Here is a 72089-nt window from a genome sequence, read left to right as displayed (position 1 = left end):
ACACTTGAAGTAATAAGCGGTCCGTGGGTCTTGGTGGTTGAGCGAGAGCTCTCACACATGTAGTATGGCTGGTCATTCAAATAACACTGCCATCTTCAACATTAAAAAGTTGGATGGTAGCAATTATGGCTATTTGAAGACCCAAATTTGGTAGGTTTTGGTGCAGAATTCTCAGATTAGACCGATCGAATGTAAAAGCATTAAGTCTAAAGGTCATGATTAGGATATATGGGAGGACTTAGATGAGCTTTGCAGATCCACGATTATCCTGTCTCTGTTTCTCAGCATTTGAGCAAGTTTTATGCTATCATTGGCTAGCTCATTGTAGGGTATTGACTTTAAGGACAACCTTCCACCTTTGTTCTTGTTCATCACACTACGTGAGACTTGGGACACATTCCCTACTACTATGTGTGCAAATATGCTTGAGAATGTACTAAAATTGTCTAATATCCTCAGGATGCACTCCTGACAAAGGAGATCAATAGGAAGAATGTGGATGCTTCTCATACTTCTCATGCTTTGATTGTTCGAGGTCACAATGATGGTAAGAGTGGGAATGACCGTCGTGGTAGAGACTCGCAGAAATCTCATTCTAAGTCCCGTGGACAATCTTGCAGTAAGTATCATGAACGTAAGTCTTATTTAACATCCCATTATTGTGGGCAAATAGGACATATCAGGCCATAGTTCCATAAAATACACAATGACAAAAGCACAAGGAAAAGGGCATAGAAAAAGGGCAGAACAAGTCTGAAGATCATAGCATTGTCCCTGCTAAGTCTAGTGTTAAGATCAAAGAGATCAATGTAGTGCAACAACTTGACTTTGATGATGATTACATACTTCCAACTTCTTCTTTGGATGAGTCACCGGTGTATGAGGACTTGCCTAGTTTTTACACAATGTTGGTTGATGGATTCAAGGGCTTCCTTTCATATGACCCCTCATAGAGAGTGGTTCCACTCCTATCACAATATGACTGGATCTGTCCGTTTGGGGAATGGCTTGTTGGGGTAAAGGCGCCTCCACATAGTCGCCCGTGTATTACTACACTGACAGTCACCACCACTGCACATTGTAGGTGGCGGGCGCCCGTCACCATCACTTTATTCTTTATTCTTTTAGTGATAGTTTGAATAAAGGAAGGCCCGGTCACACATTGTGACTGTTGGATTTCCCATTTCTTATCTCTCTCTTTCTTGCTCTTGCTCTCCTGCCATAGCTCTTGAGTGCCAGATTTGATCCATCTCTTTCAATTGGTATCAGAGCATGGCCTCTCGACTCTTGAGCTTGGCTCATGGCATTCTTAGCTTCCCATTGACTCCCCACTCGCATTGGGTGTCCTTCCCGGCAGCCATAGCTCATTCTCTTGAGCTCCCATCACTCCTCGACTTCCCGAGCTTCTTCTTGGCCTATTGAGGCACCATCAGGGAATTGACATTGAGGTATTGCTTCATTATTTTAGAGATTTATCTCAATCCACAGGTCTAGGTAAACAGGGTTTTCACAGGTTGTGGGCAGCCATAGCTCACACCTCTTATAGCTTCCTTCACCTGGATCTTGCTTCGAGCCTATCAAGGCTTGCTGAGGCTTGGTGTAGGCCTTCTTTGGCCCCTATTTGTGCCCCCTTAGGGCCCCATTGTTGACATGTGGGATAGCAGACCCCCCCAGCTAGCTCACATTTTTTTTGCGCATGTTTCAAAATCTGGCCCAAAAATCACTCTTTTTGTCATATCTTGGGCATTCGGAACCCGATTCAGGCAGGATAAGAGTCTAAGTTGGGGTTTTGGCACACTCCGAACATGATGGTGATGTCAGATTTAATAAATTCTAATGATAGAATATTCTGCAATAGATTTCAGGACTGAGATAGCATGTATTTGTATGCCTATGGCTTATGTGATGCTTCTACTGATGTCTATTGATACCGGATCACTTGTGGATGTTATGCCTCTTATCTGAGACGCATTTGGAGCTGATTTAGCTCAGCCATGACTGTTTTGAACAATCCCAAATCTGTCCAAAACAGGCAGCCACCTGTTACTTCAATTTTATGCTTACAGGTCTTGGCATTTGATGCCCAATTATGCCCGATTGGTGCCTATAAATATGGGAATGTATGCCTAAGGTTTGCCTATGGATTTGAGCTTGGATTGAGCACTGATTTTCTCAGTTTACAGAGGTTATATGCTGCTATAAACTTTAGGGCTGAAGCTATTTATGCTACAGTTGGGTTATGCCTATTGGTCACAGGGTGCTCCCGGCTACTCGGTATGATGTCATGATGTATTTGGACTATGCCACATGTCTTGTTTATGCTCCGGAATGCTTTTGAGATGAGATTAGAGCTCGATTTGGGTTTGACTGTCACTTCTTTGCAGCTGGCATTTCATCTATGACATGGTTTATGCCTAGGCTACCCACTACGGGTTATGATGACTTGGTGAATGCTTTATGCTTTGACTGTGGATGACAGTTGTTTGAGCTCGTCTCGACATTCATTTGAGTATTCTCTTGACCAATTGGACATTAGCTTGGATTTTTCCATTATGACTTGGCTTTTTCCATTACGACCTTGGATGCTATTGAGGCATTGTCTTGGTTACTTGTCTTTGGTACTTTGACTTGGTTTGCTTGAGCTGTTGAGCTTGTTTATCCACCTTTTGTGCCAGTGGGAGCATCTTGTATGCTTGACTGACACTAAGCAGGAGGTTTATGCTATTTGAGCATTTTGCAGATACTTGAGACTTTGCGATCCCTTACACTTACATGTTGCATGGTTCATGCACTGATATCTTGGAGTTGCTTTTGACCTGAGCTTGGGCTTTGCACTCTTGTGACCATACATCTATTGGTGTCAGGTCTTGCCACTGTTATGTATACTTTGCCCTATTGTCCAGGGAGTATGCCTACTCATTCACTGATGAATGCTTTGGTGGCATGTTTGGGTGTTTGCTCAAGGTCTTGATGTCTGTTTGGTACTGATTTATGCCCGTTTATGGCTAGTCATGTCTTGGATCTCATTTCTTGACTTGGTACAGTGATTTGGTTAGTAGTTGCTTCTCACAGTACCCTGTTGTCATTTATTACAATAAGCATATAACTCCAGACTGACATGGATTTTTCATGCTCAAATATTTTGAAATGATGTACTTTCACTAGTACTTGGTGGGTAGCAGCTTTGGTTACACTTTTCTCGCCATTTTCTCTCAATTTTGGTGATTTTTTTGTCATTTTCTGCAGTAAACAACAAGCAGTTTTGAACTGTCTACAGTGTTCCAGCCTGCATTATGGTGAGTTCGTCCACTGATCATGCTATTTTCAACATCACTAAGCTTGATGGTACGAATTACTATTATTGGAAGAGCCAGATTTGGTAGGTGTTGGTGCAAAAATTGTAGATCAAACCTTTGAGGTTGAGCGGGCATCTGCATGCAACTATGCTAGATGAGGAATGGCTTGAGCTTGATGAGTTATGCAAGTCCACTATTGTATTATCTCTCACAGAACAGGTTCATTACAATGTATTTGAGGAAGAATAGAGTGCATGGCAGTTGTGGGATAAAATCGAGAATCTCTATGACAAGAAAAGTCCAGTGAGTTAGATGTATTGGCTGAAGTAGCTTATGGATTTGCGCATGAAGGAGAATGTGACTATGTTTGCTCACTTGAGCCAGTTCCATGCTATATTCAAGAACTTGACTTCACAGGACATCACTTTTGTAGAGGATGTCACTCCTCTTTTCTTACTTGGTACTCTTAATGAGTCATGGGATGTATTTCGCACTGCATTATGTGCCTCTATTGCTACCTTGAAATTATCTAATGTTGAGAGTACTCTTCTGTAGGAAGAGGTTAACTGTAAGAATTTGGATGCCTCTCGTGTGTCGCATGCTATAACAGTTAGAGGCAGGAATGATGGATATGGAAAGCATGGCAGTGGCAGTGGCCATGGACGGGATTCTCAGAAATCTTAGTCCAAGTCTCGTGGAAAGTCACGTAGCAAATCCCATGGCAGGAATGCAGATGTTACTTATCACCATTGTGGGAAAAAGCACCATATTAGGCCACAATGCCATGAACTGCGCAATGAAAGGCGCAAAGATAAGGGGAAAGACAAAGTGCAGGATAAGTCTTTTGATCGCAACATAGTGCCTACAAAGTCCGAGGATGTTGATGATGATTATATCATTGCAGCTTCTTCTAGTGCTTCGCAGATGACAGAGATACACTCTATGTATGCACAGTGTTGGCTCTTGGACTCAGGTGCATCCTTTCATGTGACACCTTGCCAAGAGTGGTTTCATTCATACCGTACTGTTTCGGATTCTGTGCGCTTGGGTGATGACAACTCTCTTGATATTGTGGGCATTGGTGATGTTAGGCTGTAGTTTTCTTCTGGCAGCAGTTTTGTTATGCAGGATGTACGTCATACACTTGCTTTAACCTGCAGTCTCTTGTCAGATGGATAGCTTGATGACGCAGGTTATCGTGTATCTTTTGGAGACTCTGCATGAAAGATTACTCATGGTAGACTTGTGATTCCAAGAGGTGCCAAGGCTGGCAGCCTCTATCCCTTGATTTTATCCGCTTCTTCCCTTGATCATGTTTTGTCTGTGGGTTCTATCCCACATGCATCTCTTTGGCATGCCCGTTTAGGCCATATGTCTTTGAAGGGAATGAAAATGCTTTCTGATTTACAGTACTTACCGCCCCTTGATTATGCATGTTTTGATTCATGTGAGCATTGTCTTTTATCGCAGGCAGACTAGGTCTACGCATAAGAAGTCTGGTAGGCCACGCATGAGTGATCCCTTGGCATTGGTACATTTGGATGTCTATGGGCCCATGCCTTGTTACTCTATGGGTGGTGCAAAGTATTTTGTTACATTCATAGATGATTTTTCACGAAAATTTTGGGCTTATCCCATTAAGCTAAAATCCGATGTCTTGGCTGTGTTTCAAAGATGGCTTGCATTGGTTGAGAACCAGTCTGGTATAGGCTAAAATGCCTAAGAACAAATAATGTGGGTGAGTATGTCTCACATGCTTTTGAGCAGTTATGTGATGAGAGGGGTATTAAGCCTCAGTTGACTGCCCCCTACACCCCCCCCGAATGGTTTGGGTGAGCAGATGAATAGAACCACCCAGGAGCGTATACACAATATGCTTAGCCATGCAGGCCTACCACAGAGCTTTTGGGCTAAGGCAGCTAGTACAGCAGTGCATGTCATAAACAGATCACGTTTTAGTGGTTTGGATTTCCAGGTTGCAGAGGAGGTATGGACTGGAAAACCTCATTCTTATGCGCATCTCCGTGTCTTTGGATGTGAGGCATTTTGCCATGTGCCCAGGGACAAGAGAAGTAAGCTGGATCCTAAGAGTGTCAAATGTATTTTCCTTGGTTATGGGAATGCAGGCGAGATGGGTTACCATCTCTGGGATCCGCAGGCACGAAAAGTCATCCGCAGTCATGATGTAGTCTTCCATGAAGACAAGATGCATCAATAGCTTGAGAGAGTTGTTGAGATCTGCAGGGTCATATTTCAGGAGGAGCCGAGAGCTCCCGTACAGCCAGTTGGACAGCCTACAGCTGCAGCAGATGCTCATAGTCAGGGTGTTGGACAGGCAGCTAGGTAGGTAGCAGAGCCTGAGACGGTCTACTAGAGACAGACGTCCACCTGATAGATTTCAACCCTCGATGCATTATGTCTTGGTTACAGATGCAGGAGAGCCTTTCACTTATGATGAGGCTATGCGCAGGGGTGACAGTCACTCATGGGAGAGGGCTATGTAGTCTAAGATAGACTCCTTGCATAAGAATGACATTTAGGATTTGGTTTCCTTGCCTACGGGCAAGAAGGCTTTGCCATGCAAGTGGGTGTACAAGCTGAAAAGTACCCTTGGACACCCCAAGCTGGCATACAAGGCTAGATTGGTAGCAAAGGATTTTAAGCATGAGCATGGTGTGGACTTTGATGAGATCTTTTCTCCTATGGTTAAGATGACCACCTTGCACTTATTCTTGGCTTTGATTACTTAGCTTGACTTGGATTTATACCAGATGGATGTTAAGACGGCTTTCTTACATGGGGACTTGCATGATGAGATTTATTTGGAGTAGCCTAAGGGCTTTGCAGAACCTGGCAGGGAGCACCTAGTGTGCAAATTGAAGAAAAGTCTTTATGGCTTGAAGCAGGCACCTAGGGAGTGGTATCATAAGTTTGATGCCTTTATGCAGTCACAAGGCTACAGCAGGAGTGCTATGGATCCGTGTCTTTACAGAAGAAATCCCGTGATGGTTATTTATTGATTTTGGTACTCTATGTGAATGATATGCTGATAGCAGGGAAAGCTCATGATGAGCTAGATGCTCTTAAGGCTTAGCTCAAGAAGAGCTTTGAGATGAAAGATCTGGGACAGGCCACTCACATACTTGGTATGCGCATTAGACGCGACAAGCATCAGGGACTCCTCTACTTGTCACAGAGGGAGTACATTCATAAAGTCCTTGAGCGCTTCCACATGCAAGACGTAAAGCCTATTGGCTGTCCATTGCCTTCTTATGTGAAGATATCACAGGCTGATTGTCCACAGAAAGATGAGCAGAGAGCCTAGATGGCCAAGATTCCCTATGCATCCACAGTGGGCAGTCTTATGTATGCCATGATAGCCACTCGTCTAGATATTGCCTTTGCAGTTGGTGTTGTGGCACGCTATATGGCTACACCTGGCAAGAAGCATTGGGATGCCGTGAAGGGTATCATGAGGTACCTAAAGGACACTACAGATATGTGCATATGCTATGGCAGCCAAGATATAGGAGTCGTGGGGTACATTGACTCTAATTATGTAGGACATGCAAATAGTAGGAAGTCCACTTCCAGCTATGTATTCACCTATGCTAAAGGTGTTGTTTCTTGGATGTCCAAGGTGCAGAAATGCACTGCCCTTTCTACTACAGAGGCCGAGTATGTTGCAGCAAGGAGGCCATTTGGTTGAGTCGTTTGGTTGCTGACCTTGGTATTGATGCTATCCCTATACTGCATTCGGATTCTACGAGTGCTATTCAGTTAGCCAAGAATCCAGTCTTCCATGGGAAGACGAAACACATTGAGGTGAGGTATCACTTCATACGTGGGGTCGTTGAGGACAAGTCTATTGACCTTGAGATGAGATGATGTCTTTCCTCATCCTGTTGTACATGTGTACATGTTGTCTTTTTTTTTCTTTTTTCTTTTCACTCCTCACTAGGGCAGATTCGCCTTTAAGTGGGAGGTTGTTGGGGGTAAATGCGCCTCAGCCTAGCCGCCCGTGTATTACTACACTGACAGTCACCACCACTGCACACTGTAGATGGCGGGTGCCCGTCACCGTCACTTTATTCTTTATTCTTTTAGTATTTGCACAGGGTTTATTTGCACACCTTGAAGATACAGATACTAAGCAATCCATTTAAAAATAAAGTTATTTTTTATTTTTTATTCTCATATATACAATCACTTCAAAAGCAAACCAATTTAAAATCGGGTTACTATCATTGTCTAGTTCATTCCAGACCTTCCAATGCTCAACTACGCTACGCTCATATAGATTTTCAACCCTATTTTAGGTGTGAGACCGAGATTACAACTCAAACTAGAGCTTTGGTAGTTCTCGCACGCCATAAAGATGAACCTTCCTATATGGGATACCAAATGTACCTAAGCAATGGTGGTCGCCCATGTTAGGTAGTGTACAAAATACTCTATGTATTTATAAGAATTTTTTACTTAAAATTTTTCAAAACTAACATTTCTAAGCGTACATAATTAATTTTTAATTTTGATCTAGTTTTTTATTTTAATTTTATAATTTTAAAAGATCAACATTATTTTATTTATATTTCTAATTTTAAAAGATAAAAATACTAAATAAATTTAGATAAATATTATTTTACTATTTTAAAATGAGTTTTTATTATTAAAATAAATAAAAATAAACTTTTAAAAAATAATTTAAATTTAATTATCTTTTTAAAAATTTAAATATTAATTTGGTTATTTTTAAAATAATAATCAAATTAAAAAATAAAATATTATACCTTTATCATATTAACGGTCAAGATTTCGGTATCATGGCTTCACGAAGATCCCACTACATCAATATGCTTGCAAGAGCCTTAATGGATAGGAAGGATCAGAAAAGAAAGGATTTTGGGGTAGGGAAATAATATGAGAGCTATCGCTAACTTCTTCTTATAGAACTTTCTCACCTCTAACTTGTAAATTTCCCTCTCTTTCTCTCACTCTTAAGAGTTAACTTGTCATCTGTGTATTGAAAATGAGAAGAGGGTCTCCTTTAAATGGTTTTAAGGGAGGGGGGAAGGGGAGAAGTGTATAGGATAAACGAATTTTTAATTAAATTAATATATATGTTTTTCATATCTTAAAGAAGGTCCTACTACATCAATACTCTTGCAAGAGCATTATGGATAGGAAGGATGAGAAAAGAAAGGATTTTGGGGTAGGGGAACAATATAAGAGGTATCACTAACTTCTTCTTGTAGAACTTTCTCACCTCTAACTCATAATTCTCTCTCTCTCTCTCTCTCTCTCTCTCTCTCTCTCTCTCTCTCTCTCTCTCTCTCTCTCTCAAGAGTTTGCTCAACTCCTTGTGGTATTGAAAATGAGAAGAGGGTCTCCTTTCAATAGTTTTAAGGGAGGAGGGAAGTGGAGAAGTGTATATGATAAATGGATTTTTAATTAAATTAAGATTTTTTTTCTTATGTTTTCATTTCATATGAGAAAAGAAAGATAAAAGTGGGGGGGGGGGTGTGCTCAATGTGTGGTGGCATTGAACGCATAGTGTGGTGGACAAGGAGGTCCCTTTTCCCTCTTATTAGCCTCTTCCCTCTTATCCTAAGCCTTTTAAACCATAGTCTTTTTTTCAAGACTTTTTCTTTTATTTATATGTGTGTGTGTGTGTGTGTGTGTGTGTGTGTGTGTGTGTGTGACCTTATATATTTGAAAAAAGTGTTAAGATTTATTACATTTTAGAATAAAATTTGGATTATTTTAAAAAAGATAGCTAATATATTTTTTGAAAATTATAAAATATAAATTAGTTTTTAATAAATTTTAAAATCTAGAATAGCTCCAAAACATTAATCATAATTAGTACAATCTTTTTAACTAATAAAATAATTCCAAAGAAACTAGTTATGGATCTATAAAAATTTTAACATAAATATATTTAAAAACTAAAATAATTTATTTTAATATAAAAATACAAAAAAAATTGTTTTAATTTTTTTAACTTAACAAAGCATTAATTGATTTAGTTTAAACCATTTCAAGCATATACCAATGGAAATTATTCTTATGTGAATGGATTCTTGTATTATTAAAGGAATCTTTATGTTGGCGGATTTTAACCTCTTCTTTTCAATTATTAACCAAACTAAGTTATTCTCTTGAAAGTTAATAGTCTTTCACTTTTTATTAGCTTGAGTTGTATATCACAATTAGGACTGCTTAATCTTTTCAATGACTTCATCTAAAAATTTTCTATGGTGAGTGACCAAAGAGTCTGTAGAGCTGGAACATCAATAGCAATGGCCATCATGGGGAATGTAAGTTCAATTCACAATAATTGCATGCAAATAATGTTTTTATTGGCTTGATGTGAAGCATGACATAGCAAAATGCATATTTGAATGCATTGTATGCTAGCATACAAAATGTCACCATGGGAAATCATGTGGTTTGCTTATACCTTTCTATATGAAAGGATACCAATGTGTTTTGTGTTATGGTGAGAGCAGATTAATAGATAGAGTTACATGAAATTATTATTTTGGAGCATATATTTTAATGTGTGAAATTTATGCACTTTATAATGTGAAAAATATTATTAAAATTATTATATTTTATATGCACCTATAAGTGTAAGGATTTTGCATACACATATGTGTAAAAAAATTATTTTGGATGCATTTATTAGAAGATATAAAACAATATTTTTTTAGTGTAAGCTATTTAGAATAGGGTATGTTTGATTTATTTGCATAAGAGCAAGTCGTAGTGCAAGGAAAGGAAAAGAAAGAACTAAAAAAGGATGCTTTCAATGTATTTTGAGCACAAAATCTTAATTCAATATTATAAATACATGCATGGAGAGATGCTCACCCATCCATGGAGGTAGATCGTACACAATACTATGTTGTTCATGTTTTTATTATTAAAAAATTCTTCTTCTTTACAAAATTTTCAAGTTCTATTTTCTCTCAAATTTTTCCTATTGTATGATGAAGGCCAGCAACATGAGGTGTATGAGAACATACATAATAGAATGCCATATGATGATAGAGTCGAAGAGGATGAAGCCATATTACCCCTACACACCTCTACTAATGAGGCAAGTGGGTAAATCTATACTTTCCCTAATCATGGAATACCATCTATTTTTTATGGGTTTCTATGTTACCATGTCTCTATATCTACCTTTTTCCACTCTATATATGATATTCACTTCATACCCTATAGTCTCAACTTTGGATATTACTCCTAAAATTAGCACTTACAATACCCAAATTGAAACTTACAGTATCAAAATCGATACTTAGAGTACCAAAATGAATACTTATAGGAGCAACGAATTTGGTACTTGCAATTTTAAAATCAATATCTACAATACCAAAAAAAAATGGTTCTTACAATACCAACTTTTTGAAACTTTTCAGTTCCATATTGTGGTACCTATAGTACCAATTTTCATATTGTACATTGTAATATTGTCTTAAAATAGAAAAGTGACAATCTTAGAGAAACATAATATAAGTAGCATGTAACATTTTGTACCACCTCTTTGGTAATGTGTATCTCCATTTGAACATTGCTCAGTCAAATATGGTGCTATAGCTAGAGTGGAAAGTACCAAATTTGATGTTATATAATGTTAGATTTTTAAAATACCTATTTATGAAAATTTTGGAGAAGCACAACATAAGTTACTCTAAAACACTAGTTCTACCACATTGCTACATACTATCCATGTCATACCATAGTACCAAATATGGTACTATCAATTTAAATCAAGATAGGGTATTACAATTTCAAAAAAAGCACAAGAGATATGTCAAAACACTACTTCTATCACTATATAAGACTATAAATATCAAAGACAATGTTAGAAATACATAAAGGACTAGGAAGTATTGTCATTGCTGAGGGATAAGGAAGTTGAGGAAGAATCATGAAGAGAATCTTGAGCTATTTGAGTAGTGTAGCTCATGGTAATGGATGCAATGGATGAGGTTTCTTTACATATCAATGAGTAGACATGATAATACTAAATGAAACCACATCACTAAATGATTCCCAATTGGCCTAATTGTTTTGCTTCTGATATTGTTGTTTTGGCAATGAGAGATTCATAAAAGGAATGAAGGAAATTGCACCAATGACTTAGACTCCCTGGGTGTGTCTTACTCTTGATTTTGTTGAGATGTCAAGCTCAACATGAGTTGATACTTGCATACTTGGATGTCTGTTTCCACATTCATGTTACTGACATGGTTGGTACTTGCATCAACATATTATTCTAGTGATACTTTACAGTTGGATATCAGTTAGTCCACCTACCCAAGTTATGGGATATCTATCTAGTCATCTTTCAAGTTAGCTTGTTCACACTATGGGCCACTTGTATATTATGTATGTTGTACTCTCTTATTATTCTTGGTAGAGTGATATAATGGAGAACAAGAAGAATAAGAAGAAAGAATAGGGTTTTCAGCTTCCTATCTTGTGTGCATTCTCTGTGTGTTTCGTATCTTGCAAGAGCTTAGCTCCCTCTCTCTCTCTCCCCTATCTTTTCATGTATCAAACTAGTGTTCAAGTGAGGAGCTCTAAGCCACAAGCACAAGAGTCTACAAGGAATCCTTGCTATGGAGAACACTTATGGAGATCTCTCTCATATGATCTTCAATTGACAAGCCATCTTTGCAACCTTGGAGTGCTCAAGGGAGTGTTCAAAGCTCCAATCTAAGTTTGTGTGGTCAAATTCACATTTTTGGTACAGTGTAGCCTATGTTTGAGAGATGATGTTCGTATATGTATCTAATAATGTTCACGAACTCTATAAACCTTATCATTTCACAAACAAGTTTTAGGTATTAGGTACGATAGATAGTATTTGGATATTATCAAACATTATAAATGTTGTTCAAGATATGCTTATGTAATGAGTTCAGTATAGGTGACAATTCACCGAATGGGTAGGTTATTAATAAAAGCATATTTATGGGTTTTGCTATACAACACCTTAGGAACTTAATAAAAGCATATTTATGGGTTTTGCTACACAACACCTTAGGAACTTAATAAAATTGTAAGTGGCAATCTTAACAAGCATAACTTCCATGCTTAGAAGTTCAAATTGACCAATTTTGTGATAGACAAAGGTTATTGGGACTACATTGAAGGAGATAATGCTAAGGCTTTAGAGTTACTAGAGGAAAATACCATGCTTGAGTATGCCAAGGCATTTAAGGAATGGAGATAAAGTGCTTGAAAAGTTATTTATTAGCTTTCCATTAGTGTTTCAGACAATATGATTAGGCATGTATACGATGCATATAGTCTTACAGAAGCATGGAATAACATGGTCAAACTATTTAGTACAAATATCAAATATAGAAAGTTGCACTTGAATCCTAAGTTAAATAATGTCAAATGTTGCAATATGTCTATTAAACACTATGAATTGAAGATCAATAGCATTTTTTAGGCTCTTGGATCTATTAAAGTGTAGGTCAATGATGGTGATGATGATGATATAGTGGATGCATGTTTGGATGGCTTGGGTGAGGTTACAAGTGGTTCAAAAGGGCAAGACACCTATCTCTAAGTAAAAAAAATTTGTTGTGAGGATGGCTACAGAGTTCCAAAACAAAATCCTAGTGATTATGGCTAGAGAGTTTGAAAGGAACTACTCAAGGCACATGAGGACAAGAGAGATTTACTTATAGGAATTCTCTTGGAACCATAACAAAGATGAAAATTGCTAGAAGGAATATCATATCTTCTCAGGCCGTAAAGAAAATAACTTCATTCAAAAGGTAGAGAAGATCCATAGCATGCAATCAAAAGTGTCAAGAGAGAGCTAGGACTAAGCCATAATGGGTTCCTAGAGCGTTGCTGCATATTCAAGGATTTTATGTAGAAAATTATTGGATTTGGTCTCGGGGAAGTTATTATATGTATATCCTCTACATCACATGTGTTCAAGGCCTATTTATAAATATCCTTATTTGTGAAATTTTCTTTAATAAAACATAAACCTTTTCTATTCAATTTGTAAATAATGCCTTTATATTACACCCTTTTGTATGTAAAAAATGATATTTTAAAAATACATTATTTTGAACCCACGTGAAGCACACATATATTCACAAGTAACTTACCCAAGGATTTGGTTGTTAAGACTACTACCCAACCACATTCATTGATCTTAGCCCAAGTCCTGTGAAATCAAAGAGAAAGAGAGAGAGGCCAAAATGTAGATGTAGGTCAAGAACTAAGATTCTTGAGGATACAAATACAAGTTAGCAACTAAAAAGTTAGTTCTTGTGACACATGAGCCCATAATTCTGGAAGAGCAATTGCTTACAATAGTTGCTAATCCACACTAGGAGCTTGTGATGTCTATGAAATCATTGAGGCAAACATAGATTACCAATTAGCCTCATCCTTGCTCTGTTGCTCAAACTAGTAGAGATAGTCCAAAGAAGGATGCACTAAAGCCCTTAAATATTGATAAGCAAAAACCCCAAAAATTTGTTAGTCTATCCACACATCTGAAGCCTTCCAAATCAAAAGAACCTTTTTCATCCAAGCCCAAACACAAGATCCAACAATAGCAAGCTCATTTATTTTCCTAGTCCAATAAAAAGGAGCCACAAGGTACAACCAAGAAAACAACCAAAGATCAACAACCTCATTTTAACCCACATAGTCGAAGACCAAGACTCCCACTTTACCTAAGACAAAAGCCTCTCATGCTTCTATCTCACAAATGAACATGAACTTTGGCAAAGAGAGTGTAGCAAATCCAATGATTTAAAAGTCATGTTCTTCTTGACTTGAAACCCTAGCACATTTGAAACCCAAGAGATCTCTCATGGAGAAGGCCAATAAGCCAACACAACAAGAAGATCAATTGGAGGTTGAGCATTGAAAGGAACTAGAGGACACAACTCTATGACTCCTTTGTGCATATGTTCATACGAACATTGGAATTCAAATTGAAGAGCATGACAAGCTCTTAAAAAAGCCTTTGACATGGGCATACTTGTTGTGGGAGGATTCATGGAGTAAATGACTAAGGCAAAGCATGAGAAGGATTACTTGATTCCTATATTCCACACTAGGAATTTCAAGTCAAAAAAGATGGAAGTTGCAGCATTAGCATGAAAAGGAGATAGAAATAGTGTAGTTGGACAAAAATGGTGTTCTAGTCAAGGTCTACCCACAAGATATGGCAGCTACTTAATGACTATTATTGATCAAAGAAAGGTATTTTGGACTTCAATGCATGATCCAACATATGTGGCCCCTATGTCCTTGAGAGTCCTTGTGATCCTTTACAGTATCAATCTTTATAGACTTGCTAAAAAATATTCATTGTTAGACAAAATCCTTTTAGAGGAAGAGCTACATGTTGTGAGTCAATTAGGACAAGGCAACATGGTGTTTGAAGTCGCTAGATATATCTTTTGTCGCACCCAAGACCTAGAAATCCTTAATGTCTATTTGTCACTTCAATACAATCCCAATTTCTTTGACTATAGGCTAAGTGACAAAGTTTTTTTTTCTCTATTTTTGTTGCAATGTAGAATACATCTTTATTAATTATTGTGGAATAGAGAGATGTATATCAACCTTCTACTAACAAGGATATGGTAATGGAGAAAGTAGTACACTTGAGACTTTAGACCCTAAGCATAAAGCTATTGCAATTCCTAGTAATTTGATCCACCAATTCAACCAAGCTAAGCATGCTAAGTCCCAAACACTTCAAAGGAGGTTAGTTAGACTCACTTGCAAATCAATCCCCTGAAACTTTATTCATCTACTTGTCTTACATATTTGTTAGTTAGTCAATCCATGAGAAATATGGCTATTAATTTCACAAAGAAGGGCAATTCTTCCAAAGTTGAATGGCTACTCTAATTTGAATCCATATTCACTACTTATGCCAAGTTGTTTGCAATGATTGATTTAGGCCTTGCTAACAATTAGGCAATTCAAGTCGCTTCCAACTTCTGGCATCCCACCTAAGAAGAGAGAGAATACATCTACTGCAAAATCTTCTTGGTTCACATTAAGTATGCTAAGACCTTTCTTAGAAGAAATTATAGTCATGCCGACTCATCCCTTATTATGCTTTTATGCCCAAAATCAAAGACTAATCTCAATACTTGATCAACTTGAGCAAAATTGCAATTCCTTAGGCTCATTTTTGCAGAATTGGTATTCTCATCAAATTGAGCTTGCTTGCGATGGAAATTGACTTATAATGATGGCTTATCAATGATATACTATTAGTTATACTTCAATCTTATCCAAGTTACTATAGGACCACTTCACTATGGTCTATCATCTTAGCTTGAAATCTAGATATACCATCACAACTGTAATATCACCCATTGATTAATAAGATTTTGATTGAAGAGAAATTATATATAGCCAGTTTCTTTACAAGACATCCTTTGCTTAGTGATTTGATTACTTACCTTTATGGACTAGCTACGAAACCAACTAATTTGGATGATTTTTCCTAAACTGGATTACAATATGAATTTCTACCATTGGTGGATTTTTACAACAATCAAATACTAACTATTGTATATAAATAACTCTAATGAATTTGTATATAGTCATTCTTTTGCTCAAAGTTTACACTAGTACAACTAAAACTCCCTCAAATCTTGAAACAATGAGATATCTTATATGATCGCAAGCTATAAAAGGTACAAGCTTTATACTTTTGTTCTAGGTATAGATGCACAAAACAACAAAGTTATTGTCTTTTCTTTCTATCTTTTCCATTGTATGGTACTCTCAAAGTTTCACTAAGTGAATGTAGGTTAACAACAACAGGTGACAAAGCATGCAAATCATTGAACATTCATAACTTGAAGACAACATCATAAGAACTAGAAGCTTTTCCTAAATACAACTTGAGCACATCAAAGCAACAAGATCATCTTGGAGCCTCAAATTCTTGCTAAAGTTGTCATGAAACCATCCATAAAGACTTTACAAAACAACTTCATCTACTTTCATAGGAGGGTTATAAATTGCTTCGTCAATAGAAGTGCCCAAATCTTCATTAACAAGTACAAGTTCTTTTTTAACAACTTCATCAACAACAACAAGGCATTATGCTTTTAATGTCTAGGTTTAGTATTCAATCCTCAACATGCTCACTTTAGTGCACAACTTTGCTCTTTGGGCCAAATTTACTTTTTATAGTCATCCTCTAGATCTTTCGTATATCCATTTATCTTTGTAAGGTTGCATGCCTAGTTGCATGGCATTGTGATTATTCACAACAAGAGGAAAATAAAAATAGAAAAAAAGAAGGAAAAATAAATGAAAATTTCAAAGGAAAAAGGATGAAGAGAAAAAAAGAAAAAAAACAAGAAATATGTACTCACATGCAGTGCATCACACTTAAGGGCCCTCAAGTTGGATGTGCTCAATGAGCCTAGTCCATTGGCTTTATCTCTAACCCCCTACCACTCTTTCCCCACATCCCCCACATTTTCTCAGGGCATATCAAGGTCAAGAAAAACCTAGCGAGTCTCATCTTGCCTCAATTAGATTTGTCTCCTTGAGTCACTTATATTTTTTAAAATTTTACTCCAAAGCAAGGTGGAAAAGGTTCTTTACCATAAGGTTGTGATTCTATAAATTACCACATGTGGTTGATCCAAAGAAAAGCCATATGCTTTAAGATTATCGGAGTGGACCCCACATCCTACCCTTCAAGGTTTTCTTAGAATCTTCTTCAACAAATCCCTTTTCCCTTAGTAGTGCTATTTCTTCCCATCATCATTAGTTGAAGGTTCCTTGCATAATCAAGCATGATCTGATGCCATGAGGCATATTCCACGGTGGATTTCGTGAGGTTTTACTGTGGATTCCATAAACTTTGATGACCGGGGCTCATACACAAAGTGGATTCTTTGTGCGAGAAGTTAATGGGGACGCCTGTCCTTTTCGGGCGTTTCATTAATTTAGTGTGTACATGGGTGATTCCATAGCGGGTGATTCTGCAAAATGCATATTAAATTAATAAACGTTTATGAGTTTAGAGTGCACACTCGTAATAAATTAAGGTTAGGATTTATTTCTAACCAGTTGATTTATTTATGTAGCTGAAGACTGCTAGGTATTCACTTTTGTCGGTTTAATTGTATTATTTTACTAACGATTGTGAATGCTTCAGTTGATGTGTAGAGATAGCAGCAGTGGTGGAGGAAAGCATTGGAGGATAGCGAGTATTCGATCTATGGATTATATTCTGATAGGTGCCATGCCTATATTTTGTCATGCCTATTTATTGAGGCATCGATTATTTATTATTATTTTGTATGCGCATGGGCGCACGGTTATGTTATTTCTTTTTGGACATTGTATTGGGCGTGCCAGACTCTTTGGGCACTGTCCATTAGCTTTATTCCTATTTTTGTAAAAGCAAACTCAAAAGCTAAAAGCTTGTTATATTTTTGTAAATTGGGCTATTATTGAGCATGAAGATGAAATATACATAAAATACATGCTTTGTGAAGCGCTCACACAAGGCATGGGGGAAGATTGCACCCAATTGGTCTCTTGCTTTTGTCGTTCATGCTTTTTACCTTGTAACTTGTGCAAAAAGTAGAGTTCATTGTTCTTGGGGACCTTCCGGCATTCACTACGCGAGCACACAGCGTTCGATCTGCGCACCAGTGGTATCAAAGCGGAGCTGAGATCAAGAGCTTCCAATCGCTACCCATCTTGTGCGAAGGCGGAGCTCCTGGAACGATCGGGCTCTACGGTCAATCTCGTCGCGAACCGTCGATACAGGCAGACTTCTAGCGATCAAGAACCCCTGTTTCTATCATTAGATCGCGAAGGACCAGGCTACAGAGGCGGAGGACCACTCCTTCATCTCCTTCATCAAGTCGTGGCTACACAGAGAGATAAGTCATCAATTCTATACTTTTAAAGCTTTAAGCTTTAAAGCTTAGAGACCTTAAGAGAAGCCTAAAGCTTCGAATTTAATCTCTGCGACCTTTGAGGACCTCCGAAAATCTCGCGACGGCACAAAAAACGATCCCCCCCACGATCTACACCGTTTTATCTCCATTAAGCTTAAGCTTAATCAATCAAGCTAAGTCAACTAAGGCAAATCACTTCTCAAGTCACAAACTCCAGGTCACACCCAACAAAATCAAGTTCTGCAAGTATTTTCTGATCAAGTTCTGCAAGTTTCATAAATCAACTAAGTTCTACAAGTCTGCAACTCTGCAAGTCACATAAGTCTGCAACTCTGCAAGTCAGACTAGTCAACTGGAGTCAGAACTGACTCTGCTCAAAACTCCTAGAAGGATTGTTCTTACGCAGAAACTTCGAACTGCAAAGTTGTTCATTGGAAGGTACTCTACCCATACGCAGGTTTGATGAAGCATTTTCAGCATACGAAGAAGGATAAATTGCAGATTTTCTGAAGATTGAGAAAGCTATACCCAAAAACACATAAGCCTTGTATTCCCGAACTTGAGCTACGCTCATCCCGCTAACTAGATTTTGAGTGAGAAATGTCTTTTTAGTTTTGCAGGACTTAATCATGATGCAATTGGAAGAAGAACGAAGGGCTAGGCAAGCATTGCAAGCTCAACTGGCAAATTTACAAAGAGCGTCTACCGACGAAGAAGAACTTCAAGCTGAAGATCTGATTCGACGTACCATCGACGCAACTCTTGAGGCTCAAACCATTCACAAGGAATCAAACATAAGTAAAAGAAGTTTCAAATTCCGTACTTTCAATGGCATACGAGAAGGAAAAACTGTTCTAGCATTCATTAGTCAGTTTGATGACTATTTCCATGAAGAAACCTATGCAAAAAAAGATAAAATCAAGTGTGTCACTAATCATTTAGTAGACAGAGCATCTCTTTGGTGGACTGTAGTACGCAAGAGCATAGATTGTCCTGCTACTTGGGAAGATTTCAAGAAGAAGTTCATGCAGAATTTCCTTCCACCGCAATTTCAAGAGAAAGCTATTAAGCAATGGGATCTTCTCCAGCAACGGGATCGTGAGCCTATTCCTCAGTATACAGAGCGTTTTTGGAATGCACTACTCCAGCTACGCATGCTTGAAGACGTACCAAAAGCGACACACAAGCGCAAGTATATGTCTGGACTCCTTGGGCATTAGTACGTTGAAGTTAACATGTTCAAGCCTGCTACTCTTGAAGACGCCATTTCACTAGCTCACGACACTGAAGATAAGCTACGAGGTAGAGACAGACGTCCATTGCAATTCCAAGCCAATGGTAACTATGAATCTAAACAATTCAATGCCAATTTTAGAAGATTTAATCCAAGTCATTTCTCTTCATCATCTTTCCACAAAAATTGGGCAAAACCACCTGCATTACCATCCAATCTCAATCAAAACCCTAAGCCTATTCCACAGCCAAATTCTAATGTACCTAGACTTCCCGCCATTGCAAACAATGTAACCAAAGCCAAGCCAATAGTATGCTATAAATGCCACCAGCCTGGACATCTAGCAACAAATTGTCATTCAAAGAAGCCACCCGCTCATATCAACTACCTTGGAGCAATGGACGAAGACGAACATGAAGATATGCCTGATTTCACTGAAGATGAGGATGACACTACTACTACTTCCGATACTTTACCAGGTATGCCTACTCCACATTCATTATTGACTATGAAATGTTTGGTGCATGGAAAGGAAAAGACTATTTTGCATGATGATGGTAGTACTCATGATTTTATTTCAGCAAAATTAGTAAAAGAATTGAAGTTACAGACTGTACCTATGCATTATCGCATCAAAGATGCATTCTTAGGCACTAGGTATAATGGTACACAGGAAGTGTAAGACTTAGAGATTCAAATTGGTGAATACACTGAAAGAAGAAATTTTCTAGTTGTTCCATTACAGTCGAGTGACATTATTTTAGGTATGCCTTGGCGTCACCAGCATAACCCAGATATAGACTATTCCACACACTCAATGAATATTAATTTTCAAGGAAAATCTATTACATTATATGGTATGCATGCATCTAATGTTTTTGCATTGCTTTCGCATACTCAAGCTAAACGTGCATTACGCAAGAGTAGTAAATCCTATCTCATTTGGGTGAATGAATTGCAAGTAAAAGAAAGTCATATGCATCCTAGGCATAAAGAATTTCTTGCACATTTTAAGGACTGTTTTGCAGAAGACCTACCACCTGGTTTACCCCCTTCACGTCCAGAAGACCATAAGATAGATTTGATCCTTGGCACACAACCACCTTGCAAAGCACCATATAGGCATAACCAAATAGAGCAAAAAGAAATCTAGAGTCAAGTTGAGGAATTACTAAATAGAGGATTGATTAGACCTAGCAGTTCTCCATTCGGTGCACCTATTCTGTTAGTCAAGAAAAAGAATAATACCTATTGTATATGCATTGACTATCAAGCTTTAAATAAGATCACTGTAAAGAATAGGTATCATATTCCTAGAGTTGATGACCTTATGGACAAATTGCAAGGATCTGCTATATTTAGTAAAATAGACCTTAAGTCTGGTTATCATCAGGTGAGACTAGATAAGTCTAACATATTTAAGACTGCATTTAGAACACAGTTTGGTCATTACGAATTTTTAGTGATGCCATTTGGATTGACTAATGCACCTGCTACGTTTAGTAGAATGATGAACCGTATATTTCTAAAATATCAGTATTGTGTAATTGTTTTCTTCGATGATATTTTGGTGTTTAGTCAAAATGAGAAAGAACAGTATGAGCATTTGTCATTGGTTTTTCAGTTATTGAAAGAAAATCAACTGTATGCAAATCCTGAAAAGAGTGAATTCTTTAAAATAGAAATTGAGTATTTAGGTCATATTGTATCATCTGATGGAATTAAAGTTGATCCTAAGAAAATTGATGCAATATTGAATTGGCTTGTACCTAAAAACGTGCATGAGTTACGCTCATTCCTTGGTCTTGCTAGTTTCTATAGGAAGTTTGTACGTAATTTTTCATTACTTGCTTTACCATTAACCAAACTTCTGAAGAAAGGTATTGTTTATCATTGGACTGAAAATCAACAGAAATCCTTTGACTTACTGAAACATGCATTAACCCATGCCCATGTTCTACAGTTGCCTGATTTTAATAGACCATTCTTTCTAGTAGTGACCGATGCTAGTGGATCAGGAATAGGAGCTGTACTTATGCAAGACAATCATCCTATAGCCTATTCTAATTGTAAGTTGAAACCCTCTGAGCTGAAATATTCCACATATGACAAAGAACTATTAGCAGTTGTACAAGCATTAAGACAGTGGAAACAATGGGTTCAGAATTTATGATTAAGACCGATTAGCAAAGTATTAGACATTTACTTAGCCAACCTCAAATCTCTGACTGTCATATCAAATGGGCCTCCTTTATTCAAAGTTTTCATCCTATCATTCAATACCAACCCGGAAAAGAAAATGTAGTGCCTGATGCATTGAGTAGAAGACCTGCCATTCATAATATTTCTGTCATATCTTTTGATTCTTTGATTGCTATGAAAGATACATATCATCAGGATATTACTTTTCATGCTGATTGGAATAAGTTAGTTCAAAATAAATTCATTCCTATTGATTCATTGTCATATAATGATGGATTTATGTTTTATGAAAAGAAATTGTGTGTTACAATTCCATTCCGATCTTTTATTTTGAATGAAATTCATTGTCCCCCATACCAAGGTCATAGAGGTATCATATCTACCTTACGTACGTTAGCTAAAGATTTTTATTGGCCGCATATGGATGCTGATGTATCTAACTTTGTTTCTGAATGTTTGATTTGTCAAAGAGTTAAGAGACATCATGGTAAACAGTATGGATTACTTATGCCTTTGTCTATTCCATCTAAACCTTGGGAACAAATTTCTATGAATTTCATTACTGGTTTACCTAATACTAAATCTAACCATGATATGATTTGGACAGTTGTAGATAGATTTAGTAAATAAGCATATTTCATACCATGTAAGAAAACTTTAACAGCATCACAAGCAGCACAATTGTTTTTGAAAACTGTTTTTACTAACCATGGATTGCCAAAAGTTATTATTTCAAATCGTGATTCTAGATTTTGTAACAACTTTTGGATTACTCTGTTTGCTAACCTAGCCACAAAGATTGATTTCTCATCTGCATTTCATCTAGAAACTAATGGACAAATAGAAGCCACTAACAGCACAATTCTAGATCTTTTACGTGCATATACTATCTATAAACCACAGACATGGGACACACATTTGCATTTATTACAGTTTGCATATAACAATACACCACACACATCTACAAAGAAAGCACCGTTTGTAGTGATTTATGGATATAGATTATCTACACCTGTTGCATCTTTGTCTAATAGAATTTAGAGTGATGATGATATTGCTAGTATGCATAACACTATTTTTTATGAGGTTAAAGATATGATTGCTAAAGCCCAGCAATCATATACCAAACAAGCCAACAAGAAAAGACAAGCAATGAATTTCAAAGTTGATGACTATGTTTGGTTGAGAATAGAAAAACGTAGACTGCAAAGTGTAGATAGACATCCAGTTGTCAAATTAGCCCCCAGATTCTATGGACCATTTAGGATCATTCATAAAATTAATGATAATGCATTCAAGTTAGAATTACCCCCTCATTGAAAAATTCACAACACATTTCACATTAGTTTATTAAGACCATTTAGAGGCCAATTACATGTACACCCTGTTTATGAAAACCCACCTTTATTAGAGGAAGAGACTGAAATACTTGAACCAGAAGCTATCATAGATACTGACTTTATGACCACTAGAACTGGCCGCAGGTATTCTAGATATCTAGTTAAATTTAAGAACCATCCTGTAGAGGAAGCACAATGGATGCACGCTAGAGACTTAAATGCTTTCCCCACTCTGCTAGCTCCACATTGAGCTAATAGCAATTGAGGTCAATTGCTATCCCACCCCGGGGGTATGATGCCAGGAGGCATATTCCACGGTGGATTCCGTACCACAGTGGATTCCATGAGGTTTTACGGTGGATTCCGTAAACTTTGATGACCGGGGCTCATACACAAAGTGGATTCTTTGTGCGAGAAGTTGATGGGGACGCCTGTCCTTTTCGGGCGTTTCATTAATTTAGCGTGTACATGGGTGATTCCATAGCGGGTGATTCCGCAAAATGCATATTAAATTAATAAACATTTATGAGTTTAGAGTGCGCACTCGTAATAAATTAAGGTTAGGATTTATTTCTAACCAGTTGATTTATTTATGTAGCTGAAGACTGCTAGGTATTCACTTTTGTCGGTTTAATTGTATTATTTTACTAACGATTGTGAATGCTTCAGTTGATGTGTAGAGATAGGAGCAGTGGCGAAGGAAAGCATTGGAGGATAGCGAGTATTCGATCTATGGATTATATTCTGATAGGCGCCACGCCTATATTTTGTCATGTCTATTTATTGAGGCATCGATTATTTATTATTATTTTGTATGCGCATGGGCGCACGGTTATGTTATTTCTTTTTGGACATTGTATTGGGCGTGCCAGACTCTTTGGGCACCGTCCATTAGCTTTATTCCTATTTTTGTAAAAGCAAACTCAAAAGCTAAAAGCTTGTTATATTTTTGTAAATTGGGCTATTATTGAGCATGAAGATGAAATATACATAAAATACATGCTTTGTGAAGCGCTCACACAAGGCATGGGGGAAGATTGCACCCAATTGGTCTCTTGCTCTTGTCGTTCATGCTTTTTACCTTGTAACTTGTGCAAAAATTAGAGTTCATTGTTCTTGGGGACCTTCCGGCATTCACTACGCGAGCATACAGCGTCCGATCTGCGCACCATGATCAATGAGAGAACCCATGGAGAAAATTTCTAACTATGTATTAGCCTTTGTAAGCATATGCATTGGTATTATTTGCACCATAACCTATACATGGATTTGGGTCTTAAGTGTGGGACAACACTTCAAGCTTTCCTAGATTTCAATCTATCGTTGAAATATTATATGTCTTATGCACAAGACAAAAGACTAGCACTTTCCCCTAGGAAGTGAATGTATGTGAGGTTTTAGTTTGTAGATGCACAAGTTCATGGAGAATCTTGAGCCATTATTTTTACTTTAATGTTCAATCTCCTGTCTTATACAACCTCCCATTCATTTCCCAATGACCATTCAAGTTTTATCCTTTGTAAGGATCATCAATCAAGTATATCTTCAACAATACTTTCTACAAGATTAATCACCAACCAACAACAATATTAGTCACCATTCACCATTGTAATACTTCCACGTAATTAAAAATTAGTTGGTTAGTTCAAAAGTTAGTTAGTCAATTACTAAGTTAGTAAGGTTACTAAATAAAGACTAACTAAAGTAAAAACTAACTAACATTAATAACTAACCATTTTTATTTAATTAATAATATTTTTAAAAATTGAGAGTTGTAATCTGACTTTTTTTCTAGATTCACAAGGATCGTAGCCACCATTCACAAAAGTTACAACGTGAATGAGAGTTATGAGCCATATTAATCACTAGTGTTAATGTGTATAGTATGGATGGTCCAAAAATATTAGATATTTGGGCAAAACTAGCATATTTTAGATATTACTTATTGTAAATATCTTAAAAAGCTATGAATATTTCTAGAACAGGATGTCATGTTTTTTTAAAAAAGCAAGTGATTTTTTTCAGCTTGTTTTGGAGTGTTAATATATAAAAAGAAGGTTTGGTGAAATCGCGTGCACCACCATCACAGTTTATAGGCAGTAAACAACACTACACGAACAGAGAGAAAGAGTGATCTGGAAGATTTCTAACCAAGTGTCTTGAAGTTTTACCCCCCTTTCGGAGCTAATGGAACCATTAGATCTATGATTTGAGCATCAGATCACTGATTTTTCCAAGATCCCCTCCACAAAGAGCTCTTCTTCTTTCAACCACAACCCTTCTTCTCTAATTCACTAAAAATAAGAGATATGGGGAGCAGTTTAGAGAAGCACAAGGAGACCTCAAGATGTTGCAAGAGAGTGGTAGAGAGAGGGAGGTAGAAGGATAAACCTCCAAGAGATTGCGAGAAGGAGCTTAAGAGAGAGATATATATATATATATACACACACACAGAGGAGTTACCCCAAGAGATTGCAAGGGAGAGAGTTACCTCAATTCCCCCTATCTTGGTCTTTGACTAAGCCATATTCCATTATGCTCTCCCATGTCAAATTCATTCCTCTTTCTTTATCTCTCAAATCCACTTGCGGGCAATGGCCCCCAAGCGAAAGATCTCTCCAAACGCTAAAACTCCCACCACAACCAACAGGACTACGAACCAAGGGACCACAACTACGAGAATGACGTCTATTATAAATCAAGTGCACCCCGTTGTATTAGGAAAAATAAATTGGGAGAAAAGAATTTTTACATTAATTATCACAACTTAATTTAGCATGTTTTGAGATAATGAGCATACTAGGAAGATTTTGTTCATTACATTCATCTTGGGTGATCGATTAAAATTGCACTTAGAAGCCGCTAAATTGCACATAAATTGCATGGAAATTTCATATATATGAAAATATTCAAGAATACTCATTAAATTGCAATTAAGCTAGATAGGTTTTATGCATCCGCATCCATTTTCTTGGTTAAAATAATAGGAAATCCTATTACATCTCACAAAACATAGATTGAACTTGTGATAGAATACATAAGGTTCTGACGAAGGAAATTTAGTATGGTAGCCTCTATACTATGCTAAACTCCCTTCTGCCACAAAGTGAATGAGATAAGGGCACCACCTAGTCATGGAAATGCAGACTAGGATGCTATGCAAGAGGGAGAGGAGATTGTGAGGGAGAAGAGAGGAAAACTAAGAGAGAGAGAGAGAGAGAGAGAGAGAGAGAGAGAGAGAGAGAGAGAGAGAGAGAACTACAAAAAAATAGATGAATCAATAAACTTAAGAGATAGAGAACCCTCGGGACATAACCAATATACACAATATGGACACTAATAGCATGGGCTTATTACATTGTAGAGCATGCATAAGCTATAGTAGGGGAATGAATTGCATAAGCTCATGAGAGAGAATAGGGAAGGCTAAATAGGGCTGAAGAAGGCCTCTTGGCTCTCTCTCTTCTTGAAAATTACAAAGGAGAAGGCCTCTTTATATAGTCCTTGAGGGTGTTTAGGGAGGAGGTTAAGATATAATAGGAATTAACACCACCAAAGCTGCATTAAGGCGGTTCCACCAATGTGAAAGCTCCATCTAGATGTTTTGTTGACCAATTTGTACTTAATCAAGCTCCATCATAGGTGAGTTGTCCCCCATAGCTTGAGTCCAAGAGCTCTCCTATAAAAAAATATAGAGAATCTTCATAAAATAAGATCATATCTAGCAATAATAGAGAGAGAGTAGTGAGAGTTCATGCATTACTACTACAATTAAGGATGTTTTGAGGGTGATTTAGGAGGGGAATTCTAATGGTTTATTAGCTTGAGAGAGAGGAGAAGAGAGGGGAAAGGGTCGGGAGTCTAATGAATGATGTTTTATGAAAGTATTGTGTGGGGAAGAAAGTATGGGTGTGTATAAAATTGGGAGGTGGTCTCCACCGCAATTGGAAAAAGTTAGCATCCACCATTTTGGCAATATCTCTCGAATTGTAGCTCCAAAAAATTATAAAAAAATACCAGCCAAAACTTCAGCTCATGCGCTACAACTTTCATGTTGAAAAGTTTTTTTGGATTGGAGTGGAAGTATTTTAAAAAAATCTTACAAAATCATGTTCCTGATTTTTCTTCCACTAATGCTTCCAAGAAGGGCCCCATTTGGTTGAATTATCATAAGGCTCCAAAGTCATGACATTATGAGCCTCACATGCCCTTTGGATGGCTCCAAATCCATTTCATATCTTTTCTTTTCACATTATACATTTTCCCTTCACCTTCCTCCATTGATCTTTACTCTTCACCCCCCCTTGGTAAACCGGTCCATGAAATATTTCCATCCAGTGATTTCTTGAATTTCCCAAGAGGTTGTTCCCACCCTCTTCTTTATTTCAAAGCTCCAAATGTATAAAAAATCAACAAAGTGTTAAACAAATATTTTTTTTGTGATTTTCTCGGATCATATAGCCCCCCCCAACCTGGATAGAGGTATTTATGCCTCTAGACACTCTTTGGTATCTTGAGCTAACCCCACCTTGATGTGATAGGGTTTTAAGCGCCATCCATTTACCCTGGTCTTGTGCACTTTTCCCTCAATGTCTTGAAGTTTGTAGGAGCCATTGTTGAAAATTTTTGTGACCCAAAACGGTTCCTCCCACCGGTAGAGAAACTTGCCATCCTTTCTTTTATCAAAGCAATTGTCATATTGAATCACTAAAGATCCCTCCTTGATGTTTTTATCTGTTAGCTTCTTGTTGAACTTTTCTCTACGCTTCTCAGCTTCCTGGGAGTAGTAGTTCATGGCTTCTTCACGATCCAATTGTAGCCTCTCTAGGTCCAATAATCTTTGATGTAACTTCTCCTTTTGAGAGCCTACTATGCCACCTAATACCCGAAGGCTAGCTAATTTCACCTCAATAGGCAAAAGAGCCTCTTGTCCATAAACTAGATGAAAAGGTGTGAACCCTAAAATGGTTTTGAAGGAGGTTCTATAAGCCCATAGAGCTCCACTAAGGTGCTTATCCCAATCCCGGGGCCTTGAATGTACTTGTTTGTTGATGATTTTATAAATCATTCCATTTACCTTTTCCACCAATCCATTGCATTGAGGGTAGTAAGGGGTAGAGTGTCGTCGTTGAATATTTAGCTTTTGCATGAGTTCACCCACCACATTAGCTCTAAACCCTAGTCCCCTATCTGATAGTATTTCAAGAGGGGTACCAAACCTACAACAAATGTGGTCAAAGATGAATTTACTCACTTCCTTAGTAGTGATTCTTCTAGTTGGCATAGCCTCGGCCCATCTAGTCATGTAATCTACCCCCATGATAATATACTCTTTTCTTGATGGAGTGTGTGGTAGAGGCCCTATGGCATCAATTCCCCACTTCTCAAAGGGTCCATAGACCTTGATTGGGGTTTGGGGTTCTGCTATGAGCCGTCGTGGTCCTGATTTCTGACATTCTTCACATGTTTGACACCAATATTTGACATCTCGGTGTAGACTGGGCCAAGTAAAGCCAGCTTGTAGAACCTTTCTACTTGTGACGTCATGTGCAAAGTGGCCTCCACACACATCATCATGGAAAGCTTTTAAGATTTATTCAATTTTCTATTTTTAAGGCACTTTCCTAAGCACACCATCCTTACCAAGACAATACAAACTATCATTTACCATGCGATATCTTGTAGCCTTCCGAGCTAGTCACTGTCTTTCTCCCTTAGTCAGGTGTTTGGGAGCTTCTCCTTGCTCTAAGAGATGTAGAATATCTTCTAAGTCTTCCTTGTCTTGTCGAAGTGGGGGTTTGATAGTCACTGCTCCCACCATTGATTCATTCAACTTTGATGATGCTAGATGGTCGGCATCTTTGTTCTGGTCTCTTGGCACATGATGTACTTGTGCCTCCCTAAATCTTCTCATAAGAGATTTGGCCTCTCTCATTTTACTAGAGAGGTTTGTATTTTTGCATGCCCATGCACCTTGCATCTGCCTTACCAATAGCATGGAGTCTCCAAAAGCATTCAACCTCTCGATTGAATTACTAAGACACCAACAAAGACCATGAATTAAAGCTTGATATTCTGCCTCATTGTTAGAGTGGACACCTTCCAAGATGATTCCTTCACCATAGATTTTCTCTCCTAAAGGAGAGAAAACAACGATGCCTGTACCTGCCTTATCCTTAGTTCTCTTGTATGCACCATCAAAGTAGAGGCTATAATAATCTACAAGAGTTTTTATGGATGGGGATGGTGGAACGGTCTTTCTTTTCACCCTAAGATTTTTCTCATAGCACCTATTTGTCAAAATATCAGCCAAGCATGCCCGAGTTGTTTTTTCAACCTGCACTGTATAATCAAACTCTTGAAGTCGGACCACCCACTTTGCTATTTTGTCAGAGATTTCCATATGTTGTAGTGCATAGGGAAACATATCCTCCACAATGATGATCACACACCTCTTTGGAAGCAAATATGGCCGAAATTTGGTTACTGCAAACATGAAGGCTAACACTAGTTGTTCCATGGAGGTGTAAGCCTTCTCTAAGGCTTTCATGAGGTGGCTAGCAAAATACACAGGCCTCATGAAGGATGTTTTTGGATCTTTTTGTAGGAGAGCAGCACCAATGGCCTCTTCTCCCACACTAGGGTTTACAAAGAATGTTTCTTCCCAACAAGGTTGGAGGATTATAGGAAGTGACCCCAACATTTTCTTTATCTCCTTAAAATGTCCTTCACTTTGTTCACTCCATACAACTGTTTCTTGGCATGTCAGTTGCTACAGGGGATATATGGCCTGAGAGAGTAAGTGCATAAATCTACCCAAATATCTTAGCTTTTGTAAGAAGGAGACTAATTGTTTGATGGAGGTAGGGGAAGGTAGAGCTAGCAATGTTTCTACCTTATTTGGATCTACCTCAATTCCTTCAATTGACACTACATGCCCTAGTAGCGTAACGTTGCTTTCCCCAATGTGACATTTATCCTTATTTAGTTGTCCACCCAACCTAGCTAAGCAAGTAAATCCTTCATCAACCTTGCATAGATGTATGTTCCTTGAGCTGTAAATACAAAAGTCATCTATGAAAACCCTTATGGACTTACCAAAGTAAGGTTGGAATACCATATTCATGAATCGTTGAAAGGTTGCTGGGGCATTTGTGAGACCAAAGGGCATGACCCGAAAGGCAAAACAGCCCCATGGTGTGATGAAAGTGGTCTTCTTTTGATCCTCCTTTGCAATGCGAATTTGGAAGTAGCCAGAGTAGCCATCACACACCGTATACCGCTCATGTCCCGCTACTTCATTCAAGATTTCATCCTGAAATGGGAGAGGAAAGTGGTCCCTCTTTGTTGTAGCATTTAGTGGCTTGTAATCTATGCATACTCGCCACGTATCATTTTTCTTTGGCCTCACTACTACTGGGGAGACCCATTCTGAATCTTCTACTGGGTATATGAATCCTACATTCAAGAGTCTCTTCACCTCCGTCAATAGTGCATCCTGTTGCACAGCTCCTAGTCTTCTCAATCTTTATACTATAGATTTGCTTCCTTCTTTGAGTTGGATGTGATGCTTCACTGTAGTGACACCTGTAATGTGAGTATAATCAGAAATAAACAATGATGCATGCTTCTTGAGAACATTCACATAACCCTCCCTTTCTTCATCCTTAATATCCTTGGATATCCTCTTCTCTAGGCTAGCATCCCACACATCTTCTCCTTGGATTCTTGGATTGTCTTCTGATGAGGTAGGTTCCTTTAAGGTGATGCCCATAACTTCGAGAGTGCTATCACTCTCTCCACTTGAACTCTCTTCCTCTTCTACTGATGAGGAACATCCACTTGAGCTCCACTCATTGGCAGGCGTTTCTAGTTCAAGGTTCTCTTGATGCCCACTCTTCAAGTTGTAAACCACCTTTTGATCGTGGCCACCCACCTTACGTGGCCTCAACTCCAGATCTCCTGTTGCCCAATCTTGCCTAGCTCCGATGCCCATAAGCCAAGGTCTCCCTAGGATGAGGGGATATCCTTCTCCCTTTACTGGCATTACATAAACATCCATTGCTGTAGTGATTCCAAAAACAGAAACTCTCAAAGCTTTTACTACACCCACACATGTGACCGCATCATTGTTGGCCATCTTTGCCCTGAAGGTTGAGGATTCCATTACTTCTAAACCTAATTGATGCATAAGCTTTTCTGTCATGACACAACCTCTGCTCCACTATCGATGTATGTTTTTCGAGTCCGTTGACCTTTGATTTGAGCCTCCACTCAAGGCACTATATCTTTGAGGCCATATGCCTTGATTGCACTAACCATTTTACCTTGCCTTGCCCTTGTGCTTACCATTTTTTACCATTGTCGTCGTAGCTTTGGAGAGACATGAAGTAGTTGTGGCCAAGTAATTTTTGGTCCTTGAGAGCTCACATCTGCTACTAGATCATAAGGTTGTGTCCGAGAACCCAAAGGGAAGTCAGAGATATCAATTTTAGACCTAGCTCGAGTCTTTCTCTTCTTCCCTTCATCTCTAGGTGCCCGTGATATACTTGCCTCATTGATTGCTTCCTTGCTTGCCTCAGTTTGGACACGTACCCGCTTGATAGGCATGGTCTCTACTACATCTACCTTCATCTTACCTCTCGCTATTTCTTCTTGGAGCCTTCTATCCTTGACCACCTCCTCTATTTTTATGACATTAGCATTTGGTTGAACAGCAGGGGTTCCAGCTTGAACATAAGGTGGTTGTAAAATTGCAGGTCGTGACTGCTCTTGCTCTTGAGTCCTAGCACGAGGAGGGCTTACTTGTTGTCAAGGACCTCTGGCAGGGTGATCATATCTTCTAGGGTGAGGACAATTGTACATGCCATGTCTATTTTCTCCACAGTTGTAACACAACATCTCCCTTGCTTGTCGCCGCATTTGTGGTCGATTCCCACCATTCCCCTCAATAGGTCTTCTTGCACCTTGCACAAGATTCACTCTCAAGCCCTCTAGTTGATTAGTAAGATTGTTTATTTGTTGGATCATGTCTTCTTGACCTCTAACAAGGCCTGGTGCATTAGATACATTTGGGGGAACTTGAGAGGCCTCCATAGTTGTGATGTTGTTTCCCAAAACTGTTTGGCTAGCTTGGGCTTGGTAGAGAATCTTTCGATTCTTTTCCCTAGTGATTCTCAAAGCATCTTCAAAAGTGTTTGAAAATTTTACCTTTACCTTCTCCCTCAGCAAGGGGTACAAACCTGAAATAAATCGATCCTTTTGAAGGCAGTTTGGAGCTCTCTCTCGAGGGTTTAGTGAGTCTAACCAAAGCCCCCAAAGCTTCAAAAACCCTTCCTCATAAGTTGCATAACCATAAGAATCACTTTGATGGAGGGCCAAAAGCCGTTGCCATAACTCTTCAGCTGAGTTAGTTTGTTGAAATCTCTGCAAGAAAGCTGCCTTCAATCCCTTCCATTCAGCTCTTTGGGCTGGATTTAGAGTTTGGAACCACATTCTAGCTTCTTCCTTGAGCACCAAAGGAAAATCCCTCAACTTTAATTCTTCATCATCCCTCCCAGAGACAAGGAAGGCCATCTCAAGGTTGTCCAAAAAATCCACTGCATTTTCCCCATTGCGCCCAAAGAAGCTTGGAAATTCCATGTTGCCTTAGTAGAGTACAAAGATGAACACGTCTAGACTTAAGTTGTATTTTATGAGGGGAAGGATGAATGGGTTCACAGATGCATTGATTTCAACAAGACGTCTAGGCCCCAGTATGCTTCTAATAATGCCTTGGAATCTAAGCTTTGTGCTGGCTACAATATACACAGTTTGCATAGCAAGTGGACGGATAGGTCCATACAACTCATGGTGATTCATGAGAAACTATTATAATAAGATAAAGACATGTACATTGAAGGATGCATTGTAGTCTAGCATTGGGAAGATTATAGGTTCTGGTGATACAAGAATCTCCCTTAATCTTTCAGCCCCAAAGTACATGACAAGATGCTGCTAGAAGAAAATCTTCCTACTGATGCATACATTAACTTGGATGTTTTGTACAGAGTGGAAGATGTAGAAATTCGGGCCATTATTATTATTCATGAGTGGAGACTACTTAACGAAGTAGAGGGAATGCACTTTCTTGAATTATGAAGGATTTTTCCCAGAGTGTTTCTTTCTGAAACCCACCAACTTTGCTATATAGAGAATTTGCTCACTAGTGATTGTTCTTGCCTTAGTGTGTCCATCCTTGGCGACATATATTTCATAAGGTGTTATGGCCACCTTTTCAACCACACCCAACCTTTGAGCTAACAACAGTTGAAGGTAGTCTCCATACTTTGCACTTCTACAAAACTCTACACCGTTCATGCATAGTTGTCCTCCTTTGATGTGGATTAGGCCAGAGAGAGAGAGGGATTTGATGATTTGGAGACGAGGACCTCCCGGAAGGGCCTTCAATTTGTTTGCAAAATACTCACCACAGTTATGAGAACCTAGCAATTGATGGCAACATGATTTTTTTCGTTGTGAGATAATGGAATTTCTAAGGTAAACACCTTTTACCCACATACGTGCCATCATCTGATAGGCATACTTCCTTGCTTGGGCTTCCTTGGGAGACCATTGTGGGAGTCGTGGACTTTGACCAGCTTCAAAAAGAGTTGGTGAAGGCGTTGGAGAAGAGCCACTTGGAGCACTTGTTGTAGAAGATGCACCACCATGTGTTGTATCGTCCCGCATGGATGAGAATGTCCTCAGCTGGGGCACCAATTTATGATGAAGGAAATTCAGTATGGCAGCCTCTATACTATGCTAAACTCCCTTCTGCCACAAAGTGAATGAGATAAGGGCACCACCTAGTCATGGAAGAGCGGATTAGGATGCTATGCAAGAGGGAGAGGAGATTGTGAGGGAGAAGAGAGGAAAATTAAGAGAGAGAGAGAGAGAGAGAGAGAGTGAGTGAGTGAGAGAGAGAGCACTACAAAAAAATAGATGAATCAATAAACTTAAGAGATGGAGAACCCTTGGGACATAACCAAAATGCACAATATGGACACTAATAGCATGGGCTTATTACATTGTAGAGCATGCATAAGCTATAGTAGGGAAATAAATTGCATAAGCTCATGAGAGAGATTAGGGAAGGCTCAATAGGGCTGAAGAAGGCCTCTTGGCTCTCTCTCTTCTTGCAAATTACAAAGGAGAAGGCCTCTTTATATAGGCCTTGAGGGTGTTTAGGGAGGAGGTTAAGATATAATAGGAATTAACACCACCAAAGCTGCATTAAGGCGGTTCCACCAATGTGGAAGCTCCATCTAGATGTTTTGTTGACCAATTTATACTTAATCAAGCTCCAATATAGGTGAGTTGTCTCCATTCTCCCCCCCATAGCTTGAGTCCAAGAGCTCTCCTATAAAAAAATATAGAGAATCTTCATAAAATAAGATCATATCTAGCAATAATAGAGAGAGAGTAGTGAGAGTTCATACATTACTACTATAATTAAGGATGTTCTGAGGGTGATTTAGAAGGGGAATTCTAATGGTTTATTAGCTTAAGAGAGAGGATAAGAGAGGGAAAAGGTTTGGGAGTCTAATGAATGATGTTTTATGGAAGCGTTAAGTGTGGGGAAGAAAGTATGGGTGTGTATAAAATTGGGAGGTGGTCTCCACCGCAATAGGAAAAAGTTGGCATCCACCATTTTGGCAATATCTCTTGAATCGTAGCTCCAAAAAATTATAAACAAATACCATCCAAAACTTCAGCTCATGCGCTACAACTTTCACGTTGAAAAGTTTTTTTGAATCGGAGTGGAAGTATTTTTAAAAAATCTTACAAAATCATATGCCTGATTTTTCTTCCACTAATGCTTCCAAGAAGGGTCCCATTTGGTTGAACTATCATAAGGCTCCAAAGTGATGACATTATGAGCCTCACATGCCCTTTGGATGGCTCCAAATCCATTTCATATATTTTCTTTTCACATTATACATTTTCCCTTCACCTTCCTCCATTGATCTTTTACTCTTCACCCCCCCTTGGTAAACCGGTCCATGAAATATTTCCATCTAGTGATTTCTTGGATTTTCCAAGAGGTTGTTCCCATCCTCTTCTTTATTTCAAAGCTCCAAATGTATAAAAAATCAACAAAGTGTTAGATAAATATTTTTTTGTGATTTTCTCGGATCAGGTTCCTAGGAAGTTGAAAGAATTTCAAACCCTAAAGTGTTAGAAGTTGAAAGGATTCTTCTCAAGGCCCATCTTGCTTGAAGCTAAAAGAAATTCAAAGTCCTTAAGTAACTATATAGATTACGTGACAAACCCTAGTTCAAATGAATATGTAGGGTTTTGTTGTAGGGAAGCTAATGTCCCAAATTACAGTCAACATTGCAAGGATACTCCTTCATTCACAAGAATGAGGAAATTAAATTAGGTTATCTTTGGAAATCTTAGACAATAATGGAAATAAAATCGAGACTAGATGTTATCACATCAAATCAGAATTTCCTTTGGGAGAGAGAACAAGAATTGTGTAGTACATATTGTGCAGTTTTGCTTGTGTTTGTACTTAGGAACACGTGTTTGGAAAAGGAGTCATCTAACAAAGGAATTGATAAGAAGAGAATCTTTCAAATTGGATTTAGGTTGAAACACCTGGGAAAGGCGTGTTGAGCACCCCCAGCTAGCTGCCAACCCTATCCAATGGGGTTTTTGATAGCCACGTTGGGAATATGGACCGAACTCATCATGAGAGGTCTCTCCGTAGAAACGTCTGTTCATAGGAGGATGCTCGGGTGCCAGGGGGACTCTCACTGTAAATCACGTGCCTTCGAGTCCTACTCAAATGGTCCACATGACTCAGGAAGGAATCTGGAAGCCCTATGACTAGTGCAAGGGCAGAAACTTGGAGGAAAATAAGACATATCCTTACGGGTTGTGAGAATCGTCCTATGGACGGGATTTGTATCTCAATTGAAATTTTAATTTAAAGTTTACTTTCAAGGAATTTTTATGATATGTTTTTGTGTTAGTGCATAAAATTATGTAAAGAAATATGTGACTAACGATGGATTAATTAAGGAAGTTGCTTGCATGTGTTACCACTAATGTGCCCTTAGGTAAGTAGGAAACTAAAGCTATCAAGGGAAGCGGGTGGGCGGAACCCCCGATGGGTCCATCCTACGGTAGGGTGGTCCCAGAGAACAGGGAGGCTTCTCAACATTCAAATCCTGATGATGTATTGGCCTTAGATAATGTAGGGTAGAACCCTGGCTCATATCATTTCAGGGGATCGGAATGGTACTTTACCCTATTGGTAGAGAGGTCGAGCGATGGATCCCTCTTGTTTCCCATTCTCTTTGAACCAAGTGTGATATGAGTCCGCCTCGGTTTATATGCTCTGTGCAAAGCAGATCGTTTGAAGACTGATGCTAGAAGGCTGTAGAATGACTTGATTATTAGAAACCTAGGAGGATTCAGGTTGATCCTAATAGGGTTGGCCAATACACTTCGTTGCGGAGTAGACTTAGGATTCACTATTCAAAAAACCTTGTGACATTTCGTGGGAGTGCCAAGCAGTGTATTTTATGTAAAGAATCAGAGAGAGAGATGGACAAAGACTAGGCCATAAGGGTAGCAGCCATGCTCCTTGCTCAATCCATTATATTCCACTCAGTCAAGTCAACTGTAGGTACAACACACACATATACAAAGATCCAGTAACCTAGATGTAACTATGGTTAAGTCAATATGACTCAACCTTATTCAACTAAGGTAGACAACTGAAGCAAGGACTATGAGCTTGACTCTCAAGGCTCCCCCTCAAGCTCAAGTGTGGTACTTCACTCTAAGTAGCTCTCTGAAATGCACAAACTTATCCTTACCCAGTGACTTGGTAAAGATATCTGCAACTTGGTCTTCTGTCCTCACATGGACCAAATCAATGTCATCACCTGTAATCACTTTTTCTTTGATAAAGTGATAGTGTACCTCAATGTGCTTATTCTAGCATGATAGACATGATTAATGGCTAGGTGCACACTACTCATGTTGTCACAATAGAGTGTGATAGGCTTGACTTCCTGCATGCCCAAATTATCAAGAAGTTTCATGAGCCATGATGCCTCACATGCAGCTAGTGTAGCACCTCTATACTCTACCTTAGTACTAGAGAGTGTAACTTTAGGTTGCTTCTTACTACTCTAGATGACCATAGTACTACTAAGGGAAAATGCATACCCACTAGTAGATCTCCTATCATAGGCACTTCCTGCCCCAGTCAGACTTGCAATCTAACATACCATATGTGGTTAACATGTCTTGTGCATACTACTTTTGCAACAACCAAGTACTATGAGGTGTAGAGACAACCTCAATCCCAAGGAAATACTTTAGTTCACCCAAATCTTTGACCTAAAGTTTAGCATGTAACATTTCCTTGATCTCTCCAATTTCCGTGACATCATCACCTGTAATGATCAAGTCATCCACATAGATGACTAATATCACATAACCAGCCCTTGTCTTCTTTGTGAATAGGTTATGATTAGCCTTGCCCATAGTGAAACCAAGTCTTTGTAAGCATGCACTTATCTTAGCATTCCAAGCTCTAGGTGCTTGCTTAACCCATACTACGCTTTCTTCAATCTATACACATGTGTAGGAAAATCTGGATGTACATATTCCTCGGGCTGATCAATGTATACTTCCTCAACCAAATCACCATTGAGAAAAGCATTCTTCACATCCATCTAATACATACTCCATCCTTTAGATGCTACCAATGCAATCATGTTCTCACGGTTTCCATTTTAGCAATGGGGTTGAACGTCTCCTCATAATCAAGACCATATTATTGTACATACCCTTTTGCCACAAGTCTTGCCTTGTATCTTTCCAATGTGCCATCTGATTTTTACTTCACTTTGTATACCCATTTGCAACCAATATGCATTTTGCCTTCAAGCAAATCAACTAGATCCCAAATGTCATTTTCAGCCAATGCTGAATATTCCTCATCCATTTCCTTACATTCAAAACCAGAAAACTTTGTGGGTTCCTTGAAGCTAGTGACTTTTGCCATATATGCATAGTGTCTCACTGTGTAGCCATTGTATGTAAGCCTATCCACAGGCTTCCTAACTCTTTTTTATCTCCTCACATGAGGTGCAGTATGAGACTCTCCTCTCTCATGAGGTGGTACATATCTATGTCTCACATCAGGAGTCACAACTGATGGAATACCAAACTCACTATCCAAGCTGTCAGTGCCAAGTGAATCATAACCACAATTGAGTGGTCTTATAACATCATCAAGTTTTCCTTTGCCTTAACCACATTCCTCCCCCTCATGGACATACCTGTGTCAATGGACAAAGATGCTGAAGTCCTCAATCTACCTATCCTAACAGATGTAGTATCATCTTTAGAAGGCCCATAAATTTTTGCACTCTCATTTGTATCTGCATGTACATAAGTCTCTTGACAAACATCATCATCATTCATCAAGATGGTGTTCTTCTCATGCCATGACTTCACCTCATCAAATACTACATCTCTTGAGACCAATGTCTCATGAGTAGAAGGATTGTAGCATTTGTATGCTTTCCTATCTTGTGCATACCCAATAAAGATGGCATTTTCTGCCTTTGGATCAAGATTCTTCCTCTTTTCATATGGAACATGTACATGTTCCAAACATCCAAAAACCTTAAGATAGCTAATGTCCGGCTTTATCCCATAAAGCCTCTCGTGAGGAGTCACCTCATGTATCCTTGTTGTTGGTGTATGACTCATGACATACACAACAGTCATTACAGCCTTTGCCACCCAATATACGTTTGATAGGCTCTTCTCATTCAACATGGCTCTATCCCATTCCATGATCACCCTATTTTTCCTTTCTACCACACCATTTTGTTGTGGTGTGTATCTACATGTCAATTGCCTTTTTATCCCGTGGGTTTCCAAGATGTGATCAAAGTCTTAAGAGACATATTCTCCACCACTACCAGATCTCAAGCATGAGATGTAGCAAGCCAATTCTTTTTCCACATGTCTCTTGAAGTCCTAAAAAGCATCCATGACATCACTCTTCTGCTTCATCACATACAACCATGTGTACCTACTATAGTCATCTACGAATGACACATAGTAATGTGATCCAGGCTCATCTTCAAGGCTTGTGAATAGGTCCCAATAGTCTCTTCCAATTAAGACTTTAGACATCCTGAATTTCCATAAAACAAAATTGTTGTAGTCCAACTTCTCACCTACTATTTGGGTGATAGTATCCTTCTCTCCTGTGTTTGCCATTCCAACGTCTTCAGCTTTACAAAACAAGTTTTAATGTAGAGAGTCAATTTCCCAAAATTCCAGCAGGCAATGCACTTTGATAACTTGTAGTGCAACCAATTTTTACTATAAAATTGCAACAATAACCACTATTGCATTCTCAACCAATACATGTGCTTTTGTTCCATTCAACCCCAGTAACAATGTCTCCACCAAACCATTCCTTTTTAGCACAGTAATATGCTTGCAATTGAAGCCTATTTGTTCCAATGAAACATCAATCACTTCTGGCATTTACTTACATCAAGATCCTCAACGTGAGGGTAAACTTTTAGAAATCTGATAGATGGAATGGTCTATGATTCCACTTAATGTGCCTCTGAATAGCAACTCCAATGCTTCTGTGTAGTTCACTAGTGAGCCAAACAACCTTTACAATGTGAATAACTTCAAGTATTCAGGGCTTGAAACAAGAACATTGTGTCCATTAAAGGAGCTGAAAACCTTTCTGTAGAGATAGAATCAATATCTTTGATTAGATCTGGAGCATTTTCAACAATGTAAACTTACATTTTCTTTGTTCTCAAGGTTTTCAAGAATCCCAAGCAATAGTTGCTCTCAACTACTACTGACAAACCTCAAAAGTACATCGGTCCAATTGTGCCCATCTCGGCCTAAACCTCTAGCTAAAATAAATCCCATATCATTTGTTAGAACTCTAAAGTAAATGGTAGCAGAGCAAGCTCCCATAGAGAATAGAGATGTTGTAAATTGCCTTATTGAATTGAATGCTAAGTTGAGATTACTTGCATGTGTCTATGTCCATGCCAACATGGGCACATTGCATAAGGATCATGAGGAATACCTAACATGATTGCTAACTAGGAGGGAGAAAGAACATCTTAACAAATACTACAATTATCTTCTAGACGACCTCATGTGACATATCTTGGACAAAGAAGCCAAAGAATGATAGTTAACCTCCACATTTGATGAATTACTCTACCAAAAAAACCCATTCGAAATAAAAGAGTTGAAATGACAAGCAAAGGGACAAAGCCAATTTGGAAAATGTTGGTTTAATCAATTGAGCTATGGGCCAAACTCAGAGGCTAATTAATGACCATCTTAGAGGAAAGACAAGCTATTTGGTAGTCTCAAAGAGACCAAATGTCAACCCCTACAAGCAATGAATATCAAGATTGAAGCAATGAGGATTAGAATCAATTCATTAAATTCAAATAAGTGGTAGTTCTTTCACGATCTCTTTTGTATTGTTCAAAAGACAATCAATTGCATGTACTCTCAAATCCTAACCAAGTGAATGTAGGATAATACATGTCACTATTTTGGTGGATCAAACTCCCCAAGCCACCCAAGTCCACCATTTCTCTTGAAGGACCCATTCGCTATAACACCAACAAGAAAATACCTAAGAGGAAAAACTTACCACAAACAATGTTTCAAAGACCAAACCTATACGAATCATCCTCTGCATGCAAAAATGCTTTGACAAGCATATTTGTCACATATCTATCAATTGCTCTCTATTTATTTCCATAGAGAAGATACAAATCCAATGAAAAGGCATGCATCATTAGCAAAAAATATTCCCCCTCATAATCACATTTCAATCTTGAACGACTAAGCTTCAATCTTTGAGATGCCATGTCTCAAATCCCAAGACATACCACATGTTCTTGAGCATCATCCAAGGTTATTCATTATACCAAGTCTCTTCGAGCATCCTCACTCCCATAATTCCATCACAATCATGGAAGTTGAACCCTCTTGTATTGCATTGTACAGTGAAAGAAAAGAAAATAAACTTAAAAATATGCACTCATAAACATGGCACCGCACCTAGGGTCCTCAACTTAGGTTTCTTCTTCCCCCCTACATAAACTCAAAGCAAATCAAATGTAGTATATATCTAGGTACTCTTGGCTTACCTATGGTTAGACTTGTCTCCCTTAGGCACTGGCACAATTCTCTTCATTCCTTTTGAAAACTTCTACTGCTATGGAAACAGTATCAAAAGTAGGATAACTAGCAAGTTAACTAAGACTCATTGATGTTGCAATCTTAGTCCACACTCCATCCTCCACTCATTGATGCTTTCCAAAAGAACCTCATTTGTTTCATATATGATTTTGTGCTCCACACCGCTCAAATAGATCTAGGATCTCCTCATGATTCCCCTCGATTTTCATGTTCATTAGCAAAAGTGAAAAGGCTTCCCATCTTGTACCCAACGACTAAGGCCTCATCCCCTTAATGGCCAACAAAAAGAAAAGCAATAAGTTGTCTTCCAACTATGTAAAAACCAATGTGCACCATAATCTATACATAGATTGGGTCCTCAAGTGTGGGGTAGCACTCTAGGCTTGCTTGAATTTTGGCCCATCTCTCAAGTCCCAACCCATCAAAAACTCATGTGCATGCAAAGCAAACTATGAATCCCCAAGGGAGAGAGCACAAGAGGTTTTCCCTTGTATGTGTAAACAAATCTGGTAGTCTATGGCTTTTATCCCGAGCCAAAATCTCCCATCAATGTGATCCTAATCTCAAAGAGCCCCATCTTATCTCAATCACCATTTCCTTCTTAACATTTGACATTCGTAGAAACTTCAACATCCACAAAGAGCGCCAATAACAACCACTACTCTCCTCACAATGGCCACACCACCGTCTTGACATTCCTCATCTATGGTGTAAGAAGTTGATGAATGCTACCTCCAATGAAGAGTGCCATGGGATTGCCGCTCAGCTCTAGGAGGAGGGGGATAATTTTAACGACAAATGAGGAAAGCGATAGAACCATTAAAAGAATATACTGTAAGGTGGCAAGAAGTAAGTAAAGGCACAAATCTAGCAAATATGCAAGGTGCCAAAAGTATTTTGGAAATTAATCCTTTTTAGGATCATTCTTGGTGCACATACAATAATTTATGGTTAATGTATGTGGTTGCATAATTATTTATAATAAAATTTTGAGAGTTGGGTTCCGTATCTATGCAAGATCTATAATATTTTTTAATGGGAAGGAAGACCCGCATCTTAGCAAGGGTGTGGGCACTAGCCTATGTTCACTTTTGAAGCAATTGATGTCATCTAAATATGTATATGTAAAGCAGGAAAGATCAACAAAGTACTAAAAGAGAGAGGGATGAGTTCCCACCAACTTGAGCAATAGCCCAACTTAAAGCCCTATGTATAAAAGATAGAAAGTGAATGGACAAGCTCATTCTTATGGTGTGCAAAATTGAGAGCATTCTTCTCCTTCTTGTTTTTACTATATCTTCTTGTGCTTAATCTTCAAAGTGAGGGAGAGTGAGAGTGTTAGAGTGAAGAAGGGAGTGAGGAACTTGAGAGTGAAAGTTCTCTCTTGCCTTGTGCTTTTCTCTTCTTCCCCTTCTTCTTGAGTGAGAGACTGCTTCATGACCAATGAGATCAAAGATAATCCTCTCACTCAACCCAAAAATAAGACGACAAGGAGTGATAGTTTGAATATATGACTTTATTTACGTATTGTGATCAATATGAAAATGTTTCAAATGTTAACAAACTGCTAAACAATAAGCGTATGAGGCATAGAATTTATAACACATAAGTGACAACTAATACTAGAGAAATAAGATTCATACCTTAATTGTGTCAACACATTCACAAAATCCACTAAACTTTATACTTCCACAAAATTTGATCCACACAAGGACCAAGGACCAACTTGGCTCTAATAAAAAGTTTTAGCTTTTTTCCAACTTGCTTGGTGTGACCCTCCTCTCTTACAAGAAAATAATATTAAGATCACATAAGAGGGCCCTTTACATCCTTTTTTCACCCTCCTTTTATAGTTTTCTCCCTCCTCCTCATAATATCAAAAGATTAAGCTTTTCCTTGCTTTTATGTTTATCTTTTTTAAGGTTTTAAAGCTTTCTCCTTTTTTACAAAACAAGTCAATTTAAAATTTATGATAAATAGGAGGAAACTGGTGCATAAATCTATGAAGTTGATGCCTTACAAATGTAATGCTGATTTGTTGTCATAGTTGTGATTGCAAGCTTGCATGTCAATAGACTCGTCACTTTATACCATAGAGCCACCTTCAATATAGGCACTTGACTAATAATGCAATTGGCTTCTTTTCTTGTATTTCATGCAAGCCCTTAGATCATGTAGACAAGTAGCCCTAATCAACACTCCAATATCATAGATTCTTACAAAAATGATGCAATTTCTTGCCTTGATCGAAAAAGCTATAGTTTTGTCCATTCAACATTGTGAGCTACAACACAATCATTGACTACCAGTGCCAACCAAGATAGCTACCATTGTATTACACTATTTTCTCTACTACCAGAGTTGACAAGAAATAATCACAAGCCATATGACCTTCAACATGTCGACTAATTTCATATCACATGATAGTCTTAAAAATGCACTTCCCCCCACAATGGCGGTACCTCTGGCTAGCTCATGCACATCCCAAGAATACGTATGCAGTTTCATCAACGCTCATGGAATTCATTAATTATGCATCACGTGATAAGACTTGAAAAAAATATCATCCTTTGCTAATTACATGTTGACACTTGTCAACCCATTCCACCTCTTGGAACATGCAGAGAAGAGCCTTCAATGTTGTAGAAACGGTCCTTGTAGAACTAGGTTGGGTTGGATCCTACATCACTAACATGAAGGAAACTAGATTCATGATCTATAGATTCTATCTCTCACATTAGAGCTCTGGTAGCTTCCGTACAGAGACTAATCATCCATCAAAGACACCCCCTACAAGCTCCACCTCTTCATACATGTAGATAGCCATAGAATAATATTGGCCTTCCCCAATCACCATGTAGTCACCACAATGAGGTCCCCCCATTAATCAAATTTTGTTGCTTTGGAGCACATGTTGCTAGGTAGTAAGTACTGTAGATGTTGCTAGTTCTAGCTTACAATCAAATTTATTGAAGAACAAGTTACAAAGCTTGCATGCTTGCACACAACCGCACAAAAGCTAAAGGCAATCTCTTCAAGACTAACCAACAAGCCTTGCTAAATCCCAAAAGTCAACTACTTCTAGCACCAACAAACATTGCTCCTCAAAATGAGAGCATCTCCTTCTACTTTAACACAATACTCATGTGCTATATCACATGCACACCCCCCCAAAAAACTTGTTGGCCAACTTCTTGTGTCTGACTAACAACCCTTCCACTAAAATAGTGCTAGAACCTTTGATAAATAATAGCAAATCCTTTAAATTATGAAGATTTTGATGACGAACTTTGAAACATTTATCTCTACAATAGCTCATACACACTTTCGTTTTTTTGTCATCTAACATTTATCTCTACAATAGCTTATACACACTTTCGTTTTTTTGTCATCTCCAACCATTCTTCACCTCTCTCTCTCTAATGCTAAACTAAGAGTATTCAACATGGTAAAAAAAACTCTGATTTTAGTAAAGGAATCTAAGAGGTTTGACTCCTTTTTCCTCACTCTTATAGTAGTTGATTGGTCAAGTTCAGTTTAGGGCTCTTTAGCTCCCAATTGTCGAGCAGTAACCAAATGACTTGGATCAATGATGTTGAGATCTTAGCAACACCACACAATAGCCACTCTCCCCTCTTCATATGTAGCAAGAATAGCAAGAATTGCCAATGCCACATTCTCCATCCCATCACTAAGATCTACCAAGAACTTCATCAAAAGCTAAACCACACTAGCCCTCAAAACCTTTGTCTTGTTTCCTTACTAAAGTAAAAGGTTAAACTAAGCAATGGCACCATTTTTCCTTCCTCTCGATGTCCCATCCTTGAATAATTACTCCAGTTGTAGGAATGGCTCCATTCCAATAGGAGTCCTTTGAAAAGCAAATATCTATTTTTTAAAGAGGATTCTTTGGCATCTTTTTTTTTCAATGCAGTTTTCCCTAGAAGAAAATATGCTTTTGAAGATAAACTCCATGCTCAATCACACATGATTCGACAAGAAATGCAAAGTCAAATCCATGCCATGCAATTATACAAGTAATGGCTCACACAAAAAGATGGATGCACTGATAGGATTAGTGTTTAGACTATCTATAAGTGTTTGTGCATCATGTAAGATACAAACACAGTTCCTTAATTAATTTAAATCCTTAACCTCACCTCTCAACACTCAATGAAAATAATAATTATTGCATTCCACTCCAACCATCCAAACCTCACAAACACTCATGAAACATAGTCATCTGCATGATGTTGACCAAGTAAACAACCCATCTCACAATTGAGGGGGTCCTTCATGACCCTCAAACTCACCCAACCACCTTTCCCACGAGTCATACGTAAGATTCCTAATTTGGTGGTGAAAATCCCAACTCTCATGTGTGTAAAGAACTGTGGATGCTCAATTAAGGTGCTCTTCTCAAGTGCGCATGCATCTAAAGTTTACTGCATATAGCAACAAGAGGCATCATCTCATGCTAATGTTCAACGATGGTGCAATAAGTGCATTAATCCAACCCATGACATGGAAATAAATGTGAAATCCATTTATATTGGTTACTTTAACATGAAATATATGATGATTTGGTTGAAATATAGGAATTCTTGTCAATTGAGCACAAATTCAACTATTGTACTATATTCATTTGAGATATCTAACTTATTCCTTAGCATTGTTCTTGTACCGATCATGCAAAACTAAATTCAAGCTATTTGTGTTGCAGTTGCTAGCATAGATATGTAAATACATTTTTATATTTATTTTCCTACACTTCGGGGATTTGGTCCCAAGATGCGCTATGAACACATAGAATACATTTGAAACAAACTCCACTCTTTTGATTGATCAATCCAAGAGATAATAGATAATCCTCACTGAATAACCCCCAAAGAACCGAATCTCTAACTCTACAGCTTAAGATACCTCACACTCTCCACACAGGTCATTGCTCATACAAACAAGTGCTATGCATCTAGCATATGATACCATATGCTGCCTGCACTGCACTTGTGTATGACTACTGTGCTCAAATAATTTTATTCATTAACAATCAGCATCATGAAAGTGCAAAAATAGTTCTTTTCATGCTTTTCTTCTAATATGCAATTGCTTCGTTGCTTAGGGCTAGTACCGAGCTTTCCTCCTGCTATTAGACCCTTTTAATTTTAGACAATGATGAACCCTATATGATATGAATCATAAAATATCAGAATTTAGTATACTCTAAACACTCATAAATCCCCTTCTCCCTACCATTTAGAGTTATGCATTCATTGGTAGATTTTAGGCATATTTTCTATGTATTTTTCTTGTATAAAGCGGTAAAAACCCACTTTAACAAAGAGATAGGATTGTACTTAGGATTGTACTGATTCTAAACCTCATGCTTTAGCTCTACCATACATTCACAAATAGAAATATTATTTTTCCTTATTTTCTAGATGTAAAAAATCTTTTTTTATTTTTTCTATTTATTTTATAAAATTACATATATTTACAGATTTATTGGGTTAGATTAATTGATCTTTTTGAGAATGATCTTCTTATCATGTTTCAACCCATAGGAATAGCATATGCATACCAAAACTCAAAAAACTACATAATGATCCTTAAACCGCATAGTCTCAAGTTTTGCATGTTTAGCATAAAATTATCATATGATTGACTTTTTGGAATTTCTTCAACATGGTTGATAAATCAGAACATTGATAATCAAATAGAATCATTTCTAACCAAAATTTATCATAAAACGATGAAATCGATGACTTACTCACATGAAATCGCGCCTCTTATGATGTACATATTTCGAAATTGGAGGCCCCCTAAAGCTCTTCAATGACCGTTGATTATCTGTCCAACTCTAGTCTACGTCCCTTTCCACTCTCTCATCATCTCACGATCAAAATCGTTCATCTCAGCCCACCCCCTTCTCTTATACACTAATCCATGAGAACAAACAACAAGAGAAGAGAGGAGAGAGGAGAGAGATATACTAAAATAAGATCTCTTCCATTAATGCATCATCTTCTTATCGGTTTAGAGCAATAGATGGCAAAGAAATCCAAGAACTCACTGCCTTGAGCATTCCCCTCATGATCAACAGTAGCAAAATCCAAATTTCGAATCCAAAAGTGGGGCACCGAAAAAACACTCTCCTCTCCCCCCCATGTTTCATGAAATGCACATTTTCAATTCTTAAGCTTAAACCAAGTTTAAGCTCTTACTTTAAAAAATTTGGTTCCAACCTTTGAGAGCAAGGTGCACTATGATTTATTTTGTAAAATAGTGTCCATCTCACTTGTGCAAATTGTAAAGGTAGATGGGTGGCAAGAAGGAAGCTAGAAAGATAGGAGGACAATGGAAAAAAGGGCCTAAGCCATGAGCCATGTAAAATAGGGGATAAGGGGATGACTGACCAAAAGGGATTTAGGGTTTTGCATATAAAGTTGAAAAGTGAATAAGGAGCTCATTCTTGTGTGTGGCTAAAAGTAGCTCTCTTCTTCTTCTTCTTCTTCTTCTTCTTCTTCTTCTTCTTCTTCTTCTTCTTCTTCTTCTTGAGCTTGTGCTTGAGAGAGGGAGTGTGAGAGTGTGAGGGAGTAAGTATGTGAGGGTGAGGGACCGTGGTGGAGAAGCTCTCCATCTTCTCTTCTCTTCTCTTGCTCGTGGCAGTGGATCTTGGAACGTGGAGCTTGAGGATCGATCTCACTTGAGGCTTGCACTTGGATTGTGGAGCTATCGAAGTTCTTGGGAGAGGAGGCAACTCGATCAGGAATGGAGGTAAGCTCACTACACTTGTAGAGATAGATAGTGTATCCGCTATGTGAGAGCCATTAGTGCTTGGCTTGAAACGCTTGAAGGAACAAGTGGTCCTTGGGTCTTGCTGGTTTGCCTCTACATTTGATTCCGTTGCCGGGACCAATGGATTCAAGCCTTGAGTACTTGCACGCTTTGAATCGAGCATTGAAGTAGGGTTTTCCCCAAACCATTGCTTGAGGTAGATAGGTAGGAAGTGAGGGAGTTTGAAGAGGTATTCGATCTCCTTAGCAAGTAAGTTTCTGGTTATTTGGATTTAGAAGAGTAGGTTGGAGTATCGTAGATGTTTGCTTTGTGATTTGGATGCATTAGGTAGAAAAAAACAAAGAAAAGAAAGGAAAACAAGCATTAGGATTTCTATTGTCATAACAGGGAGGGTTTGATTTGTTTGTAGATTTGTACTTTGGAGTTTATTTGCTATTCCAATCATATATAATCCTTCATTAGGGTCTATTCTTACATTCTGGAAGGTTGTGTGACCCCTCATAACCAAAATCATTAGAATCAAGTCGATTTTTGTCATCCATGGGAATGTGTTTACAAGAATTGGACACTGTTACTAGAGTCCGATTCCTAGAATCAGACTCCGACAGTCTAATTCCTAGAATCCGACACTCGGACACCCTACACTCGTGTCAAGAATCGTGTGGTGGGGGGACTTGCTTGAGCTGCTATGCCAAACACACACTATATACACAAGAGGAAGCTCGCTCAAGAACACAAGAAGAGATATGGAGGCCACAACAAGATACAATATAAAGGAAAGTGGCCTACTAAGTCAAACAATGCATAACAGACTACACCAATCAACTAGCGCTATATCTTTGCCAGTTGTGGGTAGGTGTAACAAACGAAATATAATAAGTGATAAGTTAGTGGCCATGTGAGTATCATAATGACCACCAATGTGCTAAGTTTAGACATGCGGACTCATCTAGCCAGGCGGTCCATCATCAATGTCTATACATATTGAGCTTGCCATCTCAACACTCCCCCTCAAGCTCAACTCTATCTTTGAAACTCCAAGTAAGCTTCGGAACGTTTGAAGATTCTCTACAGCCAATGCCTTTGTGAAAATGTCAGCTATTTGATTCTGTGGTGTGCTGACATATACCAAGTCAATCTCTCCTGCAAGTACCTTCTCTCTCACAAAGTAGTAGTGCACCTCGATGTGTTTTGTCCTAACATGGAACATTGGAATCCTAGCTAACTGTATGCTACTCATGTTGTCACAATGAATGACAACTGGGCCATCTCCCTACACATCCAAATCACCTAATAACTTTTTCAGCCATACCACCTCACATGCTACCATAGCAGCATCTCTATACTCAACCTCCATACTCAATAAAGCTACTGTAGGTTGCTTTTTGCTATTCCATGTAACTATTGCACTATCAAGGGAAAACATGAATCCACTAGTAGATCTTCTGTTTGACATGCTACCAGCCCAATCTGCATTTGTGTATCCAAAGACTTGTATATCCTTACCTGCCTCATCAAAAAAGTCCATAATGTAAAGTGGACTTCACATATCTCAATATACGTCTAACTGCATCCAAATGAGGCTTTCTAGACATCTGCATAAACTGGCTGACAAGGCCAATAAGATAGCTCAAGTCTGGCCTTGTTATAGTCATGTAAATCAAACTTTCTACTAACCTCTTGAACATAGTAGGGTCTTCTATCTCATCCCCAACGTCGGCACTCAACTTCACATTTTTCTCCAATGGTACTGAAAGAGGCTTACATGTTGTCATACCATGCTTGGATAACATATCCAAGCCATACTACCTTTGTGATAGCCATATACCATCATCACATCTGATCACCTCAATATCAAGAAAGTATCTTAGCTCACCCAAATCCTTCATCTCAAACTTCTTCTTCAAGAAGTTCTTAACTTCAGCAATCCCATTGTCACTGTCACTTGTAATAATCAAGTCATCCACATAGATGACTATGATGACCAAACATGTATCTCCCTTTCTCACATAAAGTGAGTGATCAGTATCAGAAATACAAAATCCAATATTGACAAGATACTCTCCAATCTTGTTAGACCATGCTCTAGGTGCTTGCTTCAACCCATTGAGTGCCTTCTTTAACCTGCACACATATGTGGGATGCTATAAATCCTCATAACCTGCTGGCTACTCCATATACACTTCTTCTTGAAATTCACCATGCAAGAAGGCATTCTTAATATTCATTTGCTACAAAGTCCAACCTTTGGTTGTTGCCAAGGCAATCACACATCTAACAGTTTCCATCCTAGCAACTGGATTGAATGTCTCTTCATAATCTGTGCCATATGTTTGAGCATAGCCTTTTGCAACCAGCCTAGCCTTATACCTGGTAACTGAACCATCTGCGTTATGCTTGACTTTGTAGACCCACTTACAGCCAATAGCTTTCTTACCCTTAGTCAATGGTACCAAATCCCAAGTCTTATTGGCTTCTAATGCAGCCATCTCCTCATCCATTGCTGCATCCCAATGAGCATGACTAACAACATCCTCAAAACAAGTGGGCTCAACATCCTCAACTAGTTTTACCATATAAGCATAATGGTGACCCACATAACCTTCAAAGGCAAATCTTTTAATAGGGTATCTGACCCTGCTAGACCTGCGTACCACTGGATCACTCAATGGAGCCTTTACATTACAATGAGCTCCCTGTACACCTGGTGTCCTAATTGAAGGAATACTAAGCTCATCATCCAAACTCTCTGAACCACTAGAATCTCCATCAAATCCCAAATGACTAGTAGATGCATCATTACCATCCATCACTTTCTTCTTTCCTTTGTCTTTGCCTGCAACACTTATAGATACACTTGAAGATGTGGGGATACTCCTTAGTCTCCCAAACCAAGGGCTTACTATACATGTAGTACCAATTGATGTTTTTGGTTCACTAAGACTCCATGATTCTTGCTTTTATTTTCTGCAAATAGCTATCATGATCATTGCCATCATTTAATACCTCACTAGCAGGTGCATACCAACTGTTCATCTCATAAAAAATAACATCTCTTCTCACTCTGAACTCATCTGTGATAGGGTTATAACATCGATACCCTTTCTGCTCTAAAGAGTATCCAATGAAAATACATTTTTCAGCCTTTGGATCAAGCTTCTTCCATAGCTCATTTGGCACATGAACATATGCAACACATCCAAATACCTTCAAGTGTGATACGTCAAGCTTCTTTCTAGTAAAGCATTCTTCAGGAGTCATCCCTTGAACTACAGATGTGGGTTTTGTTCATTATATAGACAACTGTATGGACAGCTTCAGACCAAAAATGTTTTGGCATATTCTTTTTAGCCATTAATGCCCGTGAAACTTCTGCAATATGCCTATTTTTTCTTTCTACAACCCCATTTTGCTGTGGGGTATACTTGCAAGTAAATTTCCTCTTTATCCTATGAGTCCTCAAGAAGCCACTAAACTCATTAGAGAGATACTCTCCCCCTCCCCAAGAAAGAAGATAAAGGCTAGAAAAGAGGCACCAAAGCCGAGTGAAAGACCAAAGGAGAGAATGGTTTTGGTGCGAGAAGAGAAGTTTGGCTAATTACCACAACTTTGATCTAGCAAGTTCCCTCTGCGAAGTCAAACCACACGTGAATCTCCTGCAACAATTGATTAAACTTTCTCTAGGAGCATGCAAGGAATTCAAGAAAATCCTACATATAGGGTACATAGTAGAACCTTTGGGCATAGCTAGAGTGGGGGAAGATTGGTTTGATCATGCTGAAAAGCATTGCCCTATAGTTCCAGCATATGTGGATGGAATATTAGTGGAGCACGCTATCGTGAACACTAGATCCTCCATCAATATCATAAGTTCAGACTTGATGGAGAGGTTAGGTCTAGAGATCCAAAAAGATGGCTCCACACTTCTTAGGATGGCTGATGATAGTCTAAGACAACCAGAAGGTTGCATTACTAAGGTCCACGTTACAGCCGTGAGTGTGGAATGCTATCTGGATTTTAGGGTGATAAGATTTGCAGGACGTCATAGCTATCGAGTCTTACTAGGCAGGCCATGGATTCTACGGACAGACTGTCAAGTCAATATACTCGCTGGTCGAGTGATTCTAGGTCGAGGTGCCCATCTTGTAATAGTGGATGCTTACCTTGAGGCTCCTCAGAGTGAGAGAGCTCCACTATCCTCCACTGAACTAGAAATAGTAGATGATCCATCTGGTAGTGAGATGTCATCGAGTGATGGATCTAAGGAAGGGTCCACTTCAAAGGATATTTATCAGATAACCTTGAATGAGCCAATAGAGCCTCATGATCGAATAAGAGACACGGATGTTATTGAGCTGGATCTTGGTACGCTAAATGATTCGCGGCTAATCAAATTAGGGTCCATGCTCAGTTTGGAAGAAAGAGAGGATTATGTGTCCTTAATTCGAGAATTCCACGATATCTTTTCTTGGAGCTATGATAAACTTCAGGGTATTCCTCCCAATCTAGTTTGGAAGAAAGAGAGGATTATGTGTCCTTAATTCGAGAATTCCACGATATCTTTTCTTGGAGCTATGATAAACTTCAGGGTATTCCTCCCAATCTAGTTTGGAAGAAAGAGAGGATTATGTGTCCTTAATTTGAGAATTCCGCGATATCTTTGCTTGGAGCTATGATGAACTTCGGGATATTCCTCCCAGTCTAGCCGTGCATACTATTCCTGTAAAGGAAGGTACCCGCCCTATACGGCAAAAAGTAAGGCGTATGCCTTTTGAATTAAGGGACGGGTTGTACAAGGAACTACAGAAGTTGCGTAAAGCAGGTTTGATCTTCCATATTTCAACATACTGAATGGTGCTCATCAGTTGTGATCAGGAAGAATAATAATAATCAAATCCGTCTTTGTGTAGACTTTAGAGAGTTGAATAAGCAGATTGTTAAAGATTACTACCCGTTGCCATTTATTGACTAAATTTTGGATCAACTAGCGGATAGGGAAATATATTCGTTCATGGACTGCTTTGCAGGGTATAACCAAATGGCGATTGGTAAGCAAGACAAGCTAAAAACGATGTTTATTATAGTCTTCTGTACCTTTGTGTACCATGTAATGGCATTTGGGTTGTGTAATGCACCTGGTTTGTGGCAAAGAACAGCCGACAAGACCTTTGGTGACATCTCCCAGAGGAGCTGAAAGTATTCATTGACGATCTGGGGGCAGCCACTGTAAGGGATAGACAGTTGATCATTTTGTGGAAGTGTTTTGAGCATTGCAGACAATTTTTCATAGCTCTCAACCCACGGAAGTGCATCTTCGAAGTCCCTTATGGGCTCATGTTAGGCCATGTGGTCAGTTCTGTAGGGATTGTGACTGATCCTGAAAAGATCAAGGTCATAGTCGCCATGAGTCCGCCACGTACTCCAAAGGAAGTGCATAGCTTTCTGTCATCAGTAGGGTATTGTCGGAGGTTTATCAATGCCTTGGCAGAAAGAACATTGCCATTGACAAACCTATTGTCCTTTAACTGTCAGTTTACATGGAGTGATGCATGCAAGGTGTCTTTTGATGATGTGAAGCAGGAGCTTGCCAAAGCATCTATTTTAAAAGCACCAAAAGGGGCAAAATGTTCTATATATTTTTAGCAGCAACTCTGTATAGTATTAGCTACTGTTTGGCCCAAATTTGGGAGGAAAAGTGGTACCATCCGATATCTTTTGCTAGTCGAAAGTTGGGCATATCGGAAATTAACTACACCTATATGGAGAAGTTGTGCCTTGTGATGGTATTTGTGAACAAAAAGTTTAGGCACTACATTCTTTATGAGAGGGTGGTTTTCTATACGAAGACGGAAGGGCTTTGATTGTTGTTGAATAAGCTACAATCGCCTAACCATTTAGCAAAGTGGTTAATCACTTTGCAGCAATTTGATTATGAGATTAAGAGCAAGCCGCCAAAGCTTCAGGGCATTGTAGAGTGTCTTGTGGATTTCGGAGAACCAAAAGAGGTCTTGGCTGAAGGAAGTGACATGGAGACTTTGTTCAAGATTGATACTGCATCTATTCCCTCCTAGTATGCTGCTATAACGCACTATCTTTCCACGGGAGAGACTGGAGCTACTTTATGAAAATCTATTCCCTCCTGGTATGCTGCTATAACGCACTATCTTTCCACGGGAGAGACTGGAGCTACTTTATCAAAATCAGAGAAGAGGAAAATTAAACAGTAGGCATTGAAATTTTCCTTGATCGCAGGCACATTATATCGGCAGGGTGTTGATGATATCTATCGCTGATGTGTGATGCCTGATGAGGTTCCCTTTATTTTGGAAGAGTGCCATGAATCCGCTTGTGGAGGGCACTTTGCTGGGCGGTTAATGGCACAGAAAGATTTAAGGGCTGGATATTGGTGCCCGTCCATCTTCTAAGATTCCTTTGAGTACGTTAAGAGATGTGATACCTGTCAAAGGCATGGCATTAGAGAGAATAGAAAGCGTCCACTTACGCCTATCATGGATGTCCTTCCATTTGAGAAGTGGAGCATTGACTTTGTGGGTCCTACATCCCTGTCGTCTAATACTCAGAAGAGGTATATGATAGTAGCAATTGATTATTTTACAAAATGGTCAGAAGCACGGGCGACGAGGCAGGACAATGCAAAACAGACTGCAAGTTTCCTACTTGAGCAAATCATATGTCGTTTTGGTCCGCCAAAAGAAATAGTATCAGACCGTGGAACTCACTTTTTAAATAAAGTAATTAAAAGTCTGACTAAAGCTTGGAAAATCAAGCATAACAAGACGACCCCCTATAATCCGCAAGCAAATGGACAAGTCAAAAGTACCAATAAGCAGCTTGTGGGTATCCTATCCAAGATAGTCTCCGAAAAGAAGCGGGACTGGGATACAAAATTATACGTGATGGTTTGGGCGTATAATACGTCGTTTAAATGAGTCATTGCCACACCCCATTCAAATTAGTTTATGGGGAGGAGTGTGTTTTACCCTTAGAAATTGAGTTGTCGACCATTAGATTTGCAATCAATCATTCTTTAGGTAATGAAGATGCCCTATTATAGCGGTTTATGACTATAGCCCATTTAGACGAGCTCAAATTATAGAGTTTGTTGCACCAAGAGGTAGTTAAATGTCGGATGAAATGGTTGCATGATCTGAAAGCGAAGAAATATACTTTTAAAAAGGGGCAGTTAGTTCTATATTACGATGCTGTAGAGAGCTATCTCCAAGAAAGTTGGAACCTCGATGGGATGGCCCTTACAAGATAGTTCGGATAGGTAAAAATATAAGTCCACAGTTCTATTATCTGATCTAGAAGGAGTGGAATTTAAGAATAAGGTTAATCTTAATAGGATTAAACCTTATTATTTCTAAGTATGCTAACGCGGAAAAATGCATTGCAGTCCATGCTGGGGCTGATTGGAGACCTACAGGAGAGCTTAAATTGGTTGATCGGGCAGTTAATTTCCTATTTGGAGCATCCATATCTCGAGCAAAGATATCATCAGGGGAGGCTTATCTGGTGGAGCAAGGGATATAAAGTGATTGAGCAAGAAGACGGTACCTTTGTGTGGGAAATTAAAGTTTTCTCCCATCATTGCTTACAAATCTTGACAAGCATCCCTGTTGAGTTTAATGAAGAAGGTGCGATGGAGCTGTCAGTTGATCCTCTAAATATGTTGAACTTTGACTATCATAATTACGAATAGGGGAGTTCTTGATGGCTAGGTGTGTAAACCCATTATGGACGTAAAGATTATACTTTGATGGAGCGTCCAGGGGCCCTAATAGAAAAGGAAGTGTTGGAGTAGTTATCCGAGATCCTCAATGTAGAGTTACAATGAAATTAGCTGCTTATCTCGGGGAAGGATTAACTAACAACATGGCCGAGTATAAAGCCATGATTATGGGATTGAATATTGGCAAGAAAGGTGGCATTAGGCGATTGTTAATAAAATGGGATTCCCAGATGATATTAAGTCAACTCAATGGGACATATATAGTCCGGAATCCTCTCCTTCGTATGTATCATCGCACTGCTATAACCCTACTTGGTGAATTTGAGAGCATATCTCTTTAGTTGATTCCACGTTATTGGAATCAATTTGCGGATTCCTTAGCTAATTTTGCTTATGAAGAGGACCTCTTTTTCAACTATGGTCCTAGTTTGGATGTTGCTATTGATAATGAGATAGGACCTGGAACACCATATTGGGGAATATGGGAATTTCCCATAAGTTTGGGACACATGGTCAAATCTTTGGATTTGTCATAACTTGAACACTATAACTCCAAATCGAGCACTCTATAGCTCAATAGATTCCATTTTTCAAGCGCTTTCCAATGATAGGTCACATCATATGGTTTTGAGAAACTTATGGGCATGTTATCCGGGTGCCACCTTTTTAGTATTCAAAAAATGGGAATTGGGAGATTCCCAAACTCACCAATATTGTGTTCTGGTCGCTTGTGGGGAATATTATCAGACCAGGCGTTATATGGCAGGCGATGGTTGATATGGCTAATGCAAAGAGTAGCCGAGATCCATCTACCGTTGTTATCTTGGACCCATAGGTTGATCTGATGACATGTTATGCATACGACTCTTGCTATATATGTAGGAGGTATGGGCCATAATTTGATGCATTTAGTTTAGGGCTGAGAGCCCTATTTTTTCCCTTGGAATGGAGCGTATTTGCGTATATTTACCTTTTTCCAAGGAGGGATCTCTATGAGCTAGTTTGTCTGATTTCTTTAGGCCAAGAGAGCCAGTTGCTTTAAGTAGTTAATGTTTGTTTCATTAGGCCAAGAAGAGGACCAGTTTTTTTCAAGTTTTAATAATCTATCTCTTTAGGCCAAGAGGGCCCGGCCCGTTAGTTTGCAATGAAATGTGTTATTTCTTTAGGCCAAGAGGGCCCTATCTCTATTTGGTGCAGGTATGTTTAATGCTTTGTTGTTTTAGTGATTGCACCATACAGGTTGACGAAGTCGCTAGAGGGAGCCTTTGCTCTACGAAGAAGCTTCTTGTGGCCATTCCAAGTGGTTTCGTTCCCTTTTCTAGTTTTTTCCCTTAAGCAATTATGATATATGTGCGGGTAAGGGTTACTTTCTTTTGTTTATGGGGACCGACAATCGAGGCATGAAGTCCTAGGTTTAGGCTCTGTATGTTTGAGGGAAGTCTGAGTAGTCATTGCCTCCTGCAAGGCATTGTCAGACATTGAAAGACCTGTTTTAGATGGGAGTTCCAGTGACCTTGTTCTGCTGACCTGGTAGGCATCCGTTCTAGGAGTTCCTACTAGTTGTGAGGCAGTTAGGGAAGCCTATTAAAATAATGATGTAAAGAGACAAAACCCTAAAGATATGAAAGGCAATATATGAATTTACGGAGGTGTGTAGAAAGGGGTTTGAACCCTTATAACAAAAGGAAAGAAAGCAAAATCCTTGAGCTGTTGTTTATCGCCTTGCGAAGGCTTAGTAGGTTCCTGGGGATGAGACAAGACCTAGGGCCGATACCTTGCCATTCCTTGGGGTGACATCTTACCATAAAATAAAGAAAAGAAAAGAAGATTGGAGCGAAAATAAAAGTGAGTGTTAGAAAAGGATTAAGTGTCACCGAGCGAGGGCTTGGTAGGTCCTTGGGTACTGAGATAGGACCTGAGGCTGATGCCCTGTTCTCCTTGGATCACTACGCTCAGCTCCCTCCTTTTTACACGTCCGAGTATGGAAAATGAAAGCTTAAAAGAAGGCATTGTGCTAAAAGAAACTATTTCCTGATCAGGCTATAGGAGTTCTCGCCTAGTAGGAGCTCCTGGTTGAGTTGTCCTTAGTTAGGTAGGTAGTTCAGACCACCACTTAGGATGACCTCTTTGATAGTCCTTTTTAGCTTGGATGTGTTGGAGCAGTTGGTTAGTGACTACCTTCGGGCCTTCTATCAGATTATGTTGGGCCTACTCCTCGTGGATTTCATGCCTTAGTTTTGTCAGGGGGTAGGGTATGAGCTGTGATGTATTGTGTTGTGTATTTTTTGTATCAGCTTGATGCTCCTTTTTGTTGTTTATGTGCAGATCTCTTCGTGGGATTCGACAGGCTGAGTCACCCTATCCCGTGGTCACTAATGACATATGATTTTTTATGCTGATAAGTGCTTAAAAATAGCCAAAAATTACGAATATTTGGGAAAAAATAGTATTCGTTGAAGGCGGCGGTGGCAATTAGTACGATTTTAAGCGGCAATGCCCCAGAAATGCTTAAAAGACCCACTTGACGACAGTTGGAGAATTTTCATAAATTTTTGGCATGTGAGACAAGACCTTGGGAGATGCTCGCAAGTGGAGGACTTCAAGATGGATGCCTAAGATTTTTCAGACCAAGAATCAGATACCAGATGAGGAAGAGGGAATGCCCAGGAGGTCAAGGCCAAAATGCCAAAGGTGGAAATGGACTTTAGGAGAGCCCAAAGGGCGTGACCCTTTGGGGCTCCCCTTGGGAGCCCAAAATGTGGAAAAACATGGGGGGGGGGGGGGCTGCGTTTTTTTCGTTGCCTGCATGAATGGAGGTGCCATGCTCCAATTCGTGGAGGAGATGGGCTATGGCACTTACAAACAGGGCCCCCAAACTGATCTCATACATGATCTACATCTTATCTTCACTCTCCATCGCTAATCTCCGCCCATCAATTGGCTGCCTAGTTGTGGAGATAAAAAACCAGTCTTTCTCTCTCCTCCCTCTCTCTTCTGCATAGAGGCTATTCATGTGTAAGAAATCAAGAAGAGGAGGAGCTGAAGAATGCTTGTCCGACTGGATTGCTTCAAGATGAAGAGTTTGAGAAAAGAGGTTCAGCACTAAAGAATGGTTGGTGGTCGGTCCGTGGGTTGCTTAGAATAATTATTTAAAAACCCGCAACACGCAAGACATGCGGTATACTTCAATTTTATGAAGAAATTTGCTTGTTTTTGTTGTTTCATGGTCCAAATGTTGTTCATATGCAATGAATTTTTGTTTGATCCTTGTTTGCATCATGGTTGAGGGCTGGAATTACAGAAATACAGAACCTGTAATGATTTAGAGTTGTTATTAATTCTTTAAAACCCGTAAAATGGCATTTTTAATGGAAATCAGTGGGTTTTTTCGATTTTGAGTTAAAGAAAAGGGATGAAAATGGGATAAAATAAGAGAAAATGTTAAGTTTCAGTAAAAATGATAAGCATATAAATAAATTAGAAAATGCCTATTTTTCATGAATAATAAATAAGAAAAATAGAAAAAATAGGGAAAAATAGGGTTTTCACGCTCAAAAAAATATGGAAAAATAAGATTTATGTGCGTGAATGTTTGGCAAGGTTAAAGCATGAAGTTAAGCCTCACTTTGGCCTTGTTTTTTATGTTATAGTCCGTGTTTATTGCTTTTTACATACAAAAATGATACAAAACAACCATTTACACCTATGTACTGCAGCAACACCTAAACGGTGAGGGAGGGATGAAGTTTGTGCGACGATCTAATTGCTGAAAAGATACAAATTATGATTTCCCTCCTTGTGCATAGTATTTAGGGATCGTTCTATAATTAAATATAGGCGACTAGTAGCACAGAAGTTCCGATGCTAGTCCCTAAAGCAGTGCAGCACGTAACGCTTAGTTAAAATTCATAAAAGGGCTGTTTTTCGCACCTCACATGGCTGGTTTTTTAAATCATAAAATGGTTATGCACAATTGTCATACACCTTGCATCAAGCATGCCATGTGGTATCTCCTGGAATGCATTGTACTTGTTTGATAAACTTTGACCAACACTGAGAGGACAGGAAACCTAAGCTGTAGGTTAGATGGGTGCTTCCGTTGGGAAAAGTTTTGTGAGGCAAATCAAAATCTCCTGGAACGCTGAATTATGAAAGAGTGGAGTTTGTGCGAATGTTATATGTGTTAGCGATGCATCTTAGGGCTAATCCTTGAGGTGTAGGAGAGTCGTAGTGGAGCTGCGGCAATCAGCCGAGAGGTTCTTCCCTATGTGTGCATTACGAGGCATTATGCCTATATGTTATGGGATCTCCCTCTAAGGAGAAGGAAAGGTGAACGTTGGACTACATATTGGATACAAATGTAAAATTGTCATAAGCATTTAGTGTAAAGTGAGTTTTAGACGCTCCTGGCCCCCGCGAGGCCGTGTGGTGGGGTTGTCTGTCGTATGCAAGAGGTCCGGCTAGTACCATAGCCAGTGCCAACCCATTTTAGGTCCCATAACAATGGTTGAAGAGATTCATGAAGAAGATCATGCCACCAATGAAGAATTTTATGATCCCATGGATGGATTTCCATTTGATCGAGGTGGTACTCATGATTCTCATGCTTCCTTGTGTACCATCTCACATGATGCATGGACTAGTTGCAAAGGGGAAAATACACATAGAATCAAAGGTTTCATTAATGGCAAGGTTGCACATATTCTAGTGCATATGGATAGCACTCATAGCTTCATCAACACCAAATCTTTGAATGGGCTAAAGTTCCTACCCATTGATATGGATTCGTTCTTGCAGATACAAGTTGCCAATGGTGTATATGAGTCTAGTAAATAAGTGTGTACATGTACTTCAATTGAGTTATTGCCCTCTTGCACAATAAATGTAGACTTGATCACTTTGGATATGGGGCCTTTTGACATTGTCATTGGATGTAATTGGTTGAAAACACTTGTAAAATTCACCTTAGACTTGGAGCAAATGAAAATGGGATTTAATTGGCAAGGATAGCACATGGAGTTGAAATGCATAGACCACAAAAAAATAGAACTCATCTCCATGAAGAAATTGCGAAAAGAAATCAATGCCAAGTCATGCATCTTCACTCTTTTGCTTGCGAAAGTAGATGAAGGGCAATCAACAAATCAGCCATCGTCTTCTTTAAAGAAAAGGGATCCAAGATTAGAAGAGATATTAGAGGAATAGAAAGATTTATTTTAGCCACCATCATCTTTACTCCAAAGTGAGAGGTTGACCATCCTATTGATTTGTTGCCTAACACAAAGCCATCAACAAGCCTCCCTATCGCTTGTCCAAGTTTGAAAGGGAAGAAGTGGAGCGACAAGTCAAAGAACTGTTGCAAAAAGGGTTTAATTCAGCAAAGTCAATCACTGTTTGCCTATGTCGTGCTCTTAGTCAAAAAGAAGGATGGATCATTTTGCATGTGTATTGATTATCGGGATTTGAACAAGTCAATGGTCAAGAATAGGTATCCTATTTTTCAAATTGGTGATCTTTTGGATGAGCTTAAAGATGCAAAGGTCTTCACCAAAATAGATCTTCGATCGAGTTATCATCAAATTCGAATGAAGGAAGGAGATGAGTTCAAAACAGCCTTTGGGACTGAAAGAGGGTTATACCACTTCTTAGTTATGCCATTTGGGTTTTCCAATGCACCTACTACTTTTCAAGCTCTCATGAATAAAATATTACAGCCCTTCTTGTTAAAAACAATCCTTGTTTTCTTTGATAATATCTTAATCTATAGCAAATCCAAGGATGAGCATTTGAAGCATATGAGAGAGGTCTTTGACACATTAGGAAGACACATACTCTTTGCCAATATGACAACGTGTTCTTTCATGGAAAATGAAGTTGAATACTTAGGTCATGTTGTGGGAGAGCAAGGCATTAGAGTGGACCCCAATAAGGTAAAATATGTTAAAGAATAGCCTAGTCCTATGAATGCAACCTCTTTGAGAGGATTCCTTGGGTTATCATCTTTCTATAGGAGGTTAATCAAGAATTATGCTCATGTGGTAGCTTTATTGATGGACTCAAAAAGGAGGATTTCTATAGGAGGTTAATCAAGAATTATGCTCATGTGGTAGCTTTATTGATGGTAGCTTTATTGATGGATAGACTCAAAAAGGAGGATTTCTTTTGGGACTCCATTACCGATCAAAGTTTCAATGAGTTGAAATCTCTTCTACTTTCAGCACCCATCCTTGTATGCTCGGATTTCTCTAAGGAGTTTATCATATGTGTGGATGCTAGTGGAAGAGGAATTAGGGATGTCTTATGTCAAGATCATGGAGTCATAGCTTATGAGAGCCGAAAGCTTGATGAGAAGGAGCGTCTATTACATGTTTATGAGCAAGAGATGTTAGCAATGTTGCATCCTATCACTGATCGTCATGTGCTGAAATACTTCATTTCACAACCAAATTTATCTCCCAAGCAATGAAGATGGTTATGAAAGGGATGCAGGAGATGTAGGAGAGAAGAACACACACAGTGTAGGTGCTGTCAACAATGTTATGACAGCCTTATGGCACTTTCATATATATATGAATAAAGAATATGGGCGGTCATTGTACACGGGCAGGCCCAAGGGCCTTTTACCCCAACAACCTCCCACTAAAAGCCCAATGGGCCAAGGAGTGAAAATACAAAAGAAAAGAAAAGAGACAGGGAGACGAATCATGACATCTCACCAAGGTCAATCATCAAAAGAGGGCCAGCATCCCGAACACAAGTCAAACGGGGTCTCAAGACAGTACGCGGCCTCAGCAAGCGGAAAATTGACATACGGTTGTAGAATCATCCATAAAGCACACTGAATGCACATCAAGATGCCTGAGAGGTGTCTACATCTCATAAAAGACACCATGACGGCTGCGTAGAACCTGCTGGGCATCCAAATCCCAAAACTTGTAAGCCATAAAGTCACTATCTCCATAACCAAGGAGAAGACATCTGTGTAGGCTCATGTGGCATACTGACAGTGGCCTGGCAGCCAAATATCCTCAAGTGATCATAGGAGGGTCTCATACCACTCCATGCCTTATGCGGTGTGATATCGTCCAAAGTCAAGCATGACATCCTGTTAACCAAGTAGACTGTCGTCATAAGGGCCTCAGTCCAAAAGCCATAAGATAATCTAGATGTGGTAAGCATAGAAGCAACCTTTGCTTGTAAAGTCAGGCACATGCCATGAGCAATCCCATAATACCGTGGGCATAAGAAATCAATGCCATATTGTTAACAAGAGATCCGTAAGCTAGGAGCGATAGCATGACTCTCATAATCCATCTACAAGCATCTAGGCATGCTACCAGCAGAATCCATAAGCCTGTCAAGCATAGTAATAGCATCCTCAATCCGTACCAAAGGGTAAGCCCAAACACGGTGGGTAGCATGATCCATGAAGGTCACAAAATACGATGCTCCACCGAGTGACTGGGAAGGCATAGGTCCATATATTGCAACATGGACTAGATCTAGAGGAGCATGCCTCACACGATCGCCATAAGCCAAAGAGGCTCTCCACGGACCATGAGTACAATGGGGGCAAGTAACATGGGGAAGAGTAGGCAATAAGCCCATATCACATAAAGCATCCATCTCAATGTGTCATACATGGCCTAGGTGACAATGCCATAACAATGCATATGGTATTTGCATAACTGCAACCATAGAATCTCCCACATGAGCGACATGCACTACATAATCACTGCCATATCTAGCACATCTGGCCAATACCAAGCAACCACGATTGATTTTCCATGAAGTATCCCCAAGAGAGACATAATATCTTGCACCATGCAACTGACTGACAGAGATTAGGCTCTTACTGAGCGTAGGTATATGCAAGACATCACGGAGCATAAGAGAAGACCCATTTGGCAAAGCCAAGTGTATATCCCTTGTACCAATAACATGACAATGCTGCTCAAGGCCCAAAGAAATACATCCGTCAACCTCCCTATAAGAAGAGAACCAAGCTCTATGTTGAGTAATATGACAAGATGCCATACTATCTAAAAGCCAATCAAAGGTATAGGCCATATCACTGAGAAAGTAATATGCAGGGTAACACAATGCCAAGAGTCTAGGCTCAGCTGCATCATCATGGGTAACTACATGCACCATACCACTATCAACAGTGGTCCCATCTACTGTATTACTGACTCTGCTCTCATGTCTAGTGCAGCACAATCTTTTCTACTCTCTAGTCTACTTGAAGCATTTACCTTCACATGCCGTGTCTTACAATGAAAGCAAACAAAACCTGTAAAACCTATAGAAGAGGACAACTACTCTGTAATAGCATGAGTAGGGCTGTCCAATACATCCAAGGAGCTCAAAGAATCAGGGGAACTCTCATAAGAGAGAACAGGCTCATCAAGAGGATTGTCTGCATGACTGGAAGAGCTGGAAGTCATCATAGCATACTGTAAAGGGGACTCATCCAAACCAGAAGGGGAGAACACAAAGGCATCAACCATGGATGCAAAAGCTCCCACACGAACAAGCCTAGTAGACAAAAGCATGATATATCCAACCACTATAGCTCACAGCTATGAAAGCATAAGCATACCTCAGATCCAAAAATGCATAAGCATCCTCGAAACATAGGAGTATACATAACTTTGCAGTGTCTCATACCATGTACTGACATACATGTCCAGCCAAGAACAACATGTGGAAAATAAACCTGCAAGAATCAAGCTCCAATAAAAGCTCAAATATCTGTGTAAAAGCATCCAGGTAAGAGGCTATGTAAAATACATAGCAGCAGACCATGTGCATACACAGGTGGCCATAAAGATCAACTGCTATCTGACATACATGGGCATTAGCAGCCCAAATAGCATAGATGCCATACAACAGAGAAGCAGGATGACCACAACTATAAATCCCAAGCACTATCCAAGTCCACTGATCAGTAAGTATCCCGCATATCAAATGAAAACGAGCAATCACAGCTCAATAGGCAACTGCCAAAACAAGGGAGCAGTTCACTGCTCAATACTTGTAAGTGCATCCAAGTAATAGCCAAGATCCATAATCAGAGCATCAAATCCCATATAGCATCCAAGGTAGTAACAGAAAAAGCCAAGTCATAATGGAAAAAGCCAAGTCAATGTCCAACAGCTCAAGGGAATACTCAAATGAATGTTGAGATGAGCTCAAACAACTGCCATCCATAGCCAAAGCATAAAGCATTCACCAAGACATCATAACCCAGTATTGGGTAGCCTAGGCATAGACCATGTCATAGATGAAATGCTAGCTGCAAAGAAGTGACAGTCAAACCCAAATCGAGCTCTAATCTCAGCTAGGAGCACCTCGTGACCAATAGGCATAACCCAACTGCAATATAAATAGCTTCAAACTTGAAATTTTTGGCAGCATATAACCTTTGTAAACTGAGCAAATTAGTGCTCAATCCAAGCTTAAATTCATAGGCAAACCATATGTATACATTCCCGTATGTATAGGCACCAACGGGCATCAAATGCCAAGACCTGTAAGCATAAAATTGAAGTAACAGGTGGCTCCCTATTTTGGACAGATCTAGGACTATTCAAAACAGTCAATGGCTGAGCTAAATCAGCTCCAAATGCGTCTCACATAAGAAGCATAGCATCCACAAGTGATCCGGTATCAATAGATATCAGTAGAAGCACCACATAAGCCATAGGCATACAAATACATGTTGTCTCATACCTGAAATCTATTTTAGAATATTATATCATCATAATTTGACAAATTTGACATCACCATCATGTCTGAAGCATGCCAAAATCCCAACTTAGACTCTTACCTTTCCTGAATCGGGTTTCGAATGCCCAAGATATGACAAAAAGAATGATTTTTGAGCCATTTTTGCAAACATGCACAAATAAAACGTGAGCATGCTGCTGTACTTGAGGGACCAAATCAGGGTGGGTAGGGGATAAGCAAGAGCCCAATGAAGGCCTACAATAGACCTACACAAGCCTAAGACAAGTCCAAGCAAGAGGTGAAGAGAACAAGCTTCAATGATGGAAGCTATGGCTGCCTCTTCATAAAACCCTACTGTTCATGTCAAAGAATGGCTGAGAACTGAGTGAGAAGCAAGCTCTCATACCTCGTGTAGATGCCGGGGAAAGTGGGAAGTGCTCATGAAGGACCTACTCTGATACCAGTTGAAAGGGATGCAGGAGACGCGGGAGAGAAGAGCACACACAATGTCGGTGCTGTCAACAATGTTATGAAAGCCTTATTGCACTTTCATATATATATGAATAAAGAATATGGACGGTCATTGTACACGGGTAGGCCCAAGGGACTTTTACCCCAAAAATTTAGCTACTCTTCAAGAATATGACTTTGAGATATCTTATATGGCTGGAAAAGACAATGTGGTGGGTGGATGCCTTATCAAGAATGTGGGCATGTTCTCTCTCTACTATTTCAACCGTGCATAAGGATTGGATCCATGACATTCAAGAAGAGTATTTGCTTGAGGAGCAAGCATCAAAGATAATGAAGGAATTTTAGCAAGGTAAAGGAGAAGAGTATCCCAATTTCAAATGGCACAATGGTCTTTTATGGTATCATGGTAGAGTCTACTTAACACCACAATCTTCTTTTAAAGACCAAATCTTGCATGAGATGCACTCTTCCCCTTCAGCGGGACACCATGGATTGTTCAAAAATTTTGATAATATCCATAAGAGTTTCTATTAGAAGGGCATTTGGAGAGATGTTAAGAATTATGTTATGCAATGTCTTCTGTGTCAAAAAAATAAAGACTCATGTCTTCTACCCGCCGGTGGTTTACTTCAGCCACTTCCTATTCCTCAAGGCAAGTGGACTAATATTACAATGGATTTTATTGTGGGATTACCTACAACAAAGCGTGGGTGGAATAGCATTTACGTGGTGGTGGAACGATTGACTAAATCAACTCATTTCATCCCTACCAAGGCTCAATTTACAGCAAAGCAAGTGGCTGAACAATTCATGGAATGTATTTCTAAGCTTCATGGTATGCCATTGAAAATAGTATCCGATCGTGATACTAAATTCACGGGAAGTTTTTGGAGGATTTTGTTCACTTCTATGGGAATAATTTTGACTCGTAGCATAGCATATCATCCCCAAACCGATGGCCAAACAGAGCATGTCAATAAATGATTGGAAGTCTATCTTTGTCATTTTTTCCATGACACTCAAGCTTTGTGGGATCATTGGTTACATCTTGCTGAATTCTATTATAATAACACTCATCATATGAGCATTGACATGTCGCCATTTCAAGTGCTTTATGGATACAAAGTGCAAATACCTTCAGCCCTTTTTCATGAAGATGTGAATCCACAACCTAAGGCTGAAGTTGAGAAAATGGAAGCTCTTTTGCATCAATGCAAGGAAAACATTAGGAAGTCACAAGATACTATGAAGGTTTATGCTGATGAAAAGAGGAGACCTTTGGAGTTTGAAGAAGGAGATTGGGTATTTCTCAAAGTGCGTAAATCTAGGTATGCTTCTCTTAAAGGTGGTCATAATAAGTTGGCTCATCGTTACTATGGGCCTTATCAAATCCTCAAACGAGTTGGTGCATACAAGCTTGATTTGCCTTCTTCAACAAGGATTCATTCTACCTTCCATGTTTTCCAACTTAAGAAGTATGTGGGTCCAGCCATAAAGGTTTTAGAGGAGTTATCTCCCATAGATCAAGATGGTCTCATCATTTATGAGCCTGAAAAGATTCTTGGAAAAAGAGAAAAGGATTTAAGGTACTGTTCACTGCTAGAGTACCTTATTAAATGGCAAGGTTTGCCCATGGAGGAGTCTACTTGGAAACCATCATCATACCTTGATTATTTTCCATGGCTTTTGCATGATACAGAGTAATATTTGAATAGGACAACTTGGTATATTAAATTTTTGTCATACAAATAATTGCTCTACGATCATCAAAATTGGATTTTTATGACATGGTTGGATACTAGGGATTGTCCTTTACATTTCTATAGCTCATACATGGTGATTGGACATTTCTTCTTCAAATTATGGCCATTCTTGTGCAACATCCTATTTTGGACAGTTTCTAGTAGTATATTCAAATTTCATACTTGTACTTCATTGACATATGAGATATTCTTCAACTTAGAGTTTCATTACATCATGGATTCATAATTTACAAAGCTATCATTGTAATCTTTCCTTGTAAATTGTCCCAATTCCAGCTTTGAGGACAAAGCTCTTTTAGGTTGGGTTGACTTGTAATAAATCATATATGCCTTAATCTAGCCTAGGCTAGGGTTAAGTATGCCTTAGTCTAGGGTAGGCTAGGGTTAAGTATAAAAGGTGGAGATGTAACATGTGAATGATCTTTTTTTGCCATTTTACAAACATTACATGTTTGAGTTCTTGGCCTCCCACCATCTAAGAGGGTGAATACTCTTTGCCACCATAGCTTGGGATGCATACCATGTTGCAGCCACTCATCATTTGATTCTCAGCCAACATTGGCAATATCATTTCATGCCTAGCCACCTTGGCTATGGTTTCTTGGCATTTTATATCTACTTCTTGTATTTTTTAGTTTAATGGCTTACTGTGGGAATTAGCTTCTTTACAAGAGTGAAAATTCTTGAGGAAATGTAGTTTGAAGGTGATCACATGCTTTCTTTGCTATCATATCTAGACTTTATGTGCAATAACAAATCTAACTATTTTAGTATACATTACAAACAAGCATGGCATGGTCATGCTGGCGATATTTTCGAGTTGAGTGCATCGAGAAAATGCACTCCACAATGAATTGTGGTGTCATTGAAAAGTTCGAGCAAGAGAGTCGACGGCAGGCCATAGATTTGAATATTGTAGTAGATGAGATGGAATATTGTGGCAACTTGCAAAGTGTTATCTCAGTGGATTACCATAGCTTCTCCATGATCATATTCAATGTACAGTGGTTTAAAGTGGTATTGAAAGGAGTTTGGACAACTATTCAAAGAGGTCTATCTAGATTTCTAGAGGTAGATTCTGAGAAAAGATGGAATGATTTGCACAACATGTTTGTCTTACTAGGTTATTATGAATATGTGCATGATCTTTTTTGTTAAAATTTCCACGACACGAAACAATCATAAATGTTGATTCACTCTTATATGTGATATTGAACAAGTAATCTTCTATCTAAATCTTTGACAACCTCGATGGTGGTATGTTATGCCATCAACACCTTAAAGTGCACAAATATATGATGAAAGCAATGTCCTCAACATGGACAAGGAGAGTATGTAGGTAGAGGGGTTGATGTTGTAGAGGGTGTAGGGTAAAGAGGGCTTGGAGTGTGTAGAGGAGACATGCATGGGTAACATAGACGAAGAGATAGGAGGCCATGAATTTTTTGAGAATGAAGTGGACTCCTTGTTCTGTGGTGACCTATGTATAGACCTTCTAGTGTACGCAAAGCTATGCCAAGAGCTTGACATGGAGCCGTATGCTGGGTCGTATACTTGCATCCACTTTACTCAATTCGTTGATAATTCACTTTTAAAGGTACTTTAGTGTATGCAGAGTTATGTTGTTTTGCTTTACCTAAATCCTTATATTCATTACGATGACATCATTTTTTGTTTGTGCAGGTCATCGTTGATGATACTTAGAGAGCAAGATGAGTCGAGGGATGACTAATGAGGAGTTGCAAGAAATCTTCACATGTATGTCTTCGAATCAATTGGTCCACTTTAGAGATATGGAAGACTACGAGTTATCATAGATGTCGTCAAGCCATTTTGTGAGGTCTACTTCAGCACGTGCTAATGTTTCAGTCTCCAATAGACAGGGTGGATGCTTTAGATTGGCCCTGGATGGAAGTTCTAGGAGGTGATGCAGAGATGTAGATGCTATGAGTCCATGGTCGGTTCTAGAGAGGGTTGCTACTCCTCATTCTTGTATCGATTCTAGAGAGGGTGGCTCAGGTAGGTGTTGCAGATGTACCAATGCAGTGCCTTTATCTCATCGGTTTGGTGGATACTTGTCATCTCCAGGATTTTGTCACACTTGTAGAAACATCTACTCCTATGGCTCCGGGTTTCGCTTAGCCATCTATAGGTGGCACCCCTATGGGTGCTACTCCCAGAGATACTACCCCATAGGTATGTTAAATATACAAGGGTCTCTTGGTTGTGCCCAAAAGCATGGTTCCATGTAATAAAGCATAAATGCCTTATTCTAGGGTAAGTATAAAAAGGTGGAGGTCTAACATGTGAATCATCTTTTTTCCATTTTACAAAAATTAATTGTTTGAGGTCTCAACCTCCCACCATCTAAGAGGGTGAATACTCTTGGCCACCATAGCTTGGGGTGCATACCTTGCTGTAGCCACTCATCATTTGATTCTCAACCAACATTGGTAATATCATTTCATGCCTAGCTACCTTGGCTATGGTTCCTTGGCATTTTATGTCTATTTCTTGTATTTTCGATTTAAAGGCTTGCTGTGGGAATTAGCTTATTTACATTGGTATCAAAACATGGACTTTGATCCATGGGAAGAGTCATTTTCATGGAGAATTTAGTCACAGTGATATGAACTAGTTAATTGAAGCACCAAGATTTAGTCACAGGGTTTGGTACAGTTCAAACTGTGACTAGTTAGAGTTCTCTGCAATAAATTGGGTCTAATTTTGAAGGTTTCTTGAAGAAGATCTTGAGGAAGATGGAGGTTCTTGGCCGAAATAGCAGGATGTGGTCAAATGGAGGTCCATGTTGAAGGATTTTGTCCCTAACTGGAGTCTAAGTGGGGCTACATAGTTTAAACTAATATTACTTTTTGGGGATAGATCCTCTCTCTTCTTCCTCTCAAGATTTTCTCCAAGAATCCATGGATTCAACAGCTGAAATCTTCTTCTATTGGCCATTTCCCCTTGAAGAGACATTAGAGCTTGATTCTTTGTGTCATAAGCTTTAAGTAGAGTAGCATATTACTCAAACTTGTTGAGTTTGATTAGCCAGGACAGCAAGAACAGTTGGCTAAAATTGCACTGATTTTCTAGCTCATCTTCTCCACAAAATTTCAGTCCATGAAGCTTGGCTATGGCTTGAGCAAGCTTTTTTAGGATTCTTTCAAATCTTCAGTAAAGCATACATGGTCTCTTACACTCCTTGATCATCCTTGATCACTCTTGATCTCTCAAACCCTAGCTATGGAAGATTCAGGACAGTAGTGAATTTTTGTGAAATTCCTTCAAAGATCAGAGGGCTTTTGCTCTAACAAGTATCCTGGAGCTTCTTCAACACTCAAGGAATCGACATTGAAGCATTCTTGGATGTGAAGCTTGAAAGTATAGTAGCTATGGAGTTACAACAAGGCAGCAAGCTTTAAGAATCCAATTTTTGGATTATTACCTTCAATTTCATGGGGTTTTGTCGTCTACAACCTCGGGAAGGTTCAATTGAAGGTATTCTTCAAAGATTGGGCTTACATTGAAGAAAATTTTCAAGTTTGAAAGCATTTTCAGCCTCTTGAACATGGCAATGTCTGACAATTCATGGAATTTATGATTCTAATGAGAATTTAGATTCATTAAAGCTCAAAGGATCTTCTCCAACAAGCTATTGTAGACCTTTGACTTCTTTTGATTGCATTAGAGCAATCTTATTGATCGGGAGCTGAAGATTGCATGGGAGCAATCATATTGGACAAAGCCTTCTTGAAGTTGGTCTTATGATCTAAAATCTTGGTCTATTGAAGGTTGATTAGTTGGATTCATCCACTACTTTCCATCAGCATTAAAGAGGTAATTCTATTGCTTTCAGCTTAATCTCTCTTTTCATCCAATTGTTGAACCAGTCCTATTGTTCATAAGAGAGATTGAGTGTAATAGAACCTCTTAATTCCCATTGAAGGTATGTAGAATTTAGCCCAAGATGACTGATTATGATTGCTTGATGAGTCCTTTTCTGCCCATTCAAATGTTGAAGCTCAATTGATTGCATAAATGCTAATCACTGCCTACTTGACTTGGATTTTTATTGGATGATTGAGCATTGATGCTGTAGGATTGAAACAATGATGAAAATGTAAGTGGGAACATTGTAAAAGTAGTGAGTCACTGCAAAAGGGTAATGCCCTATCCATAGCCCTTTCAATTCAGTCATTTCCCAATACCCACTTGCATTTCATTAAAGAATTCAAAGGCTTTTTTA

The sequence above is a fragment of the Lygodium microphyllum genome, chromosome 20, assembly GCF_053477565.2.
Source record: "Lygodium microphyllum isolate KBCC chromosome 20, Lygodium_microphyllum_v1.1.10, whole genome shotgun sequence".
Taxonomy (NCBI): Eukaryota; Viridiplantae; Streptophyta; class Polypodiopsida; order Schizaeales; family Lygodiaceae; genus Lygodium; species Lygodium microphyllum.
Note: the sequence above shows the minus strand (reverse complement) of the source record.